Here is a 72089-nt window from a genome sequence, read left to right on the forward strand (position 1 = left end):
ATACAGACATAAATAAACCAGTGAATGTATTCGCCATGACACAGACAGTCTGTGGTTTGAACAGATATGAGGAGCTGTGAGCTTGAGTGCTAACAGCTAACGGCTGATGTTGTTTTTCTGTGGTTCGCATTGAAGATGACGTCATGGCTCCGCCTACACTGCGTTACTATAGTTACTGCCCCAGCTACTAAACTGTAATGGAGACGCAGCATAAAGTGATCCTGGCCTAACAAGGCCTAACTATACCGCAGGGTTGCCAACTCTCACGCATCTGGCGTGTGACACACGCTTTCACTCTCAATCTCACGCTCTCAGGCTGTCCAAACTATTCTCACGCCAAAAACAAGATGAACCGGCGATCGTTTTTGGTTGGTTATTTACAATGTTGAGTTGACAGCTGCTCAAGCTGTCGACCCGCTCCCTCCCCGCCCCCACCACTCTTAACAACGTTAACAGACAGCAGAGCAGTGGAAGCCGGTTGGTCAATCCCCGACCCGTATTGCGCATATCTAAGATCCAGTAGAAATGATAAAAAATAAAAGTCTGCTGCTTATTGTTCTACGAGGCCAAAATATAGTCAAAGAGTATATGAGAGTGAGAGTGTGTTAATTCATATATTTGGCAGTTTGGAGTAAGTCTGTAGATTTGTTTGTGTGTGTGTGTTTCATGTATAGGTCTCTCACAATAATTAATTTTGTTGGATACATTTTCCCGGAAATGATTGCAATAAACGATAATATTGTCGGCACCGTTGTATGACCATTTTAGACCACTGACATAATGATAATATATAAGTACATCCTTTCAAACTGCTAGTCACATCCTCATGTAAATGGAAATGTATCGAGGTCAGAAAAGTTATCGAGTTCATTTTTATTTATCGTACGATAAGTCAATTAATTGCTTATCGCGACAGGCCTATGCACACAATAAAACAGTGGAAAAAAACATGTGTTTGACAGTGACAGAGTCGAAAGGGGGTTCTAAAACTCCGTGTAAAAGTCAAGAGGGAAAACTGTAGCGTAAATGATTCTCTAAAAGATTGTGTTAAGTTCAAGACAACATGTGAAGCATTAAGTAGTAGTGTGCGATCCTCATGTATTTTCAGTACCCTCACTCGTTGTATTTTTGCACCAAATTATCCCCACAAAGAGCCACCTGGGGGGTATACTACGAAGCAGGATTTTCACTTAGCCGGCTAAATTCAGGGGAAACTCCGGCTTTCCGGTCCTACGAAGCTGGTTCTCTTTTTAGCAGGCTAGATCTCCATGGTAACTTAAGCTCAGCGGCTAACCTGGTCGGGACCAGGTTAGGTTGCAGGCTAAGAGCTCAACTCAGTGAAAGCACTGCCTGCTGGCCAATCAGAGCTCAGTGTGCGGAGTTTAAAGCGATCAAGTCATATTACAGGAGAAAGGAAATACAGAAAAGCTGCCGTTGCAGGAAAGACGGCCGGCAAAAATCACCTACTGTGTGAACGTGAACATTAATAGAATATCACCTCCCATCTTCAGAGCAATCTGACTATTATACCATTAAGTACATTAAGTACAGTCCGCGGCATATCACTTCATAATGTATCATATATCTCCTTATCTGAGTCAGCTGAGCCGTGCAACACTCAGTGTGTTACGGTAGAGCATAAAACTAGGGCCACCAGGGTGGGTGGAGGGGGTCAGGAGGACGGGTTTGGGCTGACAACCCAGGAGCACCGCGGAGGACCCGGAAGGGATCTCGGGCGGACGGTCCGGGGGCAAGGTAGAAGCCGAGAAGGGGGACTCGGGCGGACGGCCCGGGGGCAAGACAGAGTCCAAGGTGGGGGTTATGGAGGGGCGAAGGCCACCGCAGCCGGGAAAGTCAGGGGGCCGGGCTCGAGGGCGAAGGCCGTGACTCTCAGGGGCCCGGGATCGAGGGTGAAGGCCGTGGCTCTCAGGGGGCCGGGATTGAGGGTGAAGACTCCGGCTCTCAGAGGGCCGGGCTCTCAGAGGGCCGGGCTCGAGGGCGAAGACCGGACAGCTCCGGAGGCCGGGCAGGAACCGGTGTCGACCGGACCGGATCCGGAGTCCGGGCAGGAAAGCGCTGATGGGACAGCTCCGGAGACCGGGCAGGACCCGGTGTCGGCCGGACAGAAACCGGAGCCGGTCGGACAGGCTTCGGCAGGATCCCCCACGGAAGTGGACCAGGAGTTGGCAGGAACCCCGGTGAGACAGGTGATGGACATGGGGCTGGCAGGGCCCCCGGTAGAACCTCCAACGGCACGGGATATAGGGTTGGCAGGACCCCCGGCAGGGGAGTAGACGGCGGGACCTCCAACGACACAGGACACAGGGTTGGCAGGACCCCCGGCAGGAGAGTAGACGGCGGGACCTCCAACGAGACAGGAGAAAGGGTTGGCAGGACCCCCGGCAGGGGAGCAGACGGCGGGACCTCCAACGAGACCGGACCTAGGGTTGGCAGGACCCCCGGCAGGGGAGTGGACGCGGGACCTCTAACGAGAAAGGAGAAAGGGTTGGCAGGACCCCCGGCAGAAGAGTAGTCTGCAGGACCTCCAACGGGACAGGACATAGGGTTGGCAGGACCCCCGGCAGGGGAGTAGACGGCGGGACCTCCAACAAGACAGGAGAAAGGGTTGGCAGGACCCCCGGCAGGAGAGTATTCTGCGGGACCTCCAACGGCACAGGACACAGGGTTGGCAGGACCCCCGGCAGGGGAGCAGATGGCGGGACCTCCAACGAGCCCGGACCTAGGGTTGGCAGGACCCCCGGCAGGGGAGTGGACGGCGGGACCTCCAACGAGAAAGGAGAAGGAGCTGGCAGGCCTCCCGGCAGGAGAGTAGACGGCGGGACCTCCAACGGGACAGGACATGGAGCTGGCAGGACCCCCGGCAGGAGAGTAGACGATGGGACCTCCAACGGGACAGGACAAAGGGTTGGCAGGACCCCCGGCAGGAGAGTAGTCGGCGGGGCCTCCAACGGGACAGACATACGATTGGCAGGACCTCCGGCAGAGGAGTAGTTGACGGAGCCCCCAACGGGACAGGACCCGGAGTAGGGACCCTACTCCGAGAGGAGACTCGAGAGGGGAACCAAGGGGGGAACTCGAGAGGGGACTCGAGAGGGGACTCGAGAGGGGACTCGAGAGGAGACTCGAGAGGGGAACCGAGGGGGAACTCGAGAGGGGACTCGAGAGGAGACTCGAGAGGGAGACTCGAGAGGGAGACTCGAGAGGGGACTAGAGGAGGGACTAGAGGAGGGACTAGAGGAGTAACTAGAGAAGGGAACTCGAGAGGGGACTCGCGAGGGGAACTAGAGGAGGAACGAGAAGAGGGACGAGAGGAGGGACTAGAGCAGGGACTAAAGGAGGGACTAGAGGAGGGACTAGAGGAGGGAACTCGAGAGGGAACTCGAGAGGGGACTCGAGAGGGGACTCGAGAAGTGACTAGGGAAGGGACTAGAGATGGGACTAGAGAAGGGAACTCGAGAGGGGACTTGCGAGGGGACCTAGAGGAGGGACGAGAGGAGGGACTAGAGCAGGGACTAGAGCAGGGAACTGGAGAGGGGACTGGAGAGGTGACTGGAGAGGGGACCAGAGGGTGGACTGGAGAGGGAACTCCAGAGGGGACTGGAGAGGGAACTCCAGAGGGGACTCCAGAGGGGACTCCAGAGGGGACTCCAGAGGGGACTCCAGAGGAAACTGGAGAGGGGACTCGAGAGGAAACTTGAGATGGGACTGTGGCAGCTGGGGCCAGAGCTGGGTCTGGAAACATGGCTGCGGGGGCCGGAATTGAAGCCAGAATCATGGCTGTAAGGTCTGGTTCTGGAGCCGGAAACCTGGCTGTAAGGTCCGGAGCGGAAGCCTGGACCCTGGCTGTGTAAGCCAGGTAATCCAGTATGGACGCAAAGCTGCGTGGGCCGGTACTGGAGCATTGAGGCATGGCTGCTAGCTTGGCTTTGCGCCTCCTTCTCTTAGCAGCCGCCTGTGGCATCAAAAAAGCTGAATCCGCTGGGTCCATCTTTGGTCGGTTCGTAATGTTACGGTAGAGCGATGGAAGCAGGACCCAAATGCAGATTAAACTGATTATACCTTTATTTCAAGGATAACGAATAGAACTTGGACAGACAGAACACTCACCGGTGACCCAGGTCATGACACAAGACTAACCGACACTGAACACTGGGAGACAGGGGAATTTAAACACAGGGTCACTAGACACAGGTGGGAATAATCAGGGGTGGGGCTGACACTGATGAGCACAGGAGACACACAAGGAGTGACAGGTGAAAACAATCAGGAAATTAGACACACCAGGGAAACTAACGACAGGAGGAAAAACACAGGGAAAAGGACCAGACAATATACCAAGAGGAAAACATGACGGGGAGAACAACAAAACACCCAAACCAAGACATAGAAAACGTGACATAACACAATAATCGTAACACAGTGTCACATACTGTATGCAGAAGTATTATTTTAAGCAACACATTAAGTTGACGAAACACTCGAGACAAATGTAATTAATGTCAGATCGTGTTTTAGACGGGGCAGTGATATCATAAACCTGTTAATGTACGCATTCAAACACTTTTTATTTTGCCAGCTGTATTCACCTTGCAGGTTCAGCTATGTGGCTTTGATCCTGGATAAAGTGTTTAAGTCATGGATGTTTAAAGTTTAACTTCTTCATTTTTGACTAGTATTAAAGTTCACTTTTCATTCAGGAAGTATGACGCTGCGCTGTCAGTGCGCTTCTCCATGTTTGTGATTGGTCGAATGCTCCAAATACCACCCCTTTCATGTGAACGCGCACCTAACTAGATAGGAAACGGCTGGCTTGAGCGATCCACTTGGTAACCAGCGTCGTAGTACAGTTTAGCGAGAGCGCGTATGTTTTGGATTAGGCCAACCGGCTAACTCAAACATATCCAGGTTAGGTTGAACCAGCTTCGTAGTATAGGCCCCTGATATTGTCCTTTAAATCCTGTCATCCGTCATAAACGGACGCAAAGAGCTTTCAACTGATTGCAATGTATTCCCATTGGCGGCGGTATTTGACGCTTAGGGAAGCACCGCATCCATTTATGTCGGCAGCTCTTAAAGGCAATGTGAACGTCCATTCCCATTGGATAACGGAGAATTGTACACCCGGAAGTAAGTATTCTCCTTACTGTCGATTGATTTGACAGTGATATCTCCACTACTCATCGACTCAAAAACACCAGATTACCTTTGTTAATTAAACGACATTGATAGGTTTAAATTGTGTACAATGCTTTTGTGTTTTTCCCCTTCAATTCTGAGAAACAACGTTTTCTCTGAAATGTGGAGCGCCAAAGAGACTACACTACCCACAATCCCCAGCTTTTGTTGTGACGACGCCTGTCCGCTTTGCGACAAACCCCGTGAGTAATCTTCAAGCTCTGGGATTGGATGTTGGAGTGGCAGTGTGCCAAGGTTACGCCGAGCGTCAAGCTCTTTGAAATGGAACGAAACCACGGCAGACTATTCAAAACTGGACTCGAACACCCCCCGAGAACTACACATGCTGGCTATTGTGTTTCGCAACATGTTCTCTATGGCACGTCTCTACTGGGAATTGTAGTTTTAAAAGACGTTTTCATTTTTACCAAAATTAGAAGTTGACAGTATTAAACTGTGTACAGCCCTGGAGGTTTAGGCGATAGGAAACAAATTAGTGTCTACAAATTTAAAACATGTAATTACTAAATGGGTGAAAATCGCTTGTATCCATAATGGGCAGCATTAATATATACCCACATGAGCTCATTGTTACTTTGTAATTCTATTCCACTACAATTCAGAGGTTAACCTGGTATTTTTACTCCACTACATTTATTTTAGTTACTTTGGAGACTCTGATTAATGATGTGAAATATAAACAACCCTTAAAGCAGACTTTAGTTACACCTGAGTACATTTCAGGGAAAGGTAATTGTCAAGTGCCAACAATCAGGAGAGATATTTGATTGTTGGTGCTTGAGAAGACTAAACATTTATCTGCAGATCTCTAAAGTATATTCATTAATCGTTATTCTCTACTAATAGTTAATTAAAAACTTTATATAATTGCTATTTTGCACATCCCATTCAAGATTTCAAGATTTTCAAAGGTTTATTGACATATCATATACACAACTACAGTGTAGTTATGCAATGAATGAAAAACTTGGGTCACAGGTTCCTCAACAGTGCATTACAAGACATCTATCAATATGTGTATACCTCCACCATTAAACTGTCATATTCTGCACATTTCTTCTACTATCTACATACATAAGAGTATAATTAATGTGTATAATATCAGTTAAAATAAGTGCTTCAACATAGTTAACATTGCAGGAAAGCAATATATTAGATGTTAAGTACTTTGTCATGCTTAATATTTAATTAATTAGTTAATCATTGTACACAATTTAAACCTATCAATGTTGTTTAATTAACAAAGGTAATCTGGTGTTTTTGAGTTGATGAGTAGTGGAGATATCACTGTCAAATCAATCGACAGTAAGGAGAATACCAACCCAGTCTCACAAAAAAACATGTAATAACTACGTGGGTCCACAACTTGGGACGTAGTATTTCTACAAAAACTCAGAAATTGTAAGATCCCTACGTTTTTTTTCACCATTCATTTCCAATGGCTGGCGTCTATGTCACGTGATCTTCAAATTTCTCCCTGCAGAAAAAAAAACCATGGCCGACATTCGTTTTATTCTCGGTGTAAAATGCCTATTTTAAGGTTAGTTTGGCCATTAAAATGCGTTTTGATGTCATTTGATGCGAGAAATATGAGTTGTTATTTCAGATTATGTGTGCAGTGGATGTACATGATCTTTAGTTTGCTAGTTATTACGAAGATTACTTCAGGAAATTGTGTCCATTCTACGTTTTCATTGTTACCAAGGTGGTTGCTAGGGACGCTGCTATCGATATTATTTCTGTTATGTTGTGTAACTGTTTAATGGTGTTATCTTTATTGCTACCCCCTTCCCCGTCAATGTATAGTGTTGGTCCACAGCGCAAACGTATTAGTTTAACAAAATCCGCATCTAAAATTGTGGCATAGATCTACGTTATTTTCCCCTGTGCAATTCTCCATTTACTCAACAATAACACATAATTATCCTCATGTTTATTTGTTGGATTAATAAACACAAGTTGGAGTCCGTCAGGACCGAGGGTCGGAGCAGCTCATTTGCTTTAGAGAATATTACACCCGGAAGTAAGTATTCTCTCCGCTTCGCTTGACAAACCCCGTGATAGTCCTCAAGCTCTGTGATTGGATGTTGGACGCTCGGCGTAACCCTCGGCGCACACTCAAGTGGGTTGAGGGTTACGCCGAGCGTCGAACAGCACTTGAAATGGGATGGAACCACGGCAGACCGTCCAAAACTGGATTTGAACGGGTCCACCCCGTCCCCCCCCTCCCCCGCCCCGTCCCCAGAACTACACATGCTGGCTATTGTGTTTCGCAACATGTTCTCTATGGCACGTCTCTACTGGGAATTGTAGTTTTAAAAGACGTTTTCGTATTTCCCATAATAAGAAGTTGCCAGTATTAAACTGTGTACATCCCTGGAGGTTTAGGGGATAGGAAACACTCAAATTTAAAACATATAATTAATAAATGCATGAAAATTGCTTATGCCCATCATGGGCAGCATTAATATATATACCCACATGACAGCTAAGGTCAGAAGAGCTTTATTTAACAGCTGGTCTTATGTTTGTGACCCCTCCTGTTGTTAATTGATAAGCCTGAAACATGCATGTAGGTTGTTAGGAGATGTAAATGTTAATTAGGCCGCATTTCCAAATCTCCTCGAGTCCCTACACAAGCCATTATCTTACAGGAAGGGAATCCAGATCATACAAGTAACCGTTTAACAATAATCCACTTTAATGGTAATATACAATGCAATACAATCAAGTACAATCAATACAGTACAAATTACATACAGTTCTGTGGGATCCCACATTTACCTGATACTCACGTGAGCCAGCCAGCCAGCCAGCCAGCCAGCCAGCCAGCCAGCCAGCCAGCCAGCCAGCCAGCCAGCCAGCCAGCCAGCCAGCCAGCCAGCCAGCCAGCCAGCCAGCCAGCCAGCCAGCCAGCCAGAGGAGAAAGAGGCCGAACACAGCGGGGTTTCTGTCTATATCCCTCGCTGACCCAAGGAGGAGTTATCTGCGCCTCCCTTCCAGACCAGTGATTGGCTGCCCCAATTATCATCAACACCCCACATCAGGGATGACTGTATGTTAACTCCTGACCTTCCCCCTCTTCCTGTGTCCTCTAAAAACCACATGTTAGCAGGCCCAAAACCAGCCCAGTTTTCTACACAAATCATTTTCAATCTTCTTCACAGTTTGCATGAATACATACAAATATTTCCTTACAATTCCCTCTTTTGCACTCTTAAAAAAGAGAGTGCAATTTATACAAGGCACTTGCAAAAAACTGCATCCTTGTCTGCTGAGTCTCCATACGTTTTATTCTCAGTGTCCACAGTGAAGGGCACTCCGTCCAGGCTCTCGTTGCAGATGACGCAGCGGAAGCAACCGGGGCGGTAAGACTTCCCCAGGGCCTGCATGTCCATGATTAGATGTCCACCTGCGTTGCACGTGTCTGCCGACTGCTGGAACCCAGAGTACAGAAAGTCCTCTTCACAGAAAACCCTTCCTGCGTCATAGTAGAACGCCTTCCCTCTCAGCCTTCGACTACAGGCGCTGCAGGTGAAGCAGCTATCATGGTAGAGGCTGCCCATAGCTTGGCAGGCCTGGCTGGCTCCATACACCGTCTTGTTGCACTTAACACACACTCCTGTTTCAGCGGAGAGTGGAGTCCCCTGTGCCATCCTGGCTTGCCGTGTCTTTGTCCCCTCTGATCCGCTGACGGCGGCTTCCGAGTCGATGCTGAATAGATGTCCTCCCGATCTTCCTTCTCCGGTCCGATGATGATGCCTCCCGGGACGACTGCTGGATGGATGATGGATGTCCTCGAGGTCCTTCTCCTCCAATCCGCTGATGACAGCATCCGAGTCGACCTCCATGACGAGAGCCAGATCTGTCCTGATGTCGTCTAGGGTCCTCGCAGGTGTTTTCCCCCGCCGCACACTGGCTCCGCACAGTGGTACCAGTTGTCCCCCTTTCCTTGTAGGCGGACGGCATGGGATGTCCTCTGGGTCACTCGGTCGGGGCCGGAGAGCCTGGGGTTGACAGTCAGCCTCCTGCGTCTCGGGTCCCCCTTTTGGCATCCACAACCTGTGTGGAGAAATCTGATACAAATCCCTCAAGCCTACGCTCCGGGCTCTGGGGCCCTCGGCTGTTTGACCCACCAGTGCGTGGCAACTTGGAGCCTGTTGGTGGGGTGTCTTAAAACAACAGACGTCTGAGCACAGGTTTTCTAAATTAATTGTGCAGCTTCAGAATCTTAATACTTGGACTGTGCCCACTAAATAAGAACCACAACATCTTTAGGTAAACTAAATAACATATTTCAATAGCTCTGAATTTCTGACAAGCATCTGTATTTATTTAAATGAAATCCCTGAGATCCCATTAAAAGTCTAAAAATATGATTTGAACTGCTAATGTTTCTGGTAAAGAAACACACTAATCTTATGGATTCAAAAACAACCAAAATCACAATACTAACAAAGTGAATGGCTTCCTGGTGATACTGCTTCTACCCGTCAGTTCTTAGATATTATCCTACTAAAAAATGAATACAAAATTCCAACAAACTGTCATCAAATGTCTTTCTATTACAAATGTAGATGAAATGTATATCCCCATAATGACCTAAACAATAAAGTCTATGGCTCTTACTTCTTTACCAGGCTAGTTACATGATGTTGTCTGTTGAAACATTACTCACCGGTCAGTCTCTCCAGTATTCCATTCTGGACTTACATCTCTCTGGCAGCCCCTTGGCCACGGATTCTCTATCTGTGTTACCTGCTATAACTCAATCAATATTAGAGACATGTCAATATTCATCAAACAGTCTCTTATCCCCAAATATGGAGCAGGTCAATTCTAAAACTGTCAATCAATGGTCAGATTGAACAATGGAGTTGGGCAGCAGGTTCCTTTCAGTCCCTAAATGAAAAATGTACATTGTAAAGTTTACACTCCCCCTTTTTTACACATTCTCTCATGTGTAAACAAAAACCTGTATGGGAAGAAAACCTTCAGGTCATAATGGATTATAAGACAATACCAAACATTTTTCCCAGTAAACACTTGAGAGTGTTTCTCTCCATCATTCAGTCCTAAAAGAAACAGAATTCCAAATTTCATAGTTTGAGTTTCACATTCTTCAAACCGCCACCTCCTGTGGGAGTGAAACATCATGAAGGTTAGAAACGGTTTCCCCTTTTGTGCAATGTTAGGAAACCTCTCATTTCACACATTATTATCACACAAAAATAATGTGTTAGTCCAAAACATGCTTGATTAGTCATCGTTTTAAATCATGCAGTTGCACTGATCAGGTGCAGACATACACTCACTCACACTGTCAGGTTGTAAAGTCAGGTTTTGGTCAGGTTTGGTCAGGTACACCTCAGAGTCAGTCATTGACAGTGCCTTCCCAAGTTACCCTGTCTGTCAGTTGGTCTCCGTCTTTTTGGCCATGTGGCGTGCCCTGCAGAGATGTTCCAGCACAGGCCAGCATCCTCCGTCTATACAAATCTGTATATATGGAGCGCCATCATTTATTAATTCACAATTACAACTATAATGTTCAAGATATCTCCAACCCCTCCTTGCTGTTTCCCACATTCCCTGAAAAGTGTCTAGCCAAAAAAATGTCACTTCCTTATTGTACTATTACTATTACTGCAATTCATTTACACCTAATTAGTATTAAAATGACTAATAGATCTATTTCAGAAACATGTGTACTTCACTATCTTGTGTCAAAACATTACTAGGATCTGTAAAGATCTGCTATTTATTCCATAACTCATTCTATCAATTTATCTTCAATTCTGGTGCACTTAAAGAACAATGTTACCCTCTTTAACCGTGCGTGGAACTCTGGGTGTCTGAACATGAAACCAGTACCTCAAATTGAAATACTATATTTTGTTTCGAACCAGCTTTCCCTTCAACATGACCTATATAAATAAATATTTATCTGATCTTATAGAGCTGTTACTAAAACTCTCCCTTTGAACTGATCAATACTGCAACAAATTAAAACACTACCAAATTCACACACGAATAAAAAGTCCAGTGCATACTTCCTTCATGCCCCCCCCCTTTTTTTTTATCAGTGTGTATTAGACTGATTTTCCACTTCCCTTTAATAGTTCCCCTCTTTTCCGCTATTTTTATTTACCACTTGACTAATTTATGGTCCATTACGTCTTCTTATCTTCACTTATTTATCAAGTCAATTCAAGTTCTTTACAATACATTAGTAGATACCTTGTGGAGTCTTCACAATAACTAATCCCCTCTAGGATATGAAATCCATTCATCTTCAAGCAGATACTATGTCCTTATTTATGTTTTGTTCACGATAACAATGGTATAACAACCACATGTCATCAATTCTGGTCCACCTAAAAACCAATGTTAAACTCTTTAGCAGTGTGTGGAACCCTGGATGTCCGAACATGCAACCATTACTCCCTCCATTATCAAGGATTTAAAAACAGAAGTCATTTCATATTTCCTATGGTAATAACTATGCTACAATGGTGAAATCAATTATTTAGATTGGAATACTATATCTGGCTTGGCACCAGCTCTCCCTTTAACATTATCCATACAGATAAAGATTTGTCTTATAGAGTGGTTCCTAAAACTATCCCACTACTTTATTCACACGTGAATAAAAATGTCAAAGAATATCTTGTTAACCTGATGAAAAGATTGAAGAATATGGTTGTACTTTGTCATGTGGCCCCCTTTAACCCTCAGTGTGTTCTCATTTTACTCTAATAGTTTACTGCTACTTTTAATTTAATAAATCTTTCTGTCTTTACGTATTTATGCTTTAAATGTGCGTTTTGTGAATAAGTGTGTTTATGTGTAAACTCACTCATTCCCGTTTTCCTTTTCTCCTCCTCTGGTTTTCTCAAGCCGTGACCCCGGCCTCCTCACTTCTAATCGACCATGCCAACTCCTCTGATTCTGTGTTCTCTTCAGTCCATCAGCTGTAACTTCATCCGCTGTCAGCCATTGGCCCAGTTACCTCTGCATGCCCCATCTTGCACTGCTTTGCATATTATCCCCTCCTTTACAGTCTCTCTGCTGTTTTTATGGAGGGCAGATTCTGCTCTCATCTCCCACACTTTGCTCTTGTGCTCAGCTTGGAACTTCATGGTCCTGTCTGAGGGACTGATGAGCGTAGATTTCTGCCCGTCAGCATGCTGTCTGGTTCTGGATGCCACAGGTGGAGATAGTTCTGGCTGCAGTCTTGTTGTTGTCGTTTCAGCTCTGGTTCTCTGTCTGTTCGATGGAGAAGGAGGAGTTTCCTGTTGGGTTAGGTCTTTTGTCTGCTTGGAGGGTAGGGATCGTAGCCTTTTCTAACTCAGAGGGGGAGTCCAGGTCTCGGGACGCATTACCTATAAAAAATCTAGCACACTGAGGTTAAATAAATCCAACCCTTTCCACTCTGACTCTTTGTAATCATACTATCTGTCTTAATTGTTAAATGCCATCTAAACAACCTAATTGATGTCTACAAATGATATTACAAAAACTCACTCTAAAAATTGTTTCATCCATTGCTACATATGTACCCAACATAACTCTTTCAGGAAACCATTTTCTCCTATACATTGAAGTCATACATGTATCCAGCATCACATATTCCACACACTACGAAAGAACATCTACATATTTTCTCCAATATTTTAAGCTAGTTTCTATAGCAAGATTATCATGTGTGACATAATAATCAGATGTCTTGTTTGCTAACCAAGAATATTAAACTTTAAAATGTCTTTTGGCCAGTTGAAGTCCTGCTTACTTCATCCTTAAACTCTTCTTTAATTTGAAACCAAAAAAGGTCTTGGTTCTCCACCATGATCCTATCTCTATATCAAAGTCCAGACAAACTGATGATTTATCTTCAGAAACCATGAGGAATGACACTATTCTCCCTTACTTCAGTTCTAAATCAAATGAGCCAGACAGGAAACCCCCTTTAACCACTTGCTTATCCTATTATTTTTGATCAAAGTTGTGTTACAAGCAGGTTAGATCTGTAATGAATTAAAATCAATATTTAAAGACGCAATATAAGTTAAATATATTGTTAAGCTAATTACTGTTTTATTGTGAAGGCATCTCTGGCGAACAGCGGCCTTTGGCTTTTATTTTGAAAGGCCGTTCCGGAACAGCCGTGTTTCCTAGAAACACGGCAAGTTGACAATCGTTCTAATGCATTAACTATAGTCGTGAAAGAGACAAGGAGGGGGAAGGCGTGTGGAAGCAAGCAATGAACTGAAAATGCCACCAATCCTGTTTTAACGTGATGGCGAACATTGAAAACCGAAGCGGGCATAAGCACCTCTGCCATAACTGACAAGCGTTCAAAAACCTTTCTGCTTATCCCTTATGCTACAATTTTTTGTTTTATTCATAACCTAAAAATACAATTGTGATGAATAGCTTGCTTTTGTATCATTACATTTACCAACATAAAACAAGGTCTGTACTAATCAACAATGACAACCTACAGACAGCTCATTTAGTTAAATATACGCAATATATTGACTTCGCTTTTATTTATCTGACTTAATTAACGTGCTTCCCCCCCTTTCAGCCACTAGATGGCAGCAGCAGAGCACAAATGAGCTTCACTCTTCTGAGCGAATGTGTGATTATCACAGACAATCGGTCACACAGATTATTCAGGTAAAAATCACACAGATTTATTCCCCGTACAGTTTGTCCGGCTTGATAACGTGCTACATATGTCGTCACGCAGGACTCTCTGCCTACCTTGCGATCAACGTTATGTTTACGTCAGCCTTTCAAATTAATTTTTACAGACAAGGGAAACGGGAGCCGGTCTCGTCACAATGTAGGTGACGTTAGCGCTCTCTCCCAAGGATTTAACAGATAACAGTCCACTGACACTTTCGCTTATTCGGTCTCAGACTGCTATTTTACCCCCAGTTATAAACGGCGGATCGATCTGAAATATCGATCATCCAGGTTTTGCCGTGTGGGACTCACACCCACATCCCACGAACTGCACCGCTCCTACGCCACTTCAGGACTAAAATACCTGAGATCCACGCAAACTGCTCTAATTTTCGTCACGCAGGACTCTCTATACCTGGCGATCAACGTTCACGTGTTTTATATAACTTTCCTAACATGGTAAAAAATATGCATTGTATACTCCATTCAAACTTCAAAAACACTCTGAAACGCCTACAGACAATCCTACAGGGCCCTGCTATTGTCCGAGGCGTCTAAAAGTGCTTGTTCCCGACCCAGTGTGGTCCTCTGAATCCTTCCACAGCTCATGTTTATTCAGCGTCGAGTCACCATTTGTTAGGAGATGTAAATGTTAATTAGGCCGCATTTCCAAATCTCCTCGCGTCCCTACACAAGCCATTATCTTACAGGAAGGGAATCCAGATCATACAAGTAACCGTTTAACAATAATCCACTTTAATGGTAATATACAATGCAATACAATCAAGTACAATCAATACAGTACAAATTACATACAGTTCTGTGGGATCCCACATTTACCTGATACTCACGTGAGCCAGCCAGCCAGCCAGCCAGCCAGCCAGCCAGCCAGCCAGCCAGCCAGCCAGCCAGCCAGCCAGCCAGCCAGCCAGAGGAGAAAGAGGCCGAACACAGCGGGGTTTCTGTCTATATCCCTCGCTGAACGCATTACTAATGAAATGTGGGTAATATATTACCCGTTACAATGCTCAGTAACGCAGTTACAACACATTTTAACCCGAAATTAAATGGTGTTTTGTTTTTTAACAATGTACTAACATAGCGAGACATTCCGACACCAGAGACAAATTGTGCGGGTAGATTAGTAAACCTGGTGTTTACCCTTCAGGCTTCGCGTCGGGATCTTCGGGGCAGTTGAATGTTATTCACCCTCTATTCAAAAAAGAGAACGGAGCGAAAAATACTAACAACAAATTGTGTCAGCTGCGCGTGACCTGCTCCGCTGCGCATCATTTCCAAAGTGCTTCCACAGCAGTGACACACATCTGTGGATAATCATTTATACGAAAATGGTTAAAGCAACCATCACTAAACGCCAGCAACACTGATCTACTGCAGACTGCAGCAACAGGTCAGATGGGAACATCACGTTACCCTCTGTTGTGGACACTAGCTTACTCCCGCCTGACTCGCTGCCCTCAACCCCGGAGCAGCACTCTTCGTTGCCCGAAACTACGCCGCCTCTCTGCGGCCCGCGGGTGCCAGCCAGGATACCACGGCAAAACAGAGCCTGCCCAGGTAGATCTAAACAAGTACCCGCCTGTACAGTGGGGTTAGGTGGTCATTGTGCAGCTCGTGGTATACAAATAGACAAGGGCTAGAATATGTGAAAATAGTGCCATACTCTGCCATGCCTGTAGAAATGTTGGGTCAAAAATAATGCATACAATAGCACAGATGCCTTCACCACGAATGGCTACAAAAATATCTCATATCCCAAGCTTATCAACGAGCTGATGTTGCAGCTGAAATGTTCACACAAAGTCAACCTCACATGATGATGTGATACCAGTTTTCAAGCACAGTAAATATTCTCTTCCCAGAGTATATGATGGGACCAAGGTGATGTTTAGTAGGCTACATGGTTTTAATAATACTTTTGCTTTTCAATGTTTGCCATTTCAAACCATGAGCTGGTTCAAATAATATTTGCCTTGATTTACAATATGTTCTCATTTATTTTATCAGCACAGTTTTGAAGCTTTGGTGCTTTTCTTTGTCACAGTCCACTTTGGACTGTATGAGATATTTCAGGATTGCACTTTTAACTCACTTGAAATGTTCTCACTTGCTTGGTTTCAAAACATAACAAATGCCATAATCTGTTCATTGGGGACCATGAATGCTATTTCTCATTGCTGTTGCCGGCCACTATTGCTCATGTAAACCTACTACTGCTGCGCCCCCTGTAACCTCAGAGGCACCCTGAGTCATTTTGTTCTGGAACTGGGCCTGCACACGGCCATATACTAAACACACTACAGAGCCCATTCCGTGTCCTGTTAGTGTTTACTTCCTGTCTGCCTTCTTCTGGTGATTTATCTGACGTCCAGCGCTCCGTCTTTTAACCTCTTTTCCTTTCTCTTTCTTGATCCTCCTTAGCATCCTTCATTATAGTCCTTGACAGTGGTCTGTACTGTGTTAACAACGTGTCACATGTTAAGAAGTTACAATCAGAATCGAGTATTCAACTAACCCGTGTAATACAAGTTGTTAGTAGCCTTAAGGGCCTACACAGTTGTTATGCTATACCACATTGCCCTTCACTGGATGTATAATGAGCTGCACGAAACTACATTTTAGCATTTAAAATACCTAGCCATTCTTTTGCGGTTATTTTGGTGAAAGTAACTAGAAAAGTAACTAAAGTAGTGTAACTCATTACATTTAAGAGACAGTAATTTTGTAATGTAACTTATTACTTTCAAAAGAGAGTAATAAGTAATATGTAATATATTACATTTTGGAAGTAACTTGCCCAACACTGGTTATCTGCGCCTCCCTTCCAGACCAGTGATTGGCTGCCCCAATTATCATCAACACCCCACATCAGGGATGACTGTATGTTAACTCCTGACCTTCCCCCTCTTCCTGTGTCCTCTAAAAACCACATGTTAGCAGGCCCAAAACCAGCCCAGTTTTCTACACAAATCATTTTCAAGCTTCTTCACAGTTTGCATGAATACATACAAATATTTCCTTACAAGGTTCAGAGGCAAATGTTGCAAATATGGCAGTTGCCATCGATCATCTTAAGATAAGATATACTTTATTATTTATTTATTATTTTATTTATTTACTTTATTATTATTTGCGTTACATCAGCATGTGTAACAGTTGTAAATATGCAGTAGTGTTTATTTGTAAATCATTTAGTATAATCACACAAATTCTGTGTTTTATATTTAATAATTCTGTGTTCTTTATTTATTGATTGTTCAATACCTGACAAGGTCGGAGATGAAAAACTTGGGTCGCAGGTTCCTCAACAGAAGGACAAGTCATCTATCAATATGTGTGTATACCTCCACCATTAAACTGTCATATTCTGCACATTTCTTATACTATCTACATACATCTTATAAGAGTATAATACACAATGTATAATATCAGTTAAAATAAGTGCTTCAACATAGTTAACATTGCCGGAGGTTTACACACATATTGATAGATGTCTTGTAATGCACTGTTGAGGAACCTGCGACCCAAGTTTTTCATTCATTGCATAACTACACCGTAGTTGTGTATATGATATGTCAATAAACCTTAGAAAATCTTGAAATCTTGAAAGGGATGTGTAAAATAGTCATTATATACAGTCTTTAATTAACTATTAGAAGAGAATAACGAGTAATGAACATACTTTATAGGGATTCTATTAATATATAATAATAAAAATAATGAAATTCAAAAACATGATTTAACCACTAGGTGTCCCTTTATATCAGCTGTGCACCGTTATGGTGTAAATACAGCCTATCTACCAATTGGATCAAATATAAAAGTCAGCCGAATTAGTGTTGATACTGCAAGGAGACGTATTGTGTGAAAATAAATGTAAGATGTTGTTTAATTGCTGATATATTTATGATCCACGTCACGTTTTCGGTTTTGGCCGCAGGTCTTCCAGTTTGTCTAGAAGTCTTCTCATCAGGGCTTTATAAACTACGGCAGATATGTAATATTGAATGCAGCCGAACCGTGTATTACAATGCCGTTATGTGATGTCTTTCAAAGAGAAAAGCAAGCACACTCGGAATAAAGTATTATGTTATTTCAAAAAAATGTTTTCGGTCTGTTTCCGGTATTTGTTTATGACGGTGTGATGTGAGATGTGAGACTGGGTTGGAGAATTGCACAGGGGAAAATAACGTATCTATGCCACAATTTTAGATGCGGATTTTGTTAAACTAATACGTTTGCGCTGTGGACCAACACTATAAATTGACGGGGAAGCGGGTAACAATAAAGATAACACCATTAAACAGTTACACAACATAACAGAAATAATATCGATAGCAGCGTCCCTAGAAACCACCTTGGTAACAATGAAAACGTTGAATGGACACAATTTCCTGAAGTAATCTTCGTAATAACTAGCAAACTAAAGATCATGTGCATCCACTGCACACATCATCTGAAATAACAACTCATATTCCTCACATCAAATGACATCAAAACACATTTTAATGGCCAAACTAACCTTAAAATAGGCATTTTACACCGAGAATAAAACGAATGTCGGCCATGTTTTTTTTTCTGCAGGGAGAAATTGGAAGATCACGTGACATAGACGCCAGCCATTGGAATGAATGGTGAAAAAAAAATATGGATCTTACAATTTCAGAGGCGTTTTTGTAGAAATACTACGTGCCAAGTTGTGGACCAACGTAGTTATTATACGTTTTTTTGTGAGACTGGGTTGAGAATACTTCCGGGGGTGTACAATTATCCGTTATCCAATGGGAATGGACTCTCACATTGCTGCCGACATAAACAGATTCGGTGCTTCCCTAAGCGTCAAATACCGCCACCGATGGGAATACATTGCAATCAGTTGAAAGCTCTTTGCGTCTGTTTATGAAGCTGAAGGAGCCTCGGCGCATCACAAATGCCACGGGACCCTGACCAAGCGTCGCTCCTGGACGCTTAGGGAGTGAGAGTGTGTTGCACAAATTAACCTTGACTCGTTGAAAGGGACAAACAAGATCTATTGTTACAGTAGATTTCAAAGGCTGACCTCCCACATTGTTTAATTGTGACTGACAGGCAGGGTTACAAAGTACACTAAGCAGGACACTGTCAAACATAGAGCATCATGGGAAGGAAGCCACCCTGCTCCTCTTCACCCTGTTGTTCCTCGATTTCCAGCATGAATTGATTAGCTCCAGGAACAATTGAAGTTGCACACACACACACACACACACACACACACACACACACACACACACACACACACACACACACACACACACACACACACACACACACACACACACACACACACACACACACACACACACACACACACACACACACACACACACACACACACACACACACACACACACACACACACACACACACACACACACATACCATGTATACATCACTTCAGGGGACATTACATTGACTTACATGCATTTCCTGGAGACTTATCCTAACCTTAACCATAACCAACACATGCCTAACCCTAACCCTTACCCTTACCCTTACCCTAACCCTAATCCTAAACAAGTCTTCACCCTAAAATTAATGATTCCCCTCAAGGAGACCTCCAATTTGTCCCCATAAGGGAGGCGAGTCCCCACACGTGACTGTGTAAACAGATGTAGGTCCCCACAAGTATAGTAATGCTAGGCCACACACACACACACACACACACACACACACACACACACACACACACACACACACACACACACACACACACACACACACACACACACACCACACACACACACACACACACACACACACACACACACACACACACACACACACACACACACACACACACCACACACACACACACACACACACACACACACACACACACACACACATGTTTTTGTGAACTAAAAGGACACTTTGAACGTTTTTGTGAGGACAGTAGCTATACAACACACAAACATGTCACTGAAGTGTATTAAAGGGACAAACATGATTAAATGGAACATAACTTTACACACACAAGTGTTGGATTGTGCATTACAAGAACAAACCTTTTATAAACGGACAAAATGTATACAGCATAGGAATACCTGATTTGTGATGTAATATTTTAATAGACAATATAGTGCACCATAGATATATAGCTTAAAAGTATGTTAATGTGTTTTAGTTATTGCTTGCCTCCTGTTTGCAATCTGTTGTTTTAATGCAAAATGTAGAACCACATTCTAATACTCTCCAGAGGGGTACACTACAAGCAGGTCTTCCGAGACGAATTAAATCCATTTGCAAGTAAATGCTTATATTTGCAGCACTGCTAATTGCAATTAAATCATCGATACAAATAACCGATAACCATTTTATAGCAAAGTGACCGAACTGGTTTATCACTAATACAAAATGCTATTTGCCCTACAAGACTGCTCATCTACTGGAGCATTACCTTTTAAAAGCTGATACAAAAGGACACATTGCACCTTGCACAGTGAACAATGAGCTAAGTTTAATGATTATTTTCACATAACATTTTCTCACATGAAAATTGAGCTAAGACTAAATCTTTATTATTTGAAACATATAACTCTCCTTCCAGCATTACCTTGGTACGACAGAGGATTAGGGCCACACACAAAAGAAAAGATAGGAGAATAAAGTCATAATTACGAGATTAAAGTTGCTATGTTAGGAGAATAAAGATGAAATTATCCCGGGGGCTGAGGGGTCGTTGCAGCAGATCTTTAAGGAAGTTATATTGACAAATTAGAACTGGAACGGATCAATAACTCATAAACAAAACGTTGCTAAAACACAAACTAACTACCGTAATAAGGTAAACAACTATCTACAATCCAATTTCATCAAAACAACTTCACACCCGCCGCCCTCTGAGCTGGACACATCACACAGGTGTCTGTCTGCAGCTGGAGGAGAGAGGAGGGGTCAGGGACCGTCTACAAAGTGCAACACTGAAAAAAATACTGCAAATAAACTACTAAAACCACCTATTTTTGAGTTATTGAGTATAGTATCTTTATTCAGTGTTGCACTTTGTCGACGGTCCCTGACCCCTCCTCAACAGGACGCCTTGCCGTCTCCATCCCTGCAAATGTTAGTACAGGTCAATATAATTGGTCATGTGATGTGAACAGGTTGGTGCCAATTCAGATATGAGATCAATCAGTTAAACAATTCTACTATTTAACTGTACTTTAAGATGCCCACACAGACTGTGCGGCCATAATCTACTATTCTTATTTGGATTTTAATAATTTGATGTTTGTATATTTACATTAATTTACCCATATTTGTCTTTAGATGTGGGGCAGGATCCTCCTCTTCCGCCTCACTGTCTTCACTTTCCCCGATATCAGTCAAGTCTAAGTTATCTGTCAAAATAAAACTTTTAGCATCAAAGACGTTTAGCATTGCAAATGTTAAGTTACCATTTTTTAAAATTGTGATAAATCTGAAGCTTGATGAATGCTAAAGTTATAATGATGGATTTCTAAAGGTTGTCTATGTTATGATTCTGTTTAGTTGTATTTTTGTTGTGTGCATTTGTGTGCTATTTCCTGTCTCACCCCTCTCTTCTCTGTTTTCCTCTGCAGGGCTGGTGTGTGACAGGGAGTTGGCTGGCTCCTCCCATTAGCAGACGAGGCACACCTGTTTCCACTCACCTCTTTACCTGTAGATATAAAAGCCCGGTCCTCATGCCACTTCCCTGCCAGATAATTCCTCTGTGTTTCGACCCTCCGGTGTGTCTCGCTGCTCTCCTCGTTGTTTGGATTATTGTTTGGATTTTTGCCAGCCAACTTCCTGACTCCACTGCCGTATTTTTTGTTCTCTGCTTAAATAAAGCTTTTTGTTTATCGACCATCTCTCTCCAGTCTTTTGCTTTGGGGTCCAAAATCCTATAGGCCGTAACAGTCTATATATTACATTTTGCTTCACAGTGCTTGTAATCCTTTAAATAACTTTAAAATAGTAATACTTTCTATTTGAATCTCTTCCAGTGTTTTGCCTTGAAGATCTTTGAGGGACCCTTTCTCCATGGCGAGGAGGAGTTTCGATATTTTTGCCAGCTGGGTTGTTGCCTCTGGGAGCATGTAATACTGTCTGTGGACACGAATATCGTGTCCTAGGAAGTCAGCAACTTGGTCCAACTCATGGTTCTTGAGGTTCAAGACCTGGGACAAAGTTGCAACATGTTTGCGCAACTGTGTCGACCTCAGAAGTTCGGGGTTCTTGGCGCCACATTCATAAGCATATATCCTTAGACAGTCCTGTCCTCTGTAAGGAGTCAAACATTGAGGTCTTGCAAACAAGAAATAGTTGTCTTCTGGAATTCCACATTCTTTTCTTTTGCTTAAGAGTTGTTTTAAAGCATCAACCATGTCCGGTGATAGCAGAACAGCAACTTTGCGCCCTCTTTTTCCCCTAATTTCCACACGACTAAAATGCTTACAAAGTTTTTGTTCAAACTTTGAAAGGCCAACGGCGACATCCTTGTGTAAGGCAGTCGTGTCCCTCTCGAGAAAGCCTTTGACGTGCATTTTTGACACTTCTCCTCCACGTCTTCGGTTGAAGAGTATTATCTTTGCCAGAGTTGCTTTGCAAAGTTTAGCATAGATATGTGGTGATGGCGTCTTTTCTAACTCCTCATATGCTAAACTTGCGGTTTTCTCCAGATGTTGGTGGAGAAGTTGGACGTCTGCTGTAAAAGGCAGAGTAGATGGCTTGTTGAAGCGCGCCTCATTTAAGGTTGTCAAAGCTGTGTGTGAGACAAGTTCAGACCACTTTGAGGTGTTTGAAAAGTCTGGATGGACTTTATAAGCTCACTGTCTTCTGCCATCAGAGCTCTGCAGTGTATGATGTCACATATCTTTCGCAATGAGTGGCCCAACTTAAGTGCTAGGCTTGGAGTTTGGCAGAAGTGCTTTTCTTCCTTAAATCCAGACACTCTTTTGACAGCACAGATGACCACATGGAAGTTGGCAGGTCTTACAGCATCCTCAAGAGTTTGTATGGAAAATTCTTTGCGCAGTGTGAGAAGAAGTCTTCCAACTTCTCTGAGTTTCTGTCGAATATAATCATATTTGGTGGGATCCTGTCCATGTTTTTTGAAGAATGACTGGGCCAGTTGAAGAATGCAGAAGTCGCTGCGGACAGCAGCAGAAATGTCATCAGATTTCATCGCAGTTAACATCTTCCAAACACCTGGTGCATTGGCTTCCGCAGGCTTTAAAGAACATATCCGTACATGGCGCCACAGATCTCTCCGAAGATACAAAGCCTGGCGATACATGCAGTGCACATAGTCTTTTGAATCATACTCTTTCTTTGATTTGCGTCTAAGTTTCAGCAATCCGGACCCACTTGTTAAAACCTCTTTATTGTGTTCATAGTTCCCCTTGTTCCGTAGTTTGTTGAGCATTTTCTTACGTTCTTTTGAGTCCTTTGGGAGTGCTAAAGCTTGAGCAACATCCACACTTGTCTTCTCATGGGTTTTCAAGTGACGTGTACATTTTGACTGTGGTTTTCCACAAATGTAGCAAAACGTTTTGTGGCTTACTGAAGAGGGTTTGTTTGAAGAAAGTAAGCACTGATCTTCAGAAGCTTCGGTTCGTTCCCTAACAGATGTTACGGTAGCATTGTCTTTAGCCTGAACTCCTAATACGTGTGCTTGTTTGGCTTCCCTACAAGTCTTTTCAAGATGCGCTGTGCTGACGGCATCGTTAGGTAAGGATTTTTCCTCTTCTTCCATGAAACCTCCTAGAATGTGGCTTTTTTCTGTCTTCTTCGATGCAGACTCACTGCACGACGCTTCAACATATTGTATTTCAGAGTGTAATTTAGTTACTTTTTTTTGGAGGCTCTATTAACAATTCCAATGAACTATCCAAATAACTGTCTGGATAAGAATCTGGTACATATTCCTCCTCTGATAATGTAGCTTCAACTGAAGTTGGTTCTTTGAAATCCTGATAAAAAAAGGGAGTATTACTACCATGAGCCTTTAAGTGCACAACTTTAAGATTAATTCAGAGAACCAACTCACAAATTGCTGTGTTTTCAGGTTCATCTTCGAGTCTTGATCATAGCAGGATTTGTGCCAGAAGCAGGAGCAAACTAAACAGAGCATTAGAAAGTCATTACTATTGAGTTTCAAAAATATTGTACAAGTGAAGTAAGCATTTGACTTACTGACTCACTCTTTTTACTCTCAGAGGCAGATTTAATCACCACAAAGAAGTTGTTGCCGTCTACACATATAGTATTTTGTAATGTAGCATTTATGTAGTTTTTTCCTTGACTTTTTTACCATCAGTGTGAGAATAAAATAGAAATCAATTCCACATTTTCAAAAAGCAGGTCAAATTTAGATGATAAACTTCCATTGACAAAAACAACATTCGGACAGAAAAAAGCCATTATAATAAAGTTTATGGTTGAGCATTCATGGACACCATTTCTTTATCAAAACAAAATACTCACTTTTACATTCCACACCAATCCACTTCAAGGGGGCACAGGGTCCACGACAGAGATGTTCACAAGTCTTTTTTTGCAAGTCCAAGTCAAGTCTCAAGTCTTTGGTCACGAGTCCAAGTCAAGTCTCAAGTCTTTGTGGGGTGAGACTTGATCAAGTCTCAAGTCTTTGGTCACGAGTCCAAGTCAAGTCTCAAGTCTTTGTGGGGTGAGACTTGATCAAGTCTCAAGTCTTTGGTCACGAGTCCAAGTCAAGTCTCAAGTCTCTAAAAAAATAAAAGTCTCATGTCTCTTCTGGTTGTATACTGCACAGCTATATCTAAGAAATTCAAAGCATGTACTGTATTATTATCACTCCTATATCTATTAGCATACAGTATCAGTACTGACTAGTTGTTTGTTATATGATCACTTTAAACAGGCTATTGCAATGCAATATGAGGAAAAAGATCACACTTTAGCTAAATGCAAACAACTTATAAGCAAAACACTTCAGAATCAGAAATACGTCAAATACGTCTTTGTATCAACCGTATTGTTTAATTACACTGGATCTCTAATGACATCTTTTAAGTCTACTATTAATAAACATATTCCTCTATCCTCTCACTCAAACCCAGTGTCATGGTAACCTGATAAACCTGTAACATTAACGTTACGTGGTCAACAATAAACCTGTAACCTGCCTATAAACCGACAGATGTATTTATGTATGTAACTATGTATTTTTCTACGTTTAACGTTAGCCAGTAGATGGTGGCAGCGGAACGTAATGATTAACGTCACCGACCTTTTTTTATGCCATGTCAAGAGTTGGATGTCAACGCCACTCAACGCAAACAAGTGTGACAAGCAAACATTCACTCATCTTTTCAAATATTCAGTTACAAAACTAGTAGCAAGCTAAGTTAACATTACACAGCTGATGCTGAGCTAAACATGTTTGCTAACCGTCCATATGCGTTAATGTGACTGACCTCTCCGGGTGAGTTTTCAAGTGCCTGATGAAATTCGACGTTGTTGCGCTAGCATCCTTGATTTTGATATTGCAGACTTTGCAGTGTGCGCTCCTTTTGTTGGTGCCGCCGGCGTTTTGTTCAAAGTGTTTGTAGTTGAACCTAATTACAAGCGGTACAGCCGCAGGTGTGCCGCCGGTGGCATTGTGTTACTACGAGGTAGTAACAGAGGCGCGCACGTCTGCGTAATGAGCCCGGCTAAAATAACTGGATGGCCTACCTGCCTGTCAGCCTTCCATCTGGGCACAAACTGATCTCGTGCCCTCATTGGTCATGTGCGCGTTCGTGTGTGTTGGAGGAGGCGGGCTCTATAAGGAAGTAGCAGCCTCTAGCAGATTATCTCCGGTTGTGTATTTTCAAATTCTAGCGATCTCGAGCCGGTTTCTCTCAAATTTACCTACCCCACCTTTAATACGCCAAAAATAGAAAACACAATGATTGTTCACGAGTCCCAACACACGAGTCCAAGTCGAGTCTGAAGTCTTTTGGTCACGAGTCCAAGTCAAGTCTGAAGTCTCTGTGTGTGCGACTTAAGTGCGACTCGAGTCCGAGTCGCAGACTCGAGTCCCCATCTCTGGTCCACGACACCTGGCACATTTGTCCAAGCTTGGTACAACTGAGGAGACCAACTCATGTTTACAGTTCTGTGGACAAAAGACATTGATTATGAAATAACAATAAAAAATACTTTACTCTTGCAATTTAAAACATTGTCTCCGACTTAATTTTAGTCTTAAATGGGTTGATAGGTAAGCTAGTGCAGATGCATAGCCATTTCAAAGCAGGACTATTGTTGAATATTGAATTGTGGTGGACTGGTGATCCGGCTATTTCAAGACCCACACTTGTATTTTATCATCCAATCATTTAAGTCTGGGTAGCACGGGGTTGGTAGGTAGTAACGTGATGAGGAGGCTGCATGTGTTGCATTTGCTCAAGTAGCACTGCACCGCACTGAACAGCCTGGCATTTCTTTTCACATGAAATGCCTTTATTATCAACCCATTGGAACGGCTATTTTTAGAAAAATCCCTTTTGTCCGCCCTAGACATGCGTTCTGACCTCAAAAGCATGTTCTCACAGTCAAAGTGACTAGAGAAATCATCACTGTTGCAATTAAAATACTAAATGTACTGTAACTTCAATTAAAATATTATTGTCCCCATGTAAATATATCTTAAATAAGCGTCTTGTACATAGCTAACATTTAACATAATCACAAAAATAACCAACAGCTCCTCGGTTTCTTTTTCGTGGTCAGAAACGTCAAATACAACATTAAAAAAAGGACTTCATTTTCTTTCTCCCCTTTGTAAAAACAACATATTTATCTGATAAATGAACTTCAACACAACATTAATACAAACATGTACTTGTTCCACACAAGAGAGGGAATTACTCCAAGTGTTTGAACATATTATCTATAAGCAAGTGTGTTAACTAATCAACGGCATCTCTCTCCGTCTTTACTCGCAGCACTACGCCTTTGCAGTAGAGCAGCGGTTACTTATTAAATACTTCCATATCATTCATAAAATAAAATGATAAATATAAAAGTTTGTGCCATCCAGTTCAGCAAATTTGGCACTCCCCAAATGTAATAAAATACTGATAATCCCGCCCAGATTCATTAATTGTTTATTATAAAGGAGACAAGACAAATCTGCCATGGACCATGTTGAACCCATAGTGGGACTCAGATGTCATGGCAGCATCTTCATACTGAGTCTCTGCCTCAGTGGAAATCTTGTGGATGAAGAAGGACCAAGTTTAATCACTAGACATCCAGAGTAGTACACAAATGCTTTACTGGCTCTTGTTGTGAGTTAACAACACAATATCCACCTCATAGTTCAATAACAGGTAATCAAGTCAATGGCCATAATTTAAAATCATCTTTTGTATTAATAGCATTTTGTATAGAACTGTTGAACTTTCTGACATTTCAATTTTCCATGTGACTAACATATTGGATATGGCAGAGCTAAGTTTGTTGTGAAAATAGTGTTAAATGATAGATTTACATAGCAGTGTTGAAACAAGACACCATTCATAAATACCTTGCATCTCCATGGCCAATCAGAATCACTGTAGTCATAAGCTATCTCTTCTCCGGGACTGATGTCTTTGAGTGCAAAAAGACAAAGATGGGGCTTTCCATCCACTTTGATCAATTTCATTTTGCAGTTCGGGTTCACATGGTCATCGTTGACAAGTCTCCCTAGGGAGTTGTCCTCTTTGGCAGCATCAACACTGATTGGGCAAGGACACAATTCTGATTACAAACTAACATTATTACAACCACAGCAAACTAGCATTAGATAAAATACATATAGACAAAAAAGGCTCAAAATGTACACTGTATGCCCAACTTAACATCAAGATAGCAGCGTTTGTATGTCTGGGTAACTACTGTTTAGAGTATGAGGTGAGGTCCCGATTAATTTATTCCGGTAAATTACTCTGACCTCACTAATTGACCCGACCGAAGTTACTGAGTCTATGTAAGTTTACTGCTTGGCTCAGATCCACCAAACGTCAGCAAGATCTCACCTCTATTAACTCCCCGAAGAACCAGGTTCAATTAACTGCTGTTTCAATTCAGACAACTCTTTTTAATCTGTTTAAGCGATCCCGAAGGATTTTGGTATCAGTAAATGGGGTGTGTTCCTACCTAAACATGTGTGTGTGTGGCAGGGTGCAATCTTACCTTTGAAGCAGGAGAGGAGAGCACAGGTGTCCTTTAAGTTGTCCCAGTCCAAAAGGTGGGATCAGTTTATTTGAAGAAAAATAGGTCCAAACTAATACAGAGTCTTTACCTTTTAATACATTATAATCATACAAAACATATCAAAATGGGGTTATATATTTTTTATCTAAAACCTTAATTCATATTCATTCAAAAGCCCAAATCATGTATTCCAGATCGTTCTATTAACTTTCCAGCATAAAATCTTACCGAGAGCCGTCTAACCCAGCTCTGAAAGACAGAGCCTACCGGGAGAGAGTATACCAGGGGTTCCCCCCCCTCTCCCCAACGAAAACCAAAAAAGCCAGTCTTTTTATGCTCAAAAAACTGGATAGAAAACCCACAAACACCTCCTCTATACCCAACCAACATATTCTATTGGCTCTGGCATAAGACACACCTTCCCAAGTTTGTGTAAAACAAAACATGACTAGACATATTCTATGACTATGACATAACCACCCTTTTGAGGCCTCAAATGTGTTTCTGCTTAAGTCCGGAGCCCCCCTCCCTGCTGTGAGAGGAGAGGAAAGAACCTGCCTACTCTCTTATCAGAGATTAGGGCATAAATCATTGTTAGGCCTTACACTCAACTAAACAAACCACTTTGTTTTGTTTATGCTGTAAATATAGAAAAACCTAAAATATGAAGCATTTTCATTGTGGGTTATACAAGAATATAATTGATTATATTTAATTATAACTAACTTTCGTTTTAAGTATTCAACATACTATGAAGCTCTCAACACTACACATTTAGAAATAACATTACAATATTTACTTACCATAACTCTTGTCCATTTAAACGAAAGTCAAACATGAAAACCTTAAGTGCATTATGGTATACTTTTTGCCGGTTTTCACGTTCAGATTTAGTTATGACTTCCCCTCTATGTTAAATTAGGAAGTCTCCGTTTTGAAAGGGTCGGCAGCTGAACACTCCTCGACCTAACAAAGATCAGAGGATGGGTCAGGAGAAGTGATGAGGTTAAACAACAATACAAATGTGTCATGCTAATGACAAGAATAGTAAGCAAATCCTTTTGTCACTCACCTTTGAAGGAATTAATGAACTTCACATCAAATCCATCCTTGTCTTTGCACAAGGATGAAAAATGTGCAGCCTCTTCTCTAGGTTTAACCTTTGCTCTCCGGAGTGTTGCTGATGCCATATCCAGCAAAGGGTTCATTTTCACTGTTGGTGAGAAAACAGACCCTTTGATTATCAGCTTGAAAAGTGCAGACAAACGTAAGACATGGAAAGCTGTGATTATAAGACGGCAATAACATAGGTAACAATCAGCAATCACGCTAAATATCTGAGATATTTCATCAAATTAATCAGAGCATAGTTCACTGTTTATGCAGCAACGGGCTAACAGCTATGTCTGTGAAGCATGCTACTTTTACAATGTTTTACTCACATGGAATTGGAACTTACCAGGATGAATTAAATTCATCAATATTATCTACAAATGCTTGCTCAATACATGTATGGAAAAAAATGCCTTAAATAACATTATTTTGAATAAAAAACGCAAATGTAGGCCTACTGACTAGATGAATGCAGACACATGTCCCCAAATAAGCTAGCATTAGACGTAGCTGCTAACGTTTTAGCCTAAAACGTGTCATTCCATACAGTTTCAACAAGCTTCCAATACAAAAACAGTGACAAGCATCGAAACAAGAATTAAAAGATAACATTAGCTGTGTCATTTAAGTTTTTACACCAGTCCTACCTTGAACTTCTCCTGACGTCTGGGGAATGAAATGCGAATATGCCGCAGTCGCAGTCCGGGGAGTCCCTCACCCTTGTGAATTTCCACGGATTGCTGATTCCCAAACGTCAACATATTATTAAGGGCAAATGTATACATTCACGATTGGATGCATGCACACATCGGCTCTCGGTTAGTATTGCGAACTAAAAACTTGCCTGGCTGGTGCATGGGCTGGAGCTGCGAACCAAAACGTGAGAGGGTTACGTTGCAGGCTGTGGAGAGATTAACCTGAACTATATAGCGAGTACGGAGAAAACAATACAGTTGCTACATAAGCAGGAGAGCCGAGAACGCAGTGATTATAACACAACCCCACATATTAATGTACATATGTAGTAATGTTACGTAACATTAACCAGTACCCGTACATTTTCCACCACATTTTAGATGACTATCCGTTACTATCATTAACCATCATAACAGCGGCACAAGCCGTTCTTCTGTTGTTGTTTTATACAGGCTTGTCTGATTATCAGCTGTTATTAATACTTAGGCTAAACATTAGAACAAATTAGATTTGAAAATACGCCGGTAGGCCTACAGCAAAAGCAGCTTGTTATTGATCAGCGAGACGTCTGGGTATCACTGTCCAGAAACTCTTTTCATTTCTATATTACCAAACAGTGTACATTTAAAGCTAACAAACATGTGAATGTATTGGGGAATATGTATCAGGGGACGTTGCTTGTGTGACAGTCAGACAGTGAATTATTCCTCTCCAGTGGTATCTCCAGTTAGCAAACGGTAGCTGAAACGCTGGTGGAGCACGGCCGTCGGCAAATGCTACTTAAATAGTGGCAAACAATGTACCACATCACTCTGGATAACAGTATTAAAGCATAAACTGTATGTGCAAAGGTCAGGGATGTAAACTCATGAGGTATGAAAAAGGTGACAAGGATCCGAGGCCCGAGCCCCCGACCCCACGGGGTCGGCTTTAAAATTAGGAATAACAGAGGATTTTAGCAGTCAAAACAACTAAAGCAGCAGTGTTCATAATAACAGAAACGCCAAAGAGTCACATCTAATAGAAATATATAAAAACATTTATTTTAATTGTGTAGCAGTCAGTTTATAATTTTGGCAGCACTGTTGAGCATTTTGAAAATGTATTTTCATGCCTCTGTGCAAGGCTTAGTCTTTCTATCTTTATAGCCAGTGGTGTAAAGTAGGCTAAATAAGTTCATAAACTCAAGTACTTGGGTACAATTTTGAGATACTTGCACTTTATTTAAGTATTTCAATGTTTTGCTACTTTATTCTTCTTCTCCTCTACAGCTCAGAGGTAAAAGGTGTACTTTTCCTCCACTAGGCCTACATGTATGTAATACCTTTAGTTACTTCACAGATCTGGAGGAATGATGTGAAATATAATCAAGTGTTAAATCAGACTTTAGTTCCACCTGGAGTAAATCCACAAGCTACCCTGCAGTATACAAAGTCATTCAAACTAGCTGCACCTTTATATGCTTTGAGAACACTTTAATGATCAATCATTATAAAACATATCATATATATTATTCTGAAATGGACCAATCTGCACAATGACTACTTTTAATGTCGCTACTTTCACTATAGTTTTATGATAATACTTTTGAATGCAGTACTTTTACTGTAACAGAGTAGGCCTACAGTCGACCTGACTACTTCTACTTTTACTCAAGTACAATATCTGAGTGCAGAACTACTTTTACTCAAGTACAAGATCTATAGGCCTACTTATAAAACTATTAGAAAACGAAGGCTAAAGCTAACGTTAGCAGATAGTGACAATGTATGCTAGTTAGCTAGCTCATGAGAAAGGTGACAAGTTTGCATCCCTGAAAGGTGCACAAGTTGTTCTTCAATTCAATCATGCTTTGTAAGCTTAAGAGCAACAGAAGCACGGCTCCAATGTAAGACGCCATTGTTGTTGTGATGTAGGCTTTACGCGGCGGCGTTAACAGCGACGTGATGACGTAGCTCATAGGAGGCTTAGGTCAGTGGAAAAGCAAACTGGTTCAACGTTGAGAACCAATTGCGAACCGCTGTTGAACAAGCACGGAGCCCGAACGGTTCTCTGTTGCCACTTTCACACTAAACCGAAATGATGGAATCCCTCATTTCCTTTCAATTGTACGTTGAGAAACGTTGTTCTTAAACTGTTGGACTATTTGCTCATGCAGTTCTTCACAAAGTGGGGAACCTCGCCCCATCCTTGCTTGAAAATATTTGAGGCTTCTTTTATACCCAGTCATGACACTCACCTGTTTCCAGTTCACCTGTTGACCTGGAGAATGTTCCAAACTGGGGTTTTTGTAGCATTCCTCAACTTTCCCAGTCTTTTGTTGACACTGTCCCAGCTTTATGAAATGTGTTGCAGTAATCAAATTCAAAATGAGAGAATATTAAACAGTTTATCGGTTTGAATATTAAACATCTTGTCTTTGTAGTGGATTCAACTGAATATAGGTCAAAAACAATTATAAAATAATTGTAGTCTGTTTTTATTTATGTTGTACACAAAATCCTAACTTCACCTGAATTTCGGTTTGTAAATGTGTTGGATAGATAGTGGCTCAGTCATAGGGGCTTGGACTGGGAGCTGTAGGGTCGCCGGTTCAAGTCCCCGACCAGACCTAAAATATGGAGTGTGGACTGCTACTTGGAGTGGTTCCAGTTCACCTCCTGCTCTGCCGTGGTGCCCTTGAGCAAGGCACCGGACACCCCCCTTCCCCCCTCACTCCCATTGCTCCGCGAGCGGTGTACACTAGCTGCCCACTGCTCCTAGTACTAGACTACTGGTACTAGGATGGGTTAAATGCAGAGGACACATTTCACTGTGTGTGCTCTGCATGTGTGACCATTAAAGAGGGTTACATCCCTCCCAATTCTATTCTAGAAGTATTGCAGAGATGAGTGTCGTATGAGTGGTAATGTTGTTTGCATCCACATTTTTACTAAGTGCACAAGGTGGTGTACTGTATGTTGGGCATGCATTTTTATATCCAATAACAATAAATAACAAATAAACAATTACATCTGACAATGGAAGTTATGTAATATTCCCGCAGTTAAGATCTTGAGCAGTCTTGGAATAAATTCAGCCTTGTCTAAGAATGAAACAATACAATGGTAAAATGCAGTCAATTCAAAGACAAGACCTCAAAAAAGTGGTCTTGAGACAAAGACCGACATGGACTCTTAAAACACTGAGTACATTAAAGTATATTATCAGATAAAAGCTATAGTAAAGGTGCAATGGAATTATATAAATATTAGACATAATAATGATATAATAATGATATAATATAGTATTAAACAAAAGCCTGATAATTAAATGTCTAAACTGCAATGAAATGTAGGTAGTATTAGACATAATAATAATAATAATAATAATAACATAATAATATTCATTATTATTATTATGTTATTATTATTATTATTATTATTACACACACAGCATTTTTCACAGAAACATGAATTGTCAGGACCATCCGGCAGTCAGCCAATCAGAGCTCCTTCTGTGTGAATATTCATGAGTGGGTGCAATACCGAAAACCAGCTGTATGAGCGCTGTTCTGACACACAGAAAATACACAATTTCTGGGTTTTGTGGTTAAAAAGGTCTTTTTTTGTGGTTATTTAAGCTTTCTACACCTATAGAAACACTTCTACGCTTTTAGAATTTCTATTTATTAGCAGGACACCGACCCTGTCCTGTTAATAAAAAAATGTCTGGCTAATGTCGGTGTGTATTCATACCAAAAGTCCTCAATTAACAAAGGTGCACACACACACACACACACACACACACACACACACACACACACACACACACACACACACACACACACACACACACACACACACACACACACACACACACACACACACACACACACACACACACACACACACACACACACACACACACACACACACACACACACACACACACACACACACACACACACACACACACACACATAGGGCAGCCATGTTAATTAGCCTGTAGTAGCTGAGTCTCTCCATCCTCTCCAACCGTATGCACTTTGCCAAGGACTCTGTGAAGTCTAAAGAATACAGTATGTTGACAGCAGACTCTATGCTTCCCTCTGTTGGACACAGTATACACTTCAACAATAACATCCTTCATGTCTCTCAAGTGATACTGTTTCTCACCTGATACTTATATACGGAAGACAATAAGGTCCACACAGAAGCATTTTTATATTTCAGGCCGCATGTGAAAAATGTATTTGGGTTCAGGATTTAATCCAATTAAAGTAAATACATTGTTGTAGTAAATTCTGACTTTACTAAGAGTTCTAATTTTCACTTTTTATAAAAATTATCCCTATCTCAAATGTAACTACTTTGAAGATTGATATCCAGTTTTATAATTGCAAATAGTAAAACAAAAACAATGTGTGTCTTTAGGTTTATATTTCTGTTTTTGTTCCTGAAGTAATAGTAATGAATTCTTGTTTATAATATCCGGTAATTTCTAAATTACACAGTTTATCCACGTATCCCAGTTTAGTTGGGCATTTTTAACAGGTATTGATGGGTTGTTCTAAAGTTTAGTATGTTTGGGGATCTCTATTTCTTGACCAAGTATTTTTTACCAAGCAGTCAGTGTACTTTTAATTACCAAATATACTGTTGCTTTGAAAAAGAGTTAGAGGTAAGCAGAGTTCAGAATTCAATCTCTTTATTTTGACTCAAAATGTACATGCATTTTTCAGTTGCAGCACAAATCATCTTCCACAATAACTATATATTTGTTTTTTTGGTCACCACCCTGTGTGATGTGGTTATGTCAAGGGCACAAAATCAAACAGTTTTTCTCAAAGGATGCCCATCGAATGATCTTTCATATCCTCACAGAGACATGTGTGCAATGCAAGGCCACAGTGTGCCGGCCTTAAAACCCAAAGCCCGGTGTTTGTGGCTTCTGTCTTATCATCCTGACCAAGTTTTTATCACACACGCATTGTGACGCATTGACATTTTTCTGTGTGTGTATTATCTGATCAGAAGCCGACGAGACATTAAACAAAGCTAAGCTGGAGCTTATTTTCATCCATTAGAAAAGCATTGCTACTGCGTTAATGCTCTGAATACATTTTACTGTGCAAATGATAAGCTGCAGGAAATGTACCGCCAGCTATTCATCAGAAAGAAAGATATGCAAAAACCGAACACATCCTGAAACAGATACTAATGTGACAAGCAACATGAGAGAAACTGCTACTGAAGATCACCGCAATGCAAACATTTGTCAGTGTTGCATATCTTTTCTTCCTCTTATCTTAGGCTGTTTGCCAGATCAAAGTGCTGAGAGGCTGACGGATGAGACAATGTTTCTAATGTGAACCTGATCATAATCTCTTACCTTTAGAATGGGTGATCCAGTGCTTACATTACGAGCATCTCAGATGTAAACTGAGGAAACCTTTGATTAAAACTCGACAAAACATAAAGCAACAGTTCACAAAATATGTGCGCCTACTGTGGCAGTTTTCATGTAACATTTAATTTACTGTATGTTTTTAATACAGGTTTGTTCCTTGAAGCAAATATTATGTAACTTTAAAAGAAAGAATATTGCATTTTTTTAATATGAAATGTCCAATTCAAAAGCAGATTTTCTATTTGATACAAATCTGGCCTACCGAGCTGGTATCAGCCCCTTCCTACATCCAGGCTTTGGTTAAACCATACACTCCAGCACGTGCACTTCGCTTACGGCCCGTCTACACTACAGCGTCGACAGCGTCGAAAGCTCCAATCTGCCCATTCACTTTCAATGGGGTGACGTCACGTAGCCTCGCTTTTTCGCCGAACTGAATTGTGGGTAGCAGAGCGGTCCGTCTCAGGCGTCTCCGGCGACGCCGGAGTAGCCAGCGCCAGCCAATCAAATCCCGTTTCCCAAAATCTGACAGCTGAAGCCGTAGCCAATCAAACCGTGTCTAAGCTGGGAGAGATATCCCGCCGTTCATTTCTATATTTCAAAAAAAGTCGGAGGAGAAACTAACTATCGCCGTAGCAAATCACCCGGTTTTGTATGACCAGACCCTCTTCACCAACCGGGATACAAACCGGAGGAACCAGGCATGGAGGGAGGTGGCAGAGACAGTGGGTGAAACTGGTAGGTTTTCGCCTGTTTGGGGAGCTTGCTACTCCATCTCTGCGAGTGGGACCCAGGTACCTCTCAAACACAAGCCTGTTTGCTCTCTTGGATCCTAAATGCTGGAATGATCCCCCCATTGACCATCAGGACAGCAGAAACTCTGCAGGTATTCCGTCGCAAACTGAAAACGCCTCTGTTTTGACACCTTGGCAATTAAATAAAATAAAAAAATCACTTCAAAGAGTTAGCTTAGGTCTTGTAACTAATTCATCACACAATGGTATGACTTGCTGAAGTGAATATATCTGCACTTCCCTTGCTGTTTGGAGTTTTAATCTTTATGGTTTTTGAACTAATTGTAAATCACTTTGGATAAAAGCGTCAGCCAAATGAAATGTAATGTAATCTACTGCCTTAGTTGGTCTGGTTGCTTTAATGTCTTCTGACTCTGCTACTATTACACTATGTTCTAGCATGTCACTTGTATTACAAAAGCAAGAGTGAACAGTTAATTTGTGTGATTGAATGGCCACTTGTAGCCACAGGGTCCATGTCCAGTTAAATTAAGACACTTTATGCAAAATAAAAAAATGTACATAATGCAAGATCCATTTTGAGTGAGTGGTTTATTTAAAATACAAAACATGTCTTAAGTTAAGAAGACATCTGAAATAGCTGTTTATTTTTACTAACTTAGTCTACTTGTCTCTACAGATTTCTCTTGAATTTACAAATGTTTAGAATTAGATAATACCTCAATTGATTATTTAATATATAATTAAAAGAAAACGTGACCAATGTTAATTGGTCAATTGGGTAAGTGTTATTGTGATATATCTTATTTAAACAATTTTACCTTATTCACCTGTAGTGTCTTGGAAAATGTATTGACTCTAATATCTCAACAAAATAAAAGATAATGCCTCATTTGAATATTTAAGCATAACATTTCACCAAAAACTTGTAACGCAAACACAATGGCCTCATGTAAGTAATCATCGGGGGAAGTTTTCATTGAGATACCTTTTAATTTAAGACAAATTAAGACACCTTACTAAGTTCATATTCTGCACATATTAAGCACTTTTATTACATAAATTAAATATAACAAAATTAACAGTCAAAGCTTTTAATGAAAGGAGCTCTTTCTCTTCTGTGGTCTGACATAAAGGACAGCATAATGTAGCCATAAGTTCCCCAGCCATAATGTCCTCCTCAGGCAGGCGGAGAAACTGGGAAGGCTGGGAAGAAGCACCAGGCCCAGAGGAACACTTTGGGAGTTCTGTTCTGTGGAGAAATACGTTTGAGGTCCAGAGTCCTGCAAAAGTGTTGAGTGGAGCGAGTACAACATTTCCAGCAGCACCAGCGTCCAGACCAGGCTGCAGCTGAGCTGAGCCCAGTGAGACGTCCTGAACCTGCGGGTCTGCACGGGCCAGCGAGACACCAGCGTGGCCTCCAGTCCCAGGAACCCCAACAGCAGCAGAGAGGCCAGGTGGTGAGCGTCAAGCAGCTGCTGACAGAGCACACCCACAGCCTCCCTCCACCATCCCTCCTCCTTGAGGAGGGATGGAGTCTCCCCTGTCCACCAGGTCTCTAGCGTAGCTCCCAGCCGCAGTGCCCAGTGCAGCAGCACGAGGCTGTCCGTGAGCGCCAGCCGGCTCAGCAGCACGGTGGAGGGCTTGGTGGAGATGTGGGGGGAGCCCAGCAGCAACAGGGCCCGCAGGCTGAACACGCTGCCAGCCAGCAGGGGGAGGCCGGCTGCATGGGGGAACAGCAACACCGTCGCCAGCTTCAGCAACAAGAACCGCCGCAGCCATCCTCGAGAGGCCAACAGCTCGATCTCTGTGGCGGGCCAGCACCAAGAGCTCATCTCACACACCGACTTCACAAGTTGGTTTGTTCTGCAGAGAGTTCAACATGTGGGGTTAGCTCTGTGCCATGCTCCTATTCTGTTTTGGAAAATCTCATCAGTATAAATATTCATCTTGTCTCCCTGCTCCACCCCTGCAAAGGTGCAAACACAACACACCTCGTGATTTATATCCGCTCCATTACTTTATGACTTTCGCAGTTTTTATGACTAAGCTGGAGTGTTGTGCAAGTAGGCAGAGGCCCAGGCAAGCAAAAAGCCATCAATACATTCTTCAGTTGTATAGGCGTCTCTCAACATGACTGAGGTTGAACCTCACCTGCCTCATCTAAGTTCTATTGAGGATTAAAGGATAAAGGCACCTACAGAAAAACATATAGCGCTCTATGACACTTCAGGGGAAAGTAAGAATTGTTCACAACAGGTAACTTTGATTTACATGTCAATGAAGATGATACATTTAACTAGATTATTAATCTGTCTATAGATATATCAACTCGCCTCCACTTCCGAAGAGATCCAATGTTGACCTCTGTGTTGTTACTGCTAATTGTTCACATCTGAAACTTCATAGTTCAACAGCAGATTCATACTTATATACCTTTTACAAAATAATTAAAAAAATGGTACTGTATGTGTGGGACTCACCTGTGTATTGGAAGGAAGTCACGGTTAAAAGTCATCGTCCAGTTTCACCTGAATGTGGGCTACTAGCTTTGTCCCCCATGCCAGCCTCACTTCTCGGGATGAGAAGGCGGATTGAGCAAGTGTGTGTCTCTGCTCTTTTTATCAATTGGTTGCTTCAACTGGACTGGTTCACTCCGTAAATGTCATCACGTCTCGTCTGGAGCAGAGCCAGACTGGATCTGACTCATGTTGTAGGAGAAGCTGTGCCCGAGGCCTCGCTGTAGTAAACCTGAGTGTTTTTCCATGCAACACAGAGCCAACAAAGGAGATTTGAATGGGATATTTGGTGCCAGGGAAAGAGTTGCCAACATGCATTGCATTCAATCTGTCAAGTAAATGCAGGTGGGGAAGCTTTTTTATAAAGCATAACTGCAAAAGACAAAAACTAAAAAACTACGAAGGCACACAACATGACTCCAAAGCAGGGGCAGATCTACGGGGGGCAAGGGGGGCAGCTGCCCCCCCACTGTAGAGCCTTGCCCCCCCCCCCCAGCTTCCCCCCTAACTTTTGTGTCCCTAAAACTGTACTTGTAGAAACAAACCTACACTATGTCCACAAGCTTCTCAAGCAACAAAATAAGCAGTTCATTCATTAAAAGTGAATCATTTTAAATATCATCTTAGGCCCATTAAAAACGCAGCTACGGCCCTGCATTAAACTGTGTAGCGGCGTTCAAAGACCGCGGCTCACACCGCTGCAGAGAGGGAGCAAGCTGTCCCAGCACCTGAAGGTGGATCAGCTTCCCCTGGGAGCATTTCCCCTTCCACTAGTTTTGTTTTTACAAAGGACGAGAGCTTGAAACAAAATATTAATAAAACGCTGCCATTTGAATCGATAGCGTTTAACAGACGGTCACTGTTTGGGACGTTACGTTACAACATACTACGCCGACAGCGCTAGCTGGGAGATCGATCCCTTTATTTGCTAAACTACACATCACAGCAATGAGGCCAGATACATTAAACCAGGATACATCCTTTACCGTCAAACTGGATCTAAACACAGCTGCCTATTATTGAAATGTGTTGCTGCACAAGTCACCTTTAGCTCTCTAAAGAGATGGGTGATGTAATTTGTGTACTGAAGTACTTTTACTGTACTTACAGTAAACTGAATTCTAGGGTATCATGAGTATTTTCTGCTGTTTTATACTATATTTTAGTTTGTTTGTCTGAACACCTTTGTTTCTCTTGTGCATTAAGAACACTTGTGTGAGGGCATGATTTAACAATAAATAGGTTATATACAGTATAAAATACCACGTACTGTCTGCCCTCCCATGCCACCCTGGCATGACCTCTTGCCCCCCCTTTGCCACCCCATGTAAACTGTTCTAGAACCGCTACTGCTCCAAAGTGACACAAAGCGCTCACAACATTTTTAAAACAATAACAAAGATGCAAAATAACTACATATTAACTTTAAAGAGACACAAAACAACCACAAAGATATAAAAAATACTTCAAAGAGACACCAAACAACTACAAAGATATACAAAATACTTCAAAGAGACACGAAACAACTACAAAGACAAAGCAATTACTTCTAAGAGACACAAGGTGACTACAAAGATGTAAAATTTCAAAGATACAAAAATACTACAAAAAGACACAAAACAACTACAAAGACATAACATGTTACGACTAAGACAAAGCAAATTACTTCAGAGAGACACACGGCTACTAGAGATTTTCTTTTTAATTACAATGATACCAAAATACTACAGAGAGACACAAAACAACTAAAAGAAAACAACATAACTACACCAGGCAAAAAACAGCTATAAGAGATACAAAAAACTACAGACAGAGAAAGTGACTTAAATGGGACACACAACAACCGAAAATACATAAAAACAACCCCAAAGAGACACAGTTCAATGACAAAAAGGCTCAACAACTATTCATTCTGTGCTCCTATGTTGTAGTTGTGGTGGAGCCTTGTGCATGTTTGTGCCTAGGGGCCAATAATCGTATTATTCGCCATGATTATCGTGTATTAAATGATTTATGTTTCTTTGGATGTTAAAATGTGTAACATCCCACAGATGTCAGATGTTTAGATGTGGTCTTAGTAAAGGCGTGGTGGAACACACAAGCGTAGCCACAGCAACCAGGGTGTGATCTCCATGATAACTGCCTTTTGTTATTGCTGCCAAACATTGTGACTCTGAGCTTAACTGACTAATCCCTCGACTTGCTCTGGCGTTACGATTTTGCCCTGGTTAATTTATTAGTACAGCACTTCTGTGATGGTTGACTGAGAACAGGTGGTTTCAGTTTTACTTTGGTACACATAACACACACGCGATAGTGTTTAACAGGCCAGGTGTCTGAATAAATGTGTATCATGAGACATGTGAGTATTTGTTTGCAAGCTTTGGTATGAACTGAGAGTAAACACTGCCTTCTATGCTAACATGTTTTCCCTAACTGGATTTTTAAGGACATTTAATTGCTGCCTGGATTATTTCACTGGAAAAATAGACCAACCTGATACAAAATGTCCAACTCTGTATAAATGAATGTGTATTTGTATTTTGGCCTACATTTTTATTACCCTGATAATGCAGATTTAGCATAAGTATTATATATATATATATTATATATAGTATTATATATATAGGGAAAATCTGTATTTTATCTTTTTTCCTTTGTACTGTACACACTGTCAAATAGATTTATCTGTGTCAGCGTGTTTGCAAACACACAACTATTTATGTGTCATACATGCTGAATAGGGGAGGTTATCTAAACTAAGCTTGAGGCAAGACCTTTGGTTTATGGAAATATGAATGTTAACAGCCAATTTAATAAAACCACTTGTCACGGTGAAGGTCCATTTGAATAAACGTACATGCCGGACTGAATTGTGACTTCAGTTCTTTATTTTGATTTTTGTAAAATTAGCCAATAAAGTGCTATTCTATTATGTAATATGAACTTTTCGCATATTCAGTACATGGTTGCGTAAACAGCCAGCTGTACTGTAATGCTGTTTCCACTGAACCAACTCATCTCAGATGAGTAAAACAAAATCTGCTAAACGACCCCAGTGCACTGTTGCATCAGCAACTAAGAAACCACAAGTTGTAAATTGTTTGTTTGCCTATAGTGTTCTGACAGGGTCCTATCTCTGAGCACTCCACCACACCGCTGAGATGAATGGAAAATGTAGAGATAAAGTGACCTACATTAACATCCTACTGCAGGGTATTACCAGCTCTGCAGAGCAAACAAAGGACAATTTAAACGACACTATACAGTATCTCACTTTAAGCAGACCACCCTGGCATTTATAGTCTTTGACTTTAATAAGCCTGCTTTTTTATCTCAACTCCATAAATCTGTCTTTTAAAATTGTGATAAATTAACTAAACTAAACTATGTAGTATGACAACTTCCCAGCCGTGCACACATATACAAATCCTGATATGAATCACACAGTGAAAATTGATGTTTGTTAGCTTGAGGTTAACAGCTGCTTTCACTTCCATGTAAGGAGCGGTGCTGCAGCAAAGGCAGAGGAGGGGCTGGGCTCAAATATGCTTGATCTGTGTCAAGTAAACCGAAGTATTACAGTATTTACTAAACTGATTTGCGATATCACCACAACAGTCGTTTTTCGACTGAAATGGGTGCTCTATGATCTTCCACCTCTATGTTTGAGTAGTAATAATGATCTTGTTTCAATAACATTAGTATGCATACAAAGTTTCTCCACCCCTCCCTGTCACACGCTATGAGGCCAGAAGATAGTGGGGGTGGAGTTAGGTGAAAGAAATCCGTGCAGACTAAATAAAAAGCCATTCATTTTCACTCACTAAGTCACCTAAAACTTTTATTGTCCTCTCTAAATTAGAGATTTATTTTATATGATTTGTGTTAACTAAAGATGTTCTTTTTTTAAGTTGTATGGCTTGTGAACTAATGTGTAATTACTTTATTAACTATAAGGAAGTCTCTTTTATGAAGAGGGGTAATAATAATTTAAAAGATCTTAATGACCCCCTGATCTTGTATTTTTAATGTTTAATTACTTCACACAACTTTAAAAGCCCCTATGAAGTTGTTGTTAACCAATGATGTTCTTTTTGAAATTGTATGACTTGTGAACTGGATGTTCTCTTAAGTTGTATGCAAAAAGTTAAAACTAGAAAAAATGAAATACTTTGTCTAAATAGATGTTATTTAAGAATGTGACTCGAAAAGGCAAGTTTGTGATTTAACCATAGACTGTATATATAAATGGACGTAGGGTCCGTGACGTCACCCATAGGATTCTGCAGAGTTGCCGTGAAGCCCTTAGTAGGCGGAGTCGGCCACTAACGGCTCAACAGTGACGTCAGAGTTCAACTCCCGCCTTCTCCAAATAAGGGCAAAGAGGCGGAGCCGAGGCGGGACCTGCTGCCACCCAGCTGGAAGTTCCAGAGCTAGCTGAAGCTACCAAGCTAAGCTAACATGCTCCCCATCTGCACACTGCCGTCGCATTTTATGTTTCTAAGGTAAGCGGCCATGAAACTATTCAGCAAAACTATAAATAATAATCTAAGTTATTGAGTTTTTAGCATAATACTTCAGAATCTTAAAACCCCTTAACGTTTGTATGCAATTGTGCTAAATTCAACTCTGGAATCAAGCAAATATTAATGTTTGCATGACATTAGTTATTTATATTTTGATATCACTTAACCATACGTTTAATACATTTAAGTCAAGCTAAGGTACATGTGATGGTAGCTAGTTAGTGCTCTTATCTGTGAGGCCAACAGCATAATAACCAGACTGTATCATTAAAAATAAGTACCAGTTCTAGATCCTTGACTTTAGACAAACAATTCAAAAGACAAAATGTATTTAAAGACCAATCTTTATTTGAATGTGCCTCTTAACCTGAGATATTAGTTATACAGTAATAGTATTGACAATCTAAAAAAACTGAGCAACTCAACAGTCAACTTTATGTTTCTTATTGTCTAAAGCATTTATTATTTTCATTTCCCCCCTCTCATATTCAGTGTGGACGGATTGAGACAGCGCGGTGTCCAGAGAGCTGCAGAGACTTCAGGGAGAAACCTCCGTGTGATGGACGGATTGAGACAGCGTGGTATCCAGAGAGCTGCAGAGACTTCAGGGAGAAACCACTGTGTGATGGACGTCCTGTCTGTTGGTTTGGAGAGGACTGAGGGTCTTTCCTCAGCGAGGAGGACCAGGGCTGATGAAGGAGCCCATGCTGGGCAAAGCTGATACCAACTGCACAGGCCTAGTCTGTCACTTTATCTACTAAATGTGTTTACTTATACATTTAATAGGTTTACACCTTCTGTCCATATGTGCTTTTTATTTAAAACATTTGATTAACGTTTGGTTCACATTTCAATAAACTGTATTTGTATTTGCTCTCCTTTCGTCCATTATTCTTACTGAAAGTGTTAGATTACACATTCACATCTGACTGAAGATTGGCCCCATTTAGTTGTGACGTTGCAAACTCTGCGGTACAAGGCACAAGTGATGTGAAGCTCATAAAGTGAGGCAAATATAAATAATCAGCTGATGGAGTGTAGATGTGGAAATAGCTGCATTCGATCAGCTGACTGTTTTTACAATAAAAGTTGTTTATAGTGAATGTCCTGTACTGGTCTTAACATCTCATAGCATCAGCTTTTAATGATCCTCTTGGATGTTCTTCTGGACCCTCAGAGAAGGAGAACATGTCGTGTCTTTCAGGCATGTCCTTTCCTAACAAAAATGACAGGAAACATTAAACATATTATTGCAGAACAAGTGTGTTATTTATGAAAGCTGTGTGTTTAGGGGCTGTAGATATCATTATTTTGTAATTGTAATGTTTTTTTTTTATTTAAACAATGAGCTAAAAAGACAATCAGATTATGAATGAACAGTATGAAGTTCATCAACATTGAAATATATGTTATTTTCAAAATAATATTTAACTGTTATCAAAACTTAGTGCAACTGTAGAAGCTTGCTCTGTTGTCTCACTGAAAGAATAACTTTTACCACGTTTTTTACAGACAATATTGAGAGATAAATCTTTGCCTTCAATACATTACATTAGAAAGCTGACAAAGTCATATTGCTAAATATCTAAATGTAACTTTTTGCATGGAATAAACCCTCAACTTAACTGATGTGTAGGTGATCTAGTATTTAGTATTGTTTATTGGAATGTATATCAGTGTATTCAAGTCAATACTTCATTCATTTAAACCAATATCTTTCTTGATTCTTTGTACAGTATGAAAAAAGAGTCTTTGTACCTGTGCTGAAGTTCACTGCTGTGAGGAGTCCAGTTCTGTCTCTCACTCTCTGGTCCAGCCTGTCTGCATCACCTGGACACCTTAAACAAACAGATATATATGTAAAGTACCATGTGTACAAACAATATAACTGATTCTCTTCTGTTGAACATGTTGGATTGTGTATTGTCCGAGTCAGGGTCCTTTTTATTTTACTGTAACTTTGGAAGTTGTGTTACCAATGCTTACTAGGGATGCACGATAATTATCGGCCCGATAATTATCGGTCCGATATTAGGAATTATGACGTCATCCCGATAAACCCGATAACAGTATTAATAGCCCCGATAATATACAATATATTTTTTGGGTAAAAAAAAGAAAAACATACTGCGGTGTGGGTGATTGGGATGAGGGGCGCTTGTTTTTCACTCGGCTCCTCCCATTTTGCCAGTACTGTGGTATTAGTGGTTTAGGAAGAGGGGAGTTCTTCACAAATCCAGCGCTCCCCAATACTTCGAACCTGATCAGTCACCTGAAACATCGCCATCGCTACGATGGTGTGTTAAAAGCGGAGCTGCCTGGAAGCTGCAATCATGTTCATGTATCCGAGCTGAGTGTGCTGACTTCTCGTACAATGTCCCGCTGTCTGCTTCCTGCATCAAGTCAAGTGCTCGGTGCAGTTGTGGCGAAATGTCGCTCCTCTGTTTTCATTTAAACAGCTCCTTATATCCGTTAGCGCAGCTAGCTAGCACCAGATGCTAACAACAACAATGCACGTAAGGTCTCTCTCTCGCTCGGGCCACACACACACACACACACACACACACACACACACACACACACACACACACACACACACACACACACACACACACACACACACACACACACACACACACACACACACACACACACACACACACACACACACACACACACACACACACACACACACACACACACACACACACACACACACACACACACACACACACACACACACACACACACACACACACACACACACACACACACACACACAGCCTCCCGGTCCTCCAGATGGCCAGTCGGTGCCTGCCGGTGAGCGTGGAAGTGTGGTCTGCTGCAAGCAGGCGGCAGGAGCGGGGCTGTCAGCATCAGCGTGTAGATGGTATTTTAAACTCGATGCGCTCTGAAACTACGGGGCGGCCGAGGAAAAAAATGTGTTAAAATAATTAGTGGCGTACATTTTTTTATTATCGGTTATCGGTATCGGTATCGGTCTTGAGAAGCAGGACGTTATCGGTATCGGTATCGGTTTCAAAAAACCAATATCGTGCATCCCTAATGCTTACTGTTTATTTGATACCCATTTGGTAATGCAATTAATAAAAACAATAAGGTTTGGGTTCGTTCTTCAGATGACTGTGACGTTAACGTGTAAGCTCGATAATGAACTCCAGCTCAACCAACCATATTGTAATATCTAAGTAATCATCTTGAAATATGACATTAATAATTGTAATATACACACATCTTATTGTGAGGTTGATTTCACATAACTACTTCGACATTAACTTGTCTACATACTTGAGCATAGCCAATTTAAATTAACCTTAGCGATGCATACAGTTCCTCCTACATAATAAAATATCTCTAAGTTACAAGGATGACCTTATTTTATCAACCTCAAACAGAAGCCGTTTGTTCAACAGTATTATCCCACTTAACACTTGTCTATTTCGTTTTAACCTTTATATATACAGTCTATGATTTTAACTTGGAGGGTACGATTACAATCGTTAGCACCGATGTAGCTACCACTAGCTTACATGCTAACCCAAGCCTTACCATTCATTACGTAGCTGATTAAAATCATTAACACATAAATAAAGCACTCGAATTGTACTTACCGCATTCATGCACCGTCTGTTTTAACCGCATAGCGAGTCACAATAGTCCGATATATAAGCATGAAGAACAAACAACCACGGCCGGCTACAAGTTGTGTTTCCTGGATCAGCTGACCAGGCAGAGTCCCTGTAGCTAGCTTCACGGAGCAGCTAGCAGAGAGACAAGAAGCTAACAGCGGCAGGCACTTGACAGAGCCGTCACTCAATGTGACCACGCCCTAATTTATGCACACACTTTAAGACCTAATATAAATAAAAGGGTCGCGTTAGAAAACAATTCACTCTCAGATCCATAATCATGAAGGTGGAATCTAACTATATCGATAATAAAAATGTATGGAGCCAGGGAGAGAAACATGTTTTTTTCTGCTGTAAAGTTGGGCATTTTAACATGGGGGTCTATGGAAATTGCTCCTTTCTGCAGCCATCGCCTATCGGCCAATATATGAACTGCAGTGTGTGACACTTCCGTATTGGCTTCACGGCTCTACCCCACAGTTTGCCGCTTGGATTTAACACTTTTTTACTGACACTAGGCAGATTTAGCTTTTTTTATCTCGTTGTCTTTCTCTTACTTTTTGGATAGAGTTTTATGTATGACAACTTTACAACTGGTAGAAAGTTAAGTACTTTTTCTGAACATATTTTCTTTAAGACTGTGCCCCGAGAGCCAGACATACTCATCCCCTTTTCAACGCCCCCCTGCAGCCGCTCAGGTGTGAAACCCCCATACAGAATGTCAGTCACTGTGTAAAACTTTTATTTTCTTAAAGACTGTGACTCTAAAAGGCAAGTTTGTGATTTTAACACTTATTTACTGACACCAGGCAGATTTTGTCTTTTTTCTCTTTTCTCGTGTTACTAAGATGCTTTTAGACACACTTTGATGTATGCAACACTTAACAACTGGTAGAATATGAAGTACTTTGTAAGGAATTCGGTTTCTTTTTAATGGCCTAGGCAGATTTTGGCTTTTTTCTCTTGCCGAGATACTTTTAGACACACTTTGAGGTATGCAAAACCTTAAAACTAGAAAATGAAGTACATTGTCTGATTAGATTTTTTCTTAAAGACTGTTTCTCTAAAAGGTAAGTTTGTGATTTTAACACTTTTTTTACTGACACTTGGCAGATTTGTGTGTAATTCTCTCACAAAGGAACTGTAAGATACACTTTTTATGCATGCAAAACCTTAAACATTTTTGAAACCAAGATACTTTTGTGATACACTTTTATGTAGGAACATTTTACAACTGGTAGAATGTCATTTACTTTGTAACAAATGTATTTTCTTAAAAACTGTGCCTCTAAAAAGGCACGTTTTGTGATTTTAACACTTTTGTACTGGCACTAGGCAGATTAAGTTTTTTCTCTCGTTGTTTTTCTCTTACTTGTGGATACAGTTTTACGTTGGTCAACTTTACAACTGGTAGAAAGTTAAGTACTTTTTCTGAACAGATTTTCTTAAATAATCAATCTCTAAATGGAACGTTTGTGATTTTAACACTTATTTACTGATATTTGGCAGATTTAGTCTTGTTCTCTTTTCTTGTGTTACCAAGATACTCTTAGATACACTTTGATGTATGCAACACTTAACAACTGGTAGAATATGAAGTACTTTATAAGGAATTTGGTTTCTTTTAATGGCCGAGGCAGATTTTGGCTTTTTTCTCTTGCCAAGATACTTTTAGACACACTTTGAGGTATGCAAAACCTTAAAACTAGAAAATGAAGTACATTGTCTGATTAGATTTTTTCTTAAAGACTGTTTCTCTAAAAGGTAAGTTTGTGATTTTAACACTTTTTTTACTGACACTCGGCAGATTTGTGTGTAATTCTCTCACAAAGGAACTGTAAGATACACTTTTTATGCATGCAAACCTTAAACATTTTTGAAAATAAAATACTTTGTCTGAATAGATTTTCTTTAAAGGCACTTTTGATTTTAACGCTATTTCAATGGAACATTCCAGTTTTTTTTTATATCAATGCTTTTTTCTCTTTTCTTGTGTTACTAAGATACTTTTAGACACACTTTGATGTATGCAACACTTAACAACTGGTAGAATATGAAGTACTTTGTAAGGAATTCGGTTTCTTTTTAATGGCCTAGGCAGATTATGTTTATTTTTTTCTATTGCCAAGATACTTCTAGACACACTTGAGCCTCATCCCAATACCCCTCCTCGACTCCTCTCTTCTCCTCCTCCGGGACTTGACTCGGAAATCGATCAAGACACGCCATTTTGAAGGACGTCCCAAAAGCTGAAATGCACATGGAGGAATCGAGGAGGGGTGAGGGAGGAGGGGTGCGGGAGGAGACGAAAGGGAGGATACACGAGAGCAGACTAGGCGGAAGTGTTTTCACTACTCGCGTATAAAAGCCCCGCCCCCATCACAGCTGGTCGATTTCAACAGAGGAAAACCGACAACTGGAAGATGAGTGGAAAAGCGTCACATAAATGTATAAGTGCTCACAGCTCCGTGGGAATTATTATGTGCAATTCATTTCTTAAGGTTATACTAACAATTTAAGTCATGTTTAATGATCTTTAACGTCACTGAAACATAGCTATTAAGAAAGCTATTTCACAAATGGCTAGATCTTGATAAATAACAATTATTTGTATTGTTTTGTGTGAAGATATTCAGGAGTTAAATTATTTAAAATTCACAATCCTAAATGTGGGTTTGTGGTGAATGTCTTTCACATTACTATCATTATATTTTTATTTAAATGTAGGCTACATTTTACACCAACACGGAACACAAAAGCAGGACCAACCATCATACATTGAATTCCTTGACTAACAAGAGAAAGAGTCATTCATTTAAATAAATATTTAACAACAAATAGGCCGGTTCTAAGGGGTTATTCAGTTAAGCCCGATGAGAGGGGATACAGCTGTGCACATGTTATCATTAACAGATGTCGTTTAAGAGTGACGTTTGAGTGAACGAGGACATCCCAATTAATACCTGAGGACTCCTCTGTCCTTGCGTCACCTCCTCGTGTCTCTCACTCGCATCTTACGGAGGCGGAGCTAAGACGCAAGGAAGGGTGGCGAGTGAGGGAAAGGAGGAGTCGAGGAGGGGTATTGGGATGAGGCTTTGGAGGTATGCAAAACCTTAAAACTAGAAAATGAAGTACATTATCTGATTTTTTTCTTAAAGACTGTTTCTCTAAAAGGCAAGTTTGTGATTTTAACACTTTTTACTGACACTTGGCAGATTTGTGTGTAATTCTCTCACAAAGGAACTGTAAGATACACTTTTTATGTATGCAAAACCTTAAACATTTTTGAAAATAAAATACTTTGTCTGAATACATTTTCTTTAAAGGCACTTTTGATTTTAACGCTATTTCAGTGGATACATCCAGTTTTGTTAACATCAATGCTTTTTTCTCTTTTCTTGTGTTACTAAGATACTTTTAGACACACTTTGATGTATGCAACACTTAACAACTGGTAGAATATGAAGTTCTTTGTAAGGAATTCGTTTTCTTTTAATGACCGTTTTTTTAAACACTTGTTCAGTTAAACAATGTTTTTTTTTTCTTATAACCTTACATATTTTAGTTATTTTCTGCTACCAAGATACTTTTAGATACACTTTGATGTACGCAACACTTAACAAAGGGTATAATATGAAGTACTTGGTAAGGAATGGGGTTTTCTTTAATGGGTTCAAAACTTTAGAACTGTGTAAAATATTCATTAATTTGTAATGAATTGAGTTTCTTTTTTGATTTTCAACATACTATTGTAAACAATGACTTTTCCATATTTATTTATTTTCTGACAAACTATACTTTTGACTTATTCCGTAAAATCGTGACAAACTATTACTTATTCTAAAATGTGACCTCTTGCTGCTTGGTTGGAAATGATAGATGAAAAAGCTACAAAGCTTAAAGAACTTTTTTAAAAACTCTCAATTCTACAGATGACTCATTTAAAGTTGTAAAAATACTTATATGTATTTAATATTAACCCTTTGGAGTCGACCGTCACGCCGGCGTGATCAGATCACATGACCTGTTCAAGCCGGTGCCAACAACTTGTATTTAGAAATACTCTGTTGTAATTATTGATGCATAAATGTGTTCATCCATTCAATGTGGCATCTGCTATAATGGGGTTAATGTATGATATTACTTAATAATACAATACATTATAATATATGATATGATAATTACATTTTAGTTTTATTAATTTCTTATTTCATAGTTTCTCATTATTATTATTTTTATCGCTCATCTTATTTTTGATTTTATTAATCTGTGTGAATCTGTGCTGTCCTGTTTTTCACTCTCACCCTGTTGCTGTTTGAACTACTGAATAGCCAGCAGACTGCCTGAGCATCAGAAGTCTCGCAATAGCCAGCAGACTGCCTGAGAGATCAGAAGTATCGCAATAGCCAGCAGACTGCCTGAGCATCAGAAGTCTTGCAATAGCCAGCAGACTGCCTGAGCATCAGAAGTCTTGCAATAGCCAGCAGACTGCCTGAGCATCAGAAGTCTCGCAATAGCCAGCAGACTGCTTGAGAGATCAGAAGTCTTGCAATAGCAGCAGACTGCGTGAGCCATCAGAAGTCTTGCTCCATGCAATAGTCAGGATCACAGGGAGCGCAGCTCACCCCATCCTATTTTCCTTCTCTCTCCATGAATGTTATGTTCATTCTTTTATAAATGACCTTGCGATGTCTTCTGTCACGCCCTAGCTCAAGGACGGACAAAGGAAGGAGACCACACATGATTCATCCAATTGAAGTGCATTTATTTAAAGAAACTAAATTAACTATGAAGTCAGTTAATCAGTAATGTGTGTGGGTGTGTGAACATGCATCAGTATATAAAGAAAGAACAAACAAACCAAGGTCCAGTAGAGCCAAGCAACCCAAGAGGAGATAAAGACTGACTGCTCAGGCACCCATACTTGTAGCTGAGCAGTCAACCCAAATCAGGTGTCAGCAATCTCTCCTGATTTGTGGGAGTGGCTAACCAGGGACCTGAGTCTAAGGCCTAGGGGCCGTCACACCTCCCCCCTTAAGAATGAGGTAGCACCTCAAATCCTGAAACAAAACAAGAACATTAGACACAACATTTTCTTCCAATTCATAAATCCGAGTAACACGTTTCAGAGCACATAAAAACTGCATTATAAGCCTATCAAAAGTGATACTAGGCAAAGAAGGAACTATGACAAAAAGTACATGAGGTGACTACCGAAATGTGCACAAAACCCGCAATCATTACCCCCTAACCCCCGGAAAAGCAACTACTGCTGCTTAGTGGACGAAACAGGGAATGCCTGTATGGCCAAAACTTTAAGAAGAATGGGACGAAGCTCCCCTTGCCTGCCCCATCGTACCCAAAGAGGTTACTGTAGCTCTCTTGTGTGTGTTAAAAATGTTGCACTCTGACCTTCTAGCCCAATTGACATTGCCACATGTTTTGCACTTCCAATCATTTAGTGGAGTGGAGTGAGCGGAAGGAGGAACCTATTGCGGTGAGCACGTTGCACGTTGTAACTTCCGGTTGTTGTTGTTTTCATCTCCGGGTATCCCGTGTGCCTGTTCTGTTGCTGATAGCTTATTAACTTAAACTTAATCGATCGTTTTAAAACTCTTGATCACGGCAACTGCCTGACGTTGTAATCACACGTTACTACAGCTTAAGCACTCACAACTCTCCTTCTCTTAGCGACTGTAACTCCACAGTTGCCTACACTCTTTTCGGGTTTGCTAACGGTAGCTACTTTAGCTTGATAGCTAGCCATGGCTCTTTCCCCACCTTCTGGTGCTATTTCCTGCTCTTCCTGTCTCATGTTTGGTTACTTCCCGGCCTCCCTTACTGGTAAGGATACATGTGTTAAATGTAGTATAGTTGTTAGGTTGGAGGCGGGAATCATAGCCATAGAAGCCCGGCTCCGCATCTTAGAAAGTAACTCAGTTAAAGTAAAGCCCATGTTAGCATGTGCGGACCGGCAAAATGTAGCTCCTCTTAGCCGTCCCCCGGCAACTCCCGAGCAGCAGGGAGGCTGGGTGACTGTTCAGAAGGGGCATAACGCGAAACCCGCAGGTCCCCACCAACCCGTTCACGTATCTAACAGATATTCCCCACTCAGCGAGACACCCGCTGAGAAGCCAACTCTGGTTATTGGTAGCTCTATTATGAGACACGTGAATTTAGAGACCGAAGCCTCCACAGTCACATGCATTCCGGGGGCCAGAGCGGGCGACGTTGAGGCGCATCTTAAACTGCTGGCTAAAGATAAACGTAAATACAGTAGGATTGTTATTCACGTCGGTGGTAATGATGTTCGTTTACGCCAATCAGAATGCACAAAACTTAATGTGGAGTCGGTGTGTAGTTATGCTAAAACAATGTCGGACACCGTAATCTTCTCTGGTCCCCTCCCCAATCTGATCAATGATGACATGTATAGCCGCATGTCATCATTTCAGCGCTGGTTGTCTTAGTGGTGCCCAGCAAACAATGTGGGCTTCGTAAATAATTGGACAGCCTTCTGGGGAAAACCTGGTCTGATTAAGAGAGACGGCATTCACCCTACTTTGAAAGGTGCAGATCTCATTTCGGCAAACATTTCAGGGCTTTGTGGACGTAATCCATGACAAACTGGAGTTGAGACCAGGAGGCAGAGTCGCAGTCTTACACGCTTCTCTGCGCTCTCTCCTAGGCAGTCACCCATAGGAATCCCGAACCCAATAAAATACCCAATATTAGCGGTGTGTGTGTCTGCCCAAGGACAATTTAAGGTAAAACCTAATAGAGGTGTCATACATAATAACCTAATAAAAGTAAATGTAACAACTACTACAGTGCAACAAAACAGGAAGATTAAATGTGGTCTCTTAAACATAAGATCTCTAGCATCTAAAGCAATATTGGTAAATGATTTAATATCAGATTATAATATTGATATATGCTGTCTCACTGAAACTTGGTTGAGACATGAAGAATATGTCAGCATAAATGAGGCCACTCCACCCAGCCATATCAATACTCATATTGCCCGAGGCATGGGCCGAGGAGGTGGAGTTGCAGCAATCTTTGACTCAAGTTTACTTATCAATACTAAACCAAAATGTAATTATACCTCTTTTGAAAGCCTCGTTTTTAGTCTTACGCATCCGACCTGGAAAACTTTGCAGCCAATCTTATTTGTTACAGTGTATCGTGCACCAGGTCCTTATTCAGAATTCTTATCAGAATTCTCTGAGTTTTTATCAACTTTGGTTCTTAAAACAGACAAAGTAATTATCGTAGGTGACTTTAATATTCATGTTGACGATGATAAAAATAGCCTTACTGTTGCATTTAACTCTATATTAGATTCTGTTGGTTTCTGTCAGAGTGTAAATAAACCAACCCACTGTTATAATCACACTCTCGACCTTGTTCTGACTTATGGTATTGAAATTGAGCAACTATTAGTCGAACCGCATAATCCTGCTTTATCCGACCATTTCTTAGTAACTTTTGAAGTACTGTTACTAGACTACAAAGCATTAGTCAAAAGCTCTTGCAGCAGAAACCTATCTGTTAGTGCTATAGCCACATTAAGGAAGAGATTCAACCAATACTTAACTCGATAGCATGTCTGCATGTAGGGGAGGAAACTTATACAAAATGTACACCACCCCAAATTGATCATGTTGTTGATAGTGCTATAGATGCGCTGCGAATAAAATTAGATTCTGTTGCTCCTTTGAAAAAGAAGAAAATAAAACAACATAGATTAGCTCCATGGCATAATGCCGAAACCCGCAAAATAAAGCAAAAGTCTAGACAACTTGAAAGAATATGGCGTTCCACTAAACTTGAAGAATCTCGTTTAATTTGGCATATTACTCTCAATGAATATAAGAAAGCACTGCGTAAAGCGAGAGCAGCCTACTACTCTTCATTAATAGATGAGAATAAGAATAATGCAAGATTTCTTTTCAGCACTGTAGCCAGGCTGACAGAGAGCCACAGCTCGATTGAGCCTTCTATTCCCTTAGCACTCAGTAGTAATGATTTTATGTGCTTTTTTAACGATAAAATTGTTACTCTTAGAAACAAAATTAATGACCTCTTGCCTTCGACCAGTATAGTGTTATCAACAGCTCCCGGAATCGTAAGTTCTAATATTACACTAGATAGTAAACTAGAATGCTTTTCAGCCATTAACCTTGAACAATTACATTCAATGATTCTCTCTTCTAAACCATCAACGTGTATGTTAGACCCAATTCCAACTAAGCTGTTGAAGGAAGTTTTTCCATTAATTAGCACTTCTTTATTAAATATTATGAATATGTCTTTATTATCAGGCTATGTTCCACAATCATTCAAAGTAGCAGTGATAAAACCGCTTCTTAAAAAGCACAACCTCGATCCAGAGGTTTTAGCCAACTATAGACCTATTTCTAATCTTCCGTTCCTCTCAAAAATTCTTGAGAAAGCGGTCGCAAAACAGTTGTGTGATTACTTAAAAAACAATGATTTATTTGAAGATTTTCAGTCTGGCTTTAGAACACATCATAGCACAGAGACAGCTCTGGTTAAAGTCACAAATGATATTCTAATAGCCTCAGACAAGGGACTTGTCTCTATTCTTGTTTTGCTCGATCTTAGTGCTGCATTTGATACTATCGACCATGATATCCTATTGCAAAGACTAGAGCACTTAGTTGGCATACAGGGAACTGCTTTAGGCTGGTTTAGGTCCTATCTATCTGAACGCTCTCAGTTTGTACGTGTTAACGATGAATCTTCCACGCAAACCAAAGTTAGCCATGGAGTGCCACAGGGCTCAGTGCTCGGACCTATTTTGTTCACATTATATATGCTTCCGTTAGGCAATATTATAAGGAATCATTCTGTAAACTTTCATTGTTATGCGGATGATACTCAACTATATTTATCAATCAAGCCTGATGAAATTAATCATCTAAATAAAATTCAAGACTGCCTTAAGGACTTAAAAACGTGGATGACCTTAAACTTTTTGATGTTAAACACGACCAAAACTGAAGTTATTGTACTTGGCCCGAAGAATCTACGAAACAAATTATCTAAAGACATACTAACTATGGATGGCATTAATTTGGCCTCCAGTGAGACTGTAAGGAATCTTGGTGTTATATTTGATCAGGATTTATCCTTTAACGCCCACATAAAATCAATTTCAAGGACCGCCTACTTCCATCTACGTAACATTGCAAAAATCAGGCATATCTTGCCTCAAAACGATGCAGAGAAACTAGTCTATGCATTTGTTACTTCTAGGCTGGATTATTGTAACTCTTTATTATCAGGGAGTACCAAGAAGTCAATCAAGTCGCTTCAGCTGATTCAAAATGCTGCGGCTCGTGTACTAACCAGAGTTAGGAAAAGGGACCACATTACTCCTGTTCTGGCTGCCTTACACTGGCTCCCTATAGAACACAGGATAGAATTTAAAATTCTTCTTCTCGCCTACAAAGCCCTTAATGGGCAGGCGCCATCTTACCTTAAAGAACTCATTATACCCTACTGTCCTACTAGGGCATTGCGTTCCAAGAATGCAGGGTTGTTGGTTGTTCCTAGAATCTTTAAAAGTACAATGGGAGCCAGAGCCTTTTCTTATCAAGCTCCACATTTGTGGAATCAGCTTCCAGTTTGTGTTCGGGCGGCAGACACCCTATCCGTTTTTAAGAGTGCGCTTAAGACCTTCCTTTTTGATAAAGCTTATAGTTAGGGCTGATTAGATTCAGCCCCTAGTTTTGCTGATATAGGCTTAGTTTGTCAGGGGACATCTTACTTCTTCCTTCTCTCTGTCTATACCCGTGTACACTCATGTTCCGATTAACCCAGCTTCCCCAAATGTCTTTCTTTTTGGTGTCTATATACGCTGGGATCCGGAGTCATGGATGATCCTGCGGTCCTGTGTCCTGGATCGCGAGCGCTGGATCTTGAGTCGTGGCTGTGGTCCTGGATCATAGGTCCTGGATGGATATCCTCGTGGATTCATCTTCCTATTATACACACATGCATTTCCAAACATTTGGACTACCTATGTTGCAAATGTATTATCTTTTCAATTTACACACGGCATCTATTGCACGTCTGTCCGTCCTGGGAGAGGGATCCCTCCTCTGTTGCTCTCCCTGAGGTTTCTCCCATTTTTCCCTTTAAACTGGGTTTTCTTTGGAAGTTTTTCCTTGTACGATGTGAGGGTCTAAGGACAGAGGGTGTCGTATTGTCATACTGATATTCTGTACACACTGTGAAGACCACTGAGACAAATGTAACATTTGTGATATTGGGCTATATAAATAAACATTGATTGATTGATTGATTGATTGATTTACACTGAAGAGACCCCTGCTCTTCCCAGCCAGAGTTTTCCAACTATCTGTTCCTCCAGCTTTCATCATCTGTGCCCTCATGGTTTTCTTCTTGCCACATCTGTAACAACTGCTTATCCGGACAAAACCAGTCCTCGCCTCTAACTTGAAAACTCTTTCCTGCAATGTTTATTTTGTTATCCCTGAATGGCTTTGCATGATCTGGCCAAACACGACCACCTGCCAGGTAATTTCCCAAAATGATGTCCACTCCAGTCACGGGCAACTCTGGACGAACACCAACCTCCACTTCTCTCTGGACCAAATCACAGGACAGAAACAGTTTATGCTCAGGCACAGAAATGGTTTGCAGACCAATCCCTCGAACTGGAACACAGCGCCCCGTGTCTGAATCTGAAGAAAAAGGCAAGATGGCCTCCCTCACAAAAGTATTCAAAGAGCCTGAGTCCCTCAAAATCCTGACTTGAACTTTCTTGTCACTCCCAACTAGAGTTACAAAACCGTCAGACATAAACGAAGCATAACCCGACTCAACCTCTGAGATATCAATTGCCTTACCCTGCATTTGCAATGGAGCCAAGACTTCTGTTTCACCAACTCTAGGATTATGAATAGTTGTAGCTAAACCAACTGACTTCACATGAAAATTGTTGCTTTTCCCCTCTAGCAAAGGACATTCTTTTTTCCAATGACCCTGTTGATGGCAATAATGACACACATTTGCATTGCTTGTGCCATTAGGATGCTGTGCAAACTTTGGGGACAAAGAACATGCTTTATGAGATTCATTCCTTTCATAACGCTCACCAAAGATGCGCCTGTGCGTCAACACATACTCATCAGCCAGTACTGCTGCCTCCCTAGGACATGTGACTTTATGTTCATTAATATAGGTTGCAATGTTCTCAGGGACCGACTGTTTCAACTGCTCCAGAATGATTAAATCACATAACTGATCCAATGTTTTTACCCCAGAAGAAGAGTACCAGCGCTTGAAATGCAAGATCAAATCCCGTGCAAATTCCACATGTGTTTTGTTACCACTCTTTCGCCAGTCTCTAAAACGTTGGCGGTACACTTCAGGCACCAACTCAAAAGCCTTCAAAACAGACGATTTCACCGTATCATAATCTTTACAGGCGTCAGAAGATAAAGCGGAGAAGGCTTCTTGTGCTTTACCTGTAAACACACACTGCAACATTAAAGTTCTGTCCTCATCAGGCCAGCCCCTCAGGCTCAAACAGACAAAAAAAAGTGTCTATATCATTTTCATTAAACTTTGGCAACAACAGTAAATTACTTGCAACATCAAAGCGTGAACTTACAAGTTCCTCATTCAATGCCGATGCAGACATTTTACCTGCCCTATCCATCCATCCATCCATCTTCTCCCGCTTATCCGTGGTCGGGTCGCGGGGGTAGCAGTTCCAGCAGAGAGCCCCACATTTTCTTTTCCCTGGCGACATCAACCAGCTCTGACTGGGGGATCCCAAGGCCCTGCCCTAATCAATGCCAATTTTTGCAGTTCCAAATCCAGTTTCATTTGTTCCTTTTTGTATTTGATTTGTTCCACCTCTTTTTCAAGAATCAACAATTCTTTCTGTTGTTCAAATGTTAAGCCAGACACATAATTAGTGACAATGCTCTTACCTCCCCTGTCCATCAGTACCGCACAGTCTAGCAAATGAGCCTTTATAACACTTTTCAGGGTTTCCTTTGTTTGTTTGGAATCAACAGAGTAATAATGAGCAATCTTCACCAACTGCTCCTTTGTACATTGCTCCAACAACTCATCCGAGGGACACTGAACAAAATCTTCCACAATGTTAGCCATATCAAACCACAAAAATCTAGCAACCTAGATAACCAAATTGAGGTAACATACACCAAACCTTTACACTATGCAACTAGTGAACAGGTCTCCCTTGGAAAAGAGATCAATGATCTCAATGGGATTTTATCTGTATAAATAAAGGTTTGAAATGAAATGAAAAGTGGCAACAACAACTGGTGACTCCCCATGCTCAACTAACTAATTAGAGTATGTCCCTTATCCGACTAAACTCGTACCTAGTCTTCGTACAGATACTTGTGGCGGGTATTTATTCACTGAAACCCAGTGGTACTGGAAAGCAACTGTATACACAGCGACCCCACACGAAACCATGGACGTGATCCCGAGACAACTGCTCTGGCAACTTTCTCTGTCACACTAAACCCAACCTCCCACAGCAGACCCTCTAATACCTCATTCACACCAACGCAACTCCGGTTCAAGCTCCGTGCTAGAGCTTTTCAGGTTCAGAACCGGTTCTTCGGTTTAGCGGAGGCTCTTTTCACACCGCCCAGAGTCCGACTAGGGTGACCAGATCCCAACAAATCAAATGTGGGACAAGGAGTATGGTTGTGTGGGACAATGTGGGACACCCTCTCAACAGCACCCCCCAACCCCCGGAAAAAAAACCGTAACAAATATATAACAGAGCAGAAAGTGAAGTCAAAATGCAGTTTTTTAATAAAGAAAAGTAAACTAAGGCTAACCAAGGCAGCAGGCATTATTCACTTCAAGTGTTTAGAAATGCATCTTCTTAATTCAACTAGTGTATTACCTGTACAAGTAGGCACAACATAAATTAATAGATAAAATAAAACCAACACTGGCCAGGAGGGAACAGAAACATAATAATACATAAAATAAAATAGCTTTCAGTTTTGTCCATCACAGCAACAGAAGGTGGGCCCCTACACGTGGGGGCCCACCTTCTGTTGCTGTGCTATTTTGTTGCTGTGCTATTTTGTCACCTAGAACCACTGGTGTCTTTGACTCTGTCAAACAACTCTTCACAGAGGCAGGGGCAAGCACATCTGTTATTATGGACGCTGCTTTTGTACGACCACATGACATTTTCGTTACTATCTCAGAGTCTGGAAAAATGGTCGGCGCTAGCTTGTTACCAGTCATTTGACCGGTATGATTGGGAGTGTTGCACTCAATGCACTCTATGGTAAACACTGGTTATTTCTGCTGCTGTTACCTTGTCTGAGTGACCATCATTTTTTGGTTTGAGTAGGAATGTCTCCATATAGTGGGATGTCTCTTTTTGAGCGACACGTTTCTTGTGAGAATCGCATTCTCTGTGTCTTTTGACGTCGTATTCACTGCCATGTGAAATTTAAAAATTACTCTTGCAAAGATTGCAAAAAAATCTCTGAGAGTCGCCCTGCACTGGCTGCACCCACGGGTAAGTGTCTTCCCAGTCTTTGTTGTATGTGCATCTTCTTAGCTGTAGTTTCAGTTTCCTCCATTTTCCATAACCTGCTGCGTCGCCTGCGTTCGTTGTTGTTGTTTGGCGGGGTGGGGGGGTGGGTGTGAGTTACTCTCATTGGTTAACACTTGACCAGCACCCGCCGTGTGTTACAGTTTGATTGACAGCAAACACAGCCCCCTGATGATAGCCTTCCCTGCTTTCTCAACAGCCATTGGATGAATCTGATTTTAAAGAAAAGCGTTTTAGCCAATCAAAATGAAATATGCGGGACATCGTCTCAATTTGCGGGACGCACCAAAAGTCGTGAAAATGCTGTGCAGTCCCGCGCAAAGCGGGACATCTGGTCACCCTAAGTCCGACTGGTGCTGCGTCATTGCGTCATCGTTTGCGTCATGATGTAACCGTTTGCGTGCCTGCTTCATAAAGCCAAACCGCGCGGAAACCCCTCACAGCTGACACCGACAACAACAACAATGGCCGATTTTGCTCCAGCTTCCTCTGTACCTCTTCGGAAGACCAGATTCCCAGTAGGTAGCTGGTCTCTTCAGTGGACCACTGCTGCTTGTTAAGTTTCTCCATCGTTGTGTACAAGCTGGATAACACGCAGGCTTCTTGTTGTTGTTCAGGAGTTGATCCCACCCCTGCCCCTGCCCCCGCCTCGACGTAAGCGTGACGTATGCGGTGCTTTTGCTCTGGCTGGACAATTTGTTGGTGCTTGAAACTAACCGGATAAGAGGCTGCTCCGCTGCGGTGTGAAGAGGAAAACCCGGTGCTTTTCAAGCTCCAGCTCCGAACCGGCCCCGAAACACCGTTGGTGTGAATGAGGTATATTAGAACCTGCTGCTTGGCCTCACAGAGGAGAAAACCAGTCACATGCCACACCAAATATTTAGCATATTTACCTTAAAGAAAACTGGCCCAAACTAGATTATAATAAAGCTCTCCAAAACAACTACATCCATGTGTGATACTCCAACCTAAATTAGCACAGAAAATAAATTCATACCAACAAAATGTATGTCAAAATTTGACTTTAGACGAGCCCCCATGTCACGCCCTAGCTCAAGGACGGTCAAAGGAAGGAGACCACACATGATTCATCCAATTGAAGTGCATTTATTTAAAGAAACTAAATTAACTATGAAGTCAGTTAATCAGTAATGTGTGTAGTGTGTGGGAGTGTGAACATGCATCAGTATATAAAGAAAGAACAAACAAACCAAAGTCCAGTAGAGCCAAGCAACCCAAGAGGAGAGAAAGACTGACTGCTCTCCCCAGTGAGATGATAGTGAACTGTTCATGAACTTGTCATGAAAAGTTCATGAAATATCAGTGAACCATATTCATGAACAGCTCATAAACAGCTCATAACAAAGTTGATGAACTGTTCATGAAAGTGTCATGAACATTAAATGGCACTAGGGCAGTTCATGAACTACTCATGAAACTCCTGTGCTGGAATGGTTCATGAACAATTCATGGAATATGGTTTTAGGCAGGTTCATGAACAATTCATGAAATGGAGTTTTCAGTGAGTGTGTAGGGATATTCAGTTTTCAACCAAGAACATATCAAGAACTGTTCATAACAACTTCATGAACAGTTCATACCCAGTCACTGAATATAATTCAATGGCTGGCTATGAACTGTTCATGAACTGTTCATGTACATGAACTGTTCATGAACCATTGACTGTGGGTCAATTGGCAACCATAGAAAACAACAATTATGTCAATCACAATGGAACTTTACTCAAATTAACAAACAAACAAACATACATGTATACAGGTGGAGCACTACAATTAATCCTATCACTATTTGAAGCAGTTCTTGACACTCAGCTGCACAAAAAAATGTTGTTACGGGTCCCAAAAGCTTGGGTACCACAGCAACAATAAATGATTTCTGTAGAAAACAGAAAAGTGCAGCAGCAATAATTATACACAGGATCCGGTTGATCGTCTGGAATGCTTCTTATTCAAAATTCAAAGTACACAGTTACATTCAAATAGCTGAACTTTACAAACATCACATTTCTCCATTTAAGTTATCTGTCTGTCACAGTCAATTACTGTATCTCAAGGAGAAATTCAACATAGTCAATATAAATTATTACATTACATTGCATTTAGCTGACGCTTTTATCCAAAGCGACTTACAATAAGTGCGTTTGACCAACAAAATACAAACTTGAAGAAAACAGAATCATATAAGTACATCAGGTTTCATAGAGCAAAAACATTTCAAGTGCTACTCAACTGGCTTTAGGTAAGCCAGTCCATAAGTGCTTTGTTAATAGTTCTATTGCTCGAAGTGGAGTCGAAAGAGATGAGTTTTCAGTCTGCGCCGAAAGGTGTGTAAGCTTTCTGCTGTCCTGATGTCAATGGGGAGCTCATTCCACCATTTTGGAGCCAGGATAGCAAACCCACGTGTTTTTGCTGATGGGAACTTGGGTCCCCTTCGCAGCGAGGGTGCAGCGAGCCGTTTGGTTGATGCAGAGCGGAGTGCACGTGCTGGGGTGTACGGTTTAACCATGTCCTGGATGTAGGAAGGGCCAGATCCATTCGCAGCATGGTACGCAAGCAGTGGCGTTTCTATATGTACAAAAGTGGTGGGGCACAAAAAACTCAGATGTCTATATATAAGCTTCTGCAGAGAGGTTCATGGCTGGTGAGGCACTGGCACTGACTCTTCAGGTTTACAAATATATTAAATCAAAATATAATATTATTTTCAAAAGCTTTTTTTGTCTGATGCTTCAATTAATTTTAAACAGACAGTTCAACAGAAGGATAACCAAAAAAATGTAATTTTATCATTTAAATATTGAATTGTTCTAGTAAGATCCCATTTTCAATAAAATTGCAGTCTTACCTTGACTTGAAGATGAAGTCCATTTGCCTATCCTTCTGGACAAAAATCTCTATTACTTTTTTGTAAAAGTCCTCCTTATCTTCTTGTAGTTTCAAAAGTCTATCATAAATGTGGATATTATCCGGCTGAACAAAACGTACATTTATCTAACAGCTACGTTTCCCACAGATCTTATTTTGAGCTATTTTCTAAAATCCTATGGAGAAATCTCGTTGCTTTTTTGTGGAGGGAAGCCATGCGCAGCTTACTTCCTGGTTTTAGGAAGCCTCACTGCAGCTCTCTCGTCTCCTCTTCACACACCACACTTTTCGCGGCACACGTACTTACAGCCAATCAGCTCTGAATTATGTGAGATGACGTATGGTGGGGATGGCAGCACTTTGCCCCGATGGTCATTATTTTTTGCCACACACATTAAATAGGAAAATACTCTGAGCATGCGCAGTGTAGTTTTTGCGGTCACCGTTCACTTAGACAGTCAGAGGGAGGGGCAGGATCAGGTTTTGTCCCACATGGCTCTAAACAGCTCAATAGGCACACACTGTAGACACTAATTAGGATGCAACAAGACTTTCTGAAAAACACTTAACGGGTAATCTTTTCACTCAAAACAGAACTCACAAATAGCCAAAAAACCACCCTTTTGATTATATGTAAAAGTGAAAGAAAAAGACTATTGCGCTAATCTACTTTTAAGAAAAAGGGAACATTTGTTGAATATAAAAAACCTCTATATTTAAAGGAATGGTCCACTCATTAGATAATTAATCAAAACTTCAGTATTTAGTGAAACGTTATGTTTAAACCATACCCTGAAGAAATCAGCGATATTTCCCGGTAAATAATGATTTTATAGCTCTTTTTTATCAAGACCTGTATATTCCGTCTGGCCGCCGCCATGTTTGCCATTTTCAGTAGTCACGTGATGGTCATGACGTCATCCATGCGTTCACTTTGTCAACACACGGAAACATGGTGGAGTATTTCAGTTCGGACTCGTCAGCAGAGGAACAAGTTTTGACCAATGTGAAGAGATTGGATGGGGGAATTCATCCATACATATCAGTATGACAATACGACACCCTCTGTCCTAAGACCCTCACATCGTACAAGGAAAAACTTCCGAAGAAAACCCACAGTTTAAAGGGAACATGGGAGAAACCTCAGGGAGAGCAACAGAGGAGGGATCCCTCTCCCACGACGGACAGACGTGCAATAGATGCCGTGTGTAAATTGAAAAGATAATACATTTGCAACATAGGTAGTCCAAATGTTTGGAAATGCATGTGTGTATAATGGGAAGATGATATAAGATACTATATGTATGCATGTAGTACCACCCTTGCTAGCGATTCCCTCTCTAGTTTAGCATACTCAGCTTCGTTGTCCCTGGCCATAGAATCACGATTTTATGGGGCCGGAAAAACTGGGGGGAAATACACACTAGCCGGTACTACGCTATATGGAAAGGCCACCAAAAACTGTCCTGGCCTGGACGTTAAAACGGGGCTAGCCGCTGCAATGGAAATGCGCTATAACATACCTTATTCTTACTCCGAGCACTACTTCTGCTCCTCCGTCGCTTCACACTTGCAGAGGGCGATTTCTCTACTGGCCGAACTGGTGTCCTGGTCGGTGATGACACCAGAAAGACCGATGGTACTGCATCTCCATTAAGTAATGGTTGTTCCATAGATCCCATGTTATGTTTTATCATACTCTCAGAGTAGTCGTCCGGAAATGTGAAATGTTCGCTGCATACATGAGCCTGTAAATCTCTCGGTTCGGGCCGGCCACATTTCGCTAGCCACTGCCTCCGAATGTACTTCTTATGCTTACCTTTTGGCAACAGATGGAACCGAGCATTCCGTGGATTGTTCCTATCCGAATTATGGCAATATCTCGCGATACAGTGAGGCATATTTGAAGAGAGAAACTACAGTAAATAACATGGAAACGTCCGGGAAATGGCGGCGCCCACAGTGTTGATGTTATTTCGGTATATAATCAGTTTAAAATCACTGATAATGTCATCGGATTAAAAAAAAAAGAGAGAGACTGGCAGAGACTGGTCTGTTTTATCGGATGATAATTTTTAAAAAATGAGTGTCATGAGCATACCATTCCTTTAAGAGGAAAAATGTACTTTGTTCCTTCAACTATAAACACACAGGAATGTATAAAACCACACATATATTAGTGATAACATGATGCAACACACCTCTTATATATCAGGTGTCATTAAAATGAATATACCAGAAATACGCTGTATCAACTTTTCACTTCAAACTTTCAAGTTACTTCAATTTCTGCACAGCACCCATACTTGTAGCTGAGCAGTCAACCCAAATCAGGTGTCAGCAATCTCTCCTGATTTGGGGGAGTGGCTAACCAGGGACTTGAGTCTAAGGCCTAGGGACCGTCACACTTCAGATCCTCTCTAGTTACTCAGATGCTGTGCCTTCTGCTGGTTCAGGGGATTTCACAATGAGTGGTTGCCCCACCAGCTTGCCATGCTCTTCGTTCAACCAAATGACCTTAAGCAGGCACGTCCTCCACGCAATGATAAAGACTGCCTCTTAACTTCGCACCCGTGCAAAGGTTAATGTATAAGTTCAGGCAAAGGGGTTTCACTATACATTGATAAACGTCAGATGCAGTTGTTACAGCTTTCTATTGGTTTCTCAGGTGGTGAATATACACAGACCTCTCACCTTTTAATCCTCAGCATAATCTCTCCCATACTGAATTAATTTTGGAGATCAAATATACACACTGTTTTGAAACATTCAATGTCTGACAGTTCTGTTTGGGGAGTCAAGGAACCCCGAATAATCATTGCTAAAACTAACACTGTTTTCTTTGTCCTTTATCTTCCATGCAGAACTTCTCGCATCATTGCCCTCTGACACATGGGTCGGCACCCATGTTTATTCGATGGCTGCAATCCCAACAACGAGGGTTCTCCTCCAAGCTGCGTGATCTCTGCCTAATCTGCGATCTGCCCCCAGATCGCTATTCCCACTGTTTAAGAATCTGCACAGCCACAACCGCAGCTCTATATCCACCTACCTCAACCCTGAGTATCCTGGGCCGTCGGTCATCTTCTGCCCACCAGCGCTATATCATGCCTCACAGGAATGAGATCCTTTCAGCACAAACAACCATGAACTCTTGCATTACTCGATGATGAGTAAACGTTCAAAGATGAGTATATCTGTATAATTCTGTTTTTGCATACCAGGTGGTTGCTGGGTTAGATTATATTTATTTCATTATAGTATATTCCCCTCATAGCTGCATGCTTAGGGGGGAAAGCTCATTGTCGCTGCCTCAAAGACTTAGACACAGCAGTCTTGATAGGTAGTAGTAATAGTAGACGTAGTAGACGTTTTTGTTTTTCCCAAAATTAGAAGTTGACAGTATTAAACTGTGTACAGCCCTGGCGGTTTAGGCGATAGGAAACAAATTGGTGTGTACAAATTTAAAACATGTAAGTACTAAATGGGTGAAAATCGCTTGTATCCATAATGGGCATTAATATATACCCACATGACAGCTCATTGTTACTTTGTAATTCTACTCTACTACAATTCAGAGGTTAACCTGGTATTTTTACTCCACTACATTTATTTTTAGTTACTTTGCAGATTCTGATTAATGATGTGAAATATAAACAACCCTTAAATTAGGCTTTAGTTACAGCTGTGTAACATTCAGGAGGTGATTGTCAAGTGCCAACAATCAGGAGAGATATTTGATAGTTGGTGTGATGCCCCTGTGGGTCCATCAGTAGAGAGGGTGTGGCTGTTCTGTCTGTGCTGCATTGGTTCAGTGATTGCATTGATTACAGTAACTCGGGGCACCTGGGTCTGGTGTCCTGCAGCTATTTGAAGCCTCTCTGCTTCTCTCTGTGGTCGCTCTGCTTCTCCCTGCAGGCACCCCGGTTTTGTTGAGTATACTATGAGTTTCTTCAGCTGCTTTACTTTGTTCACTTCAACACTCTCACACACATACATGTCCATACAATCCTCACCCTGCATTTACATTACTGATACCACTGACATCCACACCTCATACTTTACTGGTTTTGACTTGATTTGATTTGTTTGTCCTAAATAAACATATTTTGTTAACCGTCAACATGGTGTGTCTCCTTTTTGTTGTGGCCTTTTGAGCCAGGTCATAACAAGAAGACTAAACATTTATCTGCAGATCTCTATAAAGTATATTCATTACTTGTTATTCTCTACTAATAGTTAATTAAAAACTGTATATAATTGCTATTTTGCACATCCCTTTCAAGATTTCAAGATTTTTTAAGGTTTATTGACATATCATATACACAACTACGGTGTAGTTATGCAATGAATGACAAATGTGGGTCGCAGGTTCCTCAACAGCGCATTACAAGACATCTATCAATATGTGTGTACCTCCACCATTCAATTGTCAAATTCTGCACATTTCTTATTCTATCTACATACTTAAGAGTATAATTAATGTGTATAATATCAGTTAAAATAAGTGCTTCAACATAGTTAACATTGCAGGAAAGCAATATATTAGACGTTAAGTACTTTGTCAGGCTTAATATTTATCTGTAGATAGATACCCCCAAAGCTTTTTTCATATTTGAAAGAAGACCTTAACCTAAAGTATTCTTTAATGTGTTATAAAGGTTAATTAGTTTGTCTGTTTTGCACATCCTCCTATTAATATCTTTGTACATCGTGCTCTAAATTGTTTTATTGTAGAGATCACTTACAGTATCTTCTTGATTTTTTTATATTCTATATTTCTATCATTGACCTTCTACTTTCCCCCTATGAAAGTATGAACTCTTAATATTTTTTTCATCAAATAACATTATTCAACAAAAATAATTCAATAACGTGCTTTAACCCTCTGGAGTCTAACGGAGCGTCCACACTACAGCTTCAAAAAAAGCTTGGAGCTGGGCGTGTCTGGAGCTTGGGGATTTTATTCAAGCAACACGACCAACAACCAATCACATGAATCTCCCGCCCCCGACATATAAAGCAAAAAACCCCGGGGATTTTATGCGAGCAATATATATATATAAACTCCCCAAACAGGCGAAAACCTACCAGTTCCACCCACTGTCTCTGCCACCTCCCTCCATGCCTGGTTCTTCCGGTTTGTATCCCGGTAGGTGAAGAGGGTCTGGTCATACAAAACCGGGTGATTTGCTACGGCGATAGTTAGTTTCTCCTCCAACTTTTTTTGAAATATAGAAATGAACGGCGGGATATCTCTCCCAGCTTAGACGCGGTTTGATTGGCTACGGCTTGAGATTTTCAGAAACGGGATTTGATTGGCTGGCGCTGGCTACTCCGGCGTCTCCGACTTCTGACGGCGGAGACGAACCGCTCTGCTACCCACAATTCAGTTCGGCGAAAAAGCGAGGCAACGTGACGTCACCCCATTGAAAGTGAATGGGCAGATTGGAGTTTTTGACGCTGTCGACGCTGTAGTGTGGACGGGCCGTAACTGTACGTCCACACAGCAGCTTCAGAAGAAACTTCCAACGCTTCTCTGCCCATTGACTTTGAATGGGGATGACGTCACTTTGCCTCGCTTTTCACTGAACTGCATTGTGGGGGAGCGAAGCGAAGATTTCCAGGATGTCCAGGATCTCCAGGATTCAAAAGTTGAGCAATGTTCAACTTTTGAAGCTGAGCTGGAAACGCCAGCCAATCAAACACGTTTATGCAAATCTGACAGTAGAAGCGCTAGCCAATCAAACCGCGTGTAAGCAGGGAGAACCAGACCGCAGTTCATTTCCTCTTATTCCAAACGAGAAATTACGGTAGCAAATCACCCGGTTCTTTACGACCAGAACTATTAACGGGATACAAAGCGGGGGAACCAGGCATGGAGGGAGGTGTCAGAGACAGTGGGTGAAACTGGTAGGTTTTCGCCTGTTTGGGGAGTTTATATATATATATATATATTGCTCGCATAAAATCCCCGGGGTTTTTTGCTTTGTATGTCGGGGGCGGGAGATTCATGTGATTGGTTGTTGGTCGCATTGCTCGCAAAAAATCCCCAACCTGTCAGACACGCCCAGCTCCAAGATTTTCAAGATTTTTGAAAAGCTGCTGTGTGGACGTCCCGTAAGGGTATTTTCTCGATTTTTAGATGTTTTCTTAAATCACCTTTTAAATGTATTTCTTCTAACATGGCACCCCATGTGTTACATGTCAAAATGGTCAGGACAATCTCTGGTCTTGCTATATATGCACATTACTCCCCTTAGAGCACTGTTTGATGAGATGAGTAGCTCAAAAGCTTAACATTTGACATCTGATTTTCGGAAAATCTTCAAAACTCTTGTGAAAACACAAATGTACTCATGTGATCGAAATGTTTTAGTGTTTTAGATTTGGTTACCAAAGTCTTAGGATCACAAAAGCAGTGAAATATTTGAATTACACTGTATATAAATGTGTTATTCATCTCTAAAATGAAAATAATTAAATTCGAATTTTGAGTAAAATTGGTGTTTATCACTCTACTTTCACCACAGCAGGGACTGAGATACATTAGGACTGAATAATGACTTCATATTACATACCAAGGTTCATGTGATGTGTACAAATACAAATTGAGCATTCAACCTTTTTCTTCAACCAACAATTTATTATAAATATGTTTTTTTCAACCAACTATTTATATAAATATAAGAAACTGGAAAATCTAACTATTTACAATATTGAACATCAGAACTTTCAACCAACTATTCATTATAAATGTCAAGACAGTGTCAAGGTCTTTGTCTGTCTTCCAAGACATTGGGTCTGGCTGCTGTGTAGGTGGGGGGTACAAGTGCTATACGAGACCTCCACGAGACCTCCTTGCTGGCTGGGTTGAAGGTGATGGCTGTGGTGGAGCCTTTGTGCTGAGGTGTATCTTGACCTGGTGGCAGCCGCAGATCGAGGTGGAGGCAGCTGTAGTGATGCTGGTCTGCTGGTCCTTGGTGGTCATGGCTCTGGTGAAGGCCTTTGAGCAACAGTAGATCTTGACCTGGGGGCCGGCACAGATGGATGTTGTGGCTGCTGGATAAACGCCAGCTGTGAAACATCTCTGTAAAACAAATTAAAATGTAGGACAATAATTACAACTAATTTCATTGAAATAAAGTTCAAGTAAAATGTTGCTCAAGCACAAATAACAATGCACACATAAAAATAAAGTTTGGGAGGTTGGAGAAGGAGTGTCTCTCGAACACTCGAACACGAACACGAACACACACACACACACACACACACACACACACACACACACACACCACACACACACACACACACACACACACACACACACACACACACACCACACACACACACACACACACACACACACACACACACACACACACACACACACACACTCTATCCCAGTCCATCTGATTGCTGCGGGCCATTGTCTGAAGGAGAGCACAGTAGCAGTGAGTTTTGCATTATTGACAAACGTACAACTAGCACTACAGTAGCTGACCAGAGCGCTAAAACAAGCTAAATAAAAAAGGAAAGTGAAACTTATGCTCATCGTCACCCTCTCCCTCCGGTCCACATTAATACAAATGATCCCAATACGTATGATTGTATGAACTATGATAATATCTTAAAATCAATACAAATGTATTTATTATAAACGTTAGTCCTTAACATCTATCACTATGTGTATATCACCATTCAAACATCTTTTAAAAGTTTAACAAACCCCACACAGCTCAGACTGTGAAATGTTGACTTTATTTGATCATTTCAGTAAAAACTAACGTTCATATTTCTCTTTTTGATTATAATACTGATGAACGTTCAAAACAAAGCACCTTGGCAAGTTACCACATATGTTTTAAAATGCTTAATAAGCACCGTAACTTTCATGATATAATTTCTTGGTCATAATCGGTTGTTTCCGTGAACGGCCGACTGTTGTGTGACGGCAAATGCTGCAGCTGCAAGGCATTGTGGGGCAGCATTTTCTCCTCTCCTTTCGTCAAGGGAGGTCCAGTGGTTCCTAATCTAAAGGAGGTTATCAAGGAAGTTTGAAACCTCCTTTCCTATCATTCCAGAGAATTCGAACGGCACTTATCATGGCTGCCACTGAGGGACTTCCGGGTCATTTCACTCCATTAGGAAGGTTCCTAAGCTAAATGGACTATTCGACTTCAGCCCATGGTTGCGTTCCAATAGTCCATTTAGCTTATGAACCTTCCTAACCAAGTGAAATGACCCGGAAGTACGTCAGTGGCAGCCATGATAAGTGCCGTTCCAATTCTCCAAATGAAAGGAAAGGAGGTTTCAAACTTCCTTTATAACCTCCTTTAGCTTAGGAACCACTGGACCTCCCTAACCGAAAGGAGAGGAGAAAATGCTGCCCCACAATGCATTGCAGTCGGCCGTTCACGGAAACAACCGATTATGACCGAGAAATTATATCATGAAAGTTACGGTGCTTATTAAGCATTTTAAAACATAGGTGGTAAGTTGCCTAAGTGCTTTGTTTTGAACGTTCATCAGTATTATAATCAAAAAGAGAAATATGAACGTTAGTTTTTACTGAAATGATCAAAGAAAGTCAACATTTCACTGAGCTGTGTGGGGTTTGTTCAACTTTTAAAAGATGTTTGAATGATATACACACTGATAGATGTTAAGGACTAACGTTTATAATAAATACATTTGTATTTATTTTAAGATATTTTCATAGTTCATACAATCATACGTATTGGGATCATTTGTATTAATGTGGACCGG

At 41.2% G+C, this 72089-nt stretch overlaps 1 protein-coding gene across 1 annotated transcript; it reads right to left on the reverse strand.

The window, feature by feature from the left end:
* Positions 1–8123: 8123 nt before the first annotated feature.
* Positions 8124–28447, reverse strand: LOC117453568 (Wilms tumor protein 1-interacting protein homolog). Its single transcript, XM_071204659.1, has 3 exons — positions 28138–28447; positions 27488–27680; positions 8124–9978 (listed from the first exon to the last, which is right to left on the reverse strand). The coding sequence occupies exon 3, from the start codon at positions 9270–9272 to the stop codon at positions 8454–8456; it is 819 nt and encodes a 272-aa protein (XP_071060760.1). The 5' UTR covers positions 9273–9978; positions 27488–27680; positions 28138–28447; the 3' UTR covers positions 8124–8453.
* Between the last annotated feature and the right edge of the window lie 43642 nt (positions 28448–72089).

Source organism: Pseudochaenichthys georgianus, chromosome 10, assembly GCF_902827115.2.
Source record: "Pseudochaenichthys georgianus chromosome 10, fPseGeo1.2, whole genome shotgun sequence".
Lineage (NCBI taxonomy): Eukaryota > Metazoa > Chordata > Actinopteri > Perciformes > Channichthyidae > Pseudochaenichthys > Pseudochaenichthys georgianus.

Excerpts from the sequence above, each read along its gene's own strand:
- LOC117453568 (XM_071204659.1), bottom strand. The coding sequence starts at position 9,272 with ATGCCAAAAGGGGGACCCGAGACGCAGGAGGCTGACTGTCAACCCCAG.